At 44.4% G+C, this 72,089-nt stretch overlaps 1 protein-coding gene across 1 annotated transcript; it reads left to right on the forward strand.

The window, feature by feature from the left end:
• The first annotated feature begins 860 nt into the window (after window positions 1-860).
• On the forward strand, window positions 861-30,967 carry LOC132829237 (cyclic AMP-responsive element-binding protein 3-like protein 3). The gene is made up of 10 exons (XM_060846607.1): window positions 861-944; window positions 4,798-4,944; window positions 6,115-6,403; window positions 8,720-8,838; window positions 11,137-11,250; window positions 14,264-14,370; window positions 21,098-21,166; window positions 21,868-21,952; window positions 26,593-26,689; window positions 30,621-30,967. Exons 1-10 carry the CDS (start codon window positions 861-863, stop codon window positions 30,965-30,967), a joined length of 1,458 nt encoding a protein of 485 aa, XP_060702590.1.
• The last annotated feature ends 41,122 nt before the right edge of the window (window positions 30,968-72,089 follow it).

Consider the following 72,089-nt stretch of genomic DNA (forward strand, 5'->3'; position numbering starts at 1 on the left):
GCCAACGTCTTTTTCCCAGGTTAGGGGAGTCCAAATCTAGCGGGCTTAAATTTAAGGTGAACATGGAAAGATTTAAAAAGGGATCGAAGGAGCAACTTTTTCATGCAAAGGGTAATGTATGGAATGAGCTGTCAGAGGAGGTGGTGGAGATGGATACAATCACACCATTTAAAAGGCGTCTGGATGGTTATGTGATTAGGAAGGTTTAGATCTTGTGTGTGACTCTATGACTCCATGGCATTTTGGGACATATGGGGAACCTTTCTTGGTCCAGTCCTCCTCAAGGTTTCTCCAGTACTTTGGTGATGCCTTTGTGGCTGCTTCCTCCTCTAGTCCAGAATTGGAAAATTAATCTGCTTTGCTTACAATTTCCTTTCTTCTGTCACCCTCACCAGAACCATCTCTGACTCTTCCCTTCCTTGATTTCACTGTCATTTCTGAGGATAGGCTGTTTACCAAAATCCCCATTACAAACCCACCAACTCCCACAGTTACCTCAACTACACCTCCTCACACCCTGCCTCCTGCAAGGATTCTATTCTTCCAGTTTCTCTGTCTCTGCTGTATCTGTTCTAGTGATGCTACCCTTAACTGAGCCGCCCTGACACAATCTTTTTTCTCAACTGAGGAATCCCCTCTCTGATCTCCCATCTTCTGTCTTCAACCCTCCCCTTCCTTCCCAGAACAATGATAGGATTCCTCTGCCATCACCTTCCACCCCAACAGGCTCCACTTTTAAAGGACCATACTCCATCACCTTCAGCAGGATACCTTCACTAAACACATCCTCCCCTCCTCTCCACTGTCAGCATTCCACAGGAATGGTTCTCTCTGGGATACCCTGGTCTACTTCCCCGCACATGGCACTTTTCAATGCAATTGCAGAAGATGTGACATTCACCTCCTCCCTTTTCATTGTCCAAGGCCCCAAATGCAACTTCCAGGTAGATCCTGGAATACTTCACATTTCAATCTAGTCTGCTGTATTCACTGTTCACAATGTGGCTTGCTTTACGATGTGAGACCAAATGTAGATTGGATTGCCACTTCAGGCAAACCCTCCACTCTGTCCAAAGGAATGACCCTGACCTTCCAGTTGCTTGCTGTTCAGTAAATCACCTTGCCCTCATGCTAACATTGCTATCCTGCTGATCCAAACAAGCACAATGCAAGCTCACAGAGCAGCATCTTATCTTCTGCTTAGACACTTCACAGCCTTGAGGTCACAACACTGAATTCCATAATTTCAGAAACTGACCGTATTATGTCTGCTCTCCAATATTTTTGACCTTCTGTCCAACTCCTCCCCACCACCCCATCCAGCCTTTTTTGTGACACTAAAACAGAAATTGCTGGAAAAAAAAACTCAGGAGAAAGTGAGGACTGCAGATGCTGGAGATCAGAGCTGAAAATGTGGTGCTGGAAAAGCGCAGCAGGTCAGGCAGCATCCAAGGAGCAGGAGAATCGACGTTTCGGGCATGAGCCCTTCTTCAGGAATGGATTCCTGAAGAACCTCGATTCTCCTGCTCCTTGGATGCTGCCTGACCTGCTGCGCTTTTCCAGCACCACATTTTCAGCTTTGGGAAAAAACTCAGTAAATCTGACAGTAAAGTTAACGTTTTGGGTCCAGTGACCCTTCTTCAGAACTGATGGGAGCTGAAGATGGTGGGGGTGGGGAAAGGGAGGAGCCAACAACAGTTGGAAATAGAGTTGGAAGAGAGGGAAAAGCAGTTGGGTAAACAAAGGAATGGGTAAAGTTCAGCCTCAGACAATCAATAGCTGTTAATGGGGACAATTCGTAGCTGACAATGGGATGGTTGTGGTAGCAGCCCATATGATGACAAAGCCTGAGGTGTAGGGGTTGGGGGTTAAGGACAAGGGAGAAAGTGCTCAGGCCCTAAAATTGTTGAACTCAATATTGACTCCTGAAGCCTGTAGAGTTCCCAAGTAGAAAATGAGATGCTGTTCTTGCAGCTTCTCTGGACCACTGCAGCAAACGTGAAACGGAGATGTTGGCCACAGATGAGGGTGGTGTGTTGAAGTAGCAGGCAACCAGAAGTTCAGAGCCATTTTTTACGGACAGAACCTAGGTGTGCCGTGAAATGGTCAGCCAGTCTGCCCAGCCTTTGTTTGTAATTTGTTTACTTTGCTCTCAGCAGAGAGGATCTGCTCTCCCTTCACACCCATTTCACACCCATTTCACATCTTTTTCTCTTTCACCATCCTTTTGTCTTTTGTACTATGCCTCTCTGTCACTTCTGTCAAAAGTACATAAAAAAGTATTTCCAACATCTTTCACTTCTGAAGAGTTATACTGGACTTGAAACGTTAACCCTGTTTCTCTCTCCACAGATGCTGACAGACCTGTTGAGTTTCTCCAGCATTCTGTGTGTTTGTTTCAGGTTTCCAGCATTACAGTATTGTGCTTTCTTCTGAGTATATATTCTCTGGCCAGGAAATGACATTCTTCCAGCATCCACCCTCTTAGAGTGTTATATGAGATCCCCTTTCATTCCTGTAACCTGAAATAGAGGTCAACTATCCTCAGTTTCTCCTTACAGGACAAATCTTCATGACAGGAATCAATCTAGTGAAGATTCTGGCATATATGTTCTTCCTCAGCTAAAGAGGCCTGTGTTTAACATGTGGTCTCACCAAAGGCTCTAGGTAATTGCAGCAAGACTTCCTTAGTTTTATATAAGACCATAAGACATAGGAGTGGAAGTAAGGCCATTCGGCCCATCGAGTCCACTTCGCCATTCAATCATGGCTGATGGGCATTTCAACTCCACTTACCCGCATTTTCCCTGTAGCCCTTAATTCTCGAGACAACGAGAATCTATCAATCTCTGCCTTGAAGACATTTAGCGTCCCGGCCTCCACTGCACTCTGCGACAATGAATTCCACAGGCCCACCACTCTCTGGCTGAAGAAATGTCTCCGCATTTCTGTTCTGAATTGACCCCTCTAATTTTAAGGCTGTGTCCGCGGGTCCTAGTCTCCTCGCCTAACGGAAAAAATTTCCTAGCGTCCACCCTTTCCAAGCCATGTACTTTCCATATACTCCAATCCTCGTGCAATCAAAGTGAAAATATCATTTGACTTCCTATGATAGTTTACTGTACCAACATGTTGCCAGAACTGGAGACTTTGAGTTATAAGGAGAGGCTGGATAAACTGGGACTTTGTTCACTAGAACATAGGAGGCTGAGAGGTGACCTTATAGAGGTTGTAAAAAATCATGAGCGGCATAGATAAGATGAAGAGCAATGGTCTTTTCCCTAGGATTGGTGAGTTTAAAACTCGGCGGCATATTTTTATGGTGAGAAGAGAAAGATTTAAAAAGGGACCTAAGGGGCAGCTTTTTCATACAGATGGTGGTTCGTATGTGGAATGACCTGCCAGAGGAAGTGGAAGATGCAGGGACAATTTAAAAGACATTTGGATAGGTACATGAATAGGAAAGGTGTAGAGGGATATGGGCCAAATGCACCCACGTGGGACAAGCTAAGTTTGGGAAAATTAGTCAGCATGGACAAGTTGGACTGAAGGGTCTGTTTCTGTGCGGTTCAACTCGATGGCTCATGACTCTATGACAACTTTCATGTGATCTATGTAATGGGTACACCCAAAACCTTCTGGAAATCACCATTTACTGTAGGTTTAAGCATGTACAGTAGACAGCTCAAGGATGAAGCAAGGATTCTTTATTTCATTGGCATCAGATGTTTCTCAATATTGAGAGAAAGTAAGGCTATAATGAGTAAAACAGTATTAACAATGGATTCACATCTCGGTTGAAGAATCGTTTGCCTGTGTGCCTCCCTCTGAAAGAGCCATCCCTCCCTTCGGAAAGACCCCACAGTTACTATCCAGCTCCCCTGTTTGGTGCCCTTCCTCACTATCGCCACCTGCTGCTGAGAGGCCTGATTACATTAGGCTCTCATATTTTAAAAAAGTTCTGCTTTCTCGTTCTTATTATCAAAGTGAATGTTCTCACACTTTCCTACATTACTGTCCCTTTGCTAATTTCTTGCCCAATCACTTACCGTGGTTCTGTGACTTTGCAGCCTCTTTGAGTCCCCTTCCTCACAGTTCTCTTAACCCAGCTAACTATGTATTATTGACATGTTAGGATACATTACACTGATTCCTGATGCCCAAAACTTCGAATCTCCTGCTTCTCGGATGCTGCCTGACCTGCCTGTGCTTTTCCAGCACCACACTCTCGCCTCTGAACTCCAGCACCTGCAGTCCTCCTACATTTTCTCCTACATTACACTGGGTTGTCTCATCATTGTAAATAATAGAAATTGTAAATGACTGAGACTCTTGTAATAATTTTCTGTGGCAATGCACTAATAACATCAAGCCAATCAGAAAAATATTTTTTTTTAAATAGAATTCCTACAGTGTGGAAATAGGCCCTTTGGCCTAACAAGTTCATATCTACCCATTCCCCTACCCTGTTATCCTATATTTACCCCTGACTAATGCACCTAACCTACACATCCCCAACACCATGGGCAATTTAGCATGACAATTAGAACATTTTTGGATTGTGGGAGGAAACCCACGTAGACACGGGGAGACTTTATTCCTATCCCTTCTCGTCTGTTCTTTAACCAATCCTCTATCTATTCTAATGTGTTAGGCCAAGCCTAAGAGCTCTCTCCTAACATGTGCTTTCTGATAATGTTTTATCAACTATCTGTGTAAATCACTTCCCTTGTTTGTTATTTGTTCCTATTCCCTCGGATGTGAGGTTACACATTGTGTTTTTTTTTCCTCCTGTAGATACCAACAGAGGGCCTGCCTCGTGACTTGGACAGCGTGGAGCTCCTGGATCTACTGTTTGACCAAAAGGATGGGATTCTTCGCCACGAGGGCTTCAATACAGATGGCAACGGGAACCCAGAGGGCTGGGGAATGGCACAGCCAAGTGTAAGGATCAGGAGAATCCCCAAACACGCCTGCACTCATGGAATATTGTAACCCGGAGCCACCTCTACACAGAGATTCGTAACCCTGACCTGGTCATAACTCACAGCCATGCCCACACAATTCATTGTACCCCAGGTCCAACTGTAACCCAGTGTCATCACGCACAGGGCTTTGTAACACTGACCCAATCGTAACATAGCGTTAATCCCACTCAGAGCATCGTAACCCCGACCCAAGTGTATCACAGCGTTATTCCCACACAGAGCATCATAATCCTGATCTAATTGTATTTCAGCGTTATTCCCACACACAGCATCATAACCCTTGTCCAATTGTATCACAGCGGTATTCCCACACAGAGCACCGCAACCCTGATCCAATTGTATTTCAGCGTTATTCCCACACAGAGCATCGTAACTCCGACCCAAGTGTGTCACAGCGTTATTCCCACACAGAGCATCGCAACCCTGATCCAATTGTATCACAGATTTATTTCCACACAGAGCGTCGTAACCCCGAGCCAATTGAATCACAGTGTTATTCCCACACAGCGCATCGTAACCCTGATCAAATTGTATCACAGAGTTAGTCCCACACAGAGCATCGTAACCCTCGTCCAGTCGTATCACAGCGTTATTCCCACACAGAGCATCGTAACCCTGATCCAATTGTATCAGAGCATTATTCCCACACAGAGCATCGTAACCCTGATCCAATTGTATCACAGCATTAGTCCCACACAGCGCATCGTAACCCTGATCCAATGGTAACCCGATGTCATCCTACACAGATAATTGTAATCCTGACCCAATTGTAACCCAGTGTATTCCCCACACAGCATCATAACCTTGATCCCATTGTTTCCTGGAGATTTCCCATGTACAGCTTATTGTTACTCCAACTCAATACCACACATGGCAATGTTGCCCAATCCATCCCCTCCACTGTAGTCCTAACTGAGCTACACGGTGACCATTATGACCCTGAACCACCCTGTGCTGGGTATTGTAGCCCTGACTGACTCACCGGCTGGCGTTAGAGTCCTGGGTCACTCTCCCACACCTACAGAACTCTGTCACCTCGCACCACCCTCTATTGTTTCAGTGGAGACAATATTAGTGGGATTCTCTTCGGCTGTCACTAACTCAGTGTTCCTTCATTGCCCCTCAGATCCACAGCGGCAGCAGCAACGAGGAGTTTCTGTCTTCAATCCTGGCCGATGCGGTTCCTGCCTCCCCGCTCTGGTCCTCAGCCGGCAGTGACAGCGGGATATCGGAAGACCACCTCTCAGACCAGCTGGACAGTCCCCAGCACTGCGTCATGTCCAGCAGCCCCCAGAATATGGAAGCTGTGCACAATGAGCCACCATTTCAGCTCAGGCCAGAACCCTGCTGCTGGGCGACTGGCCTGAGAATCCCAGAGCTGGGCATCCAAGGGGCAGAGATTTCCCTTGGCTATGGTAAGAGGGTGAACTTTGACCCCTGTTGGGTTGGCGGTGGTGGAGAGGGCTGTTGGAGGTCAGGAGGAGGTGATATTTAGAGGGAATGGATGGGGTTTGAAGAGGAATTCCCTCAGCTCATATTCTCCATAATTTTTCAAACTAGTTTTCTAATCCCTGGCAATCAGTCCCATATTCCTGTCGGAATGCAGTGTGCTGATCCTTGTATTTCCCCTGGTTTCAAATGTGGAAGTGATCATGAGGAGCTCATTCTGTGCGATTTCAAAACCCAGTTCAAGCCATTCCCCTCTCTTTTATTATTTCTCCTCCCCCCTCAAGGGTGGCAAAGTATCTCAGTGGCCAGTACTGCCATTTCTCAGCGTCCAGGAGCTTGGGTCCAATTCCAACCTCGAGTGACTGTGTTGAGTTTGCACATCCACCCTATCTCTGCAAGGGTTTCCCCTCACAGTCCGAAGATGTGCTGGTTAGGTAGATTGGCCAACAGGGAACCAGGGAAATAATGAGAAATGGGATCAGTTTAAGGCTGATGCAGTTGGGAAAAGAAGCTACTCTTGGGAAACAAGGCAGGGCAAGTCACTGAGGTGTCAGTTGGGGGAGCACTTTGGGGCAAGTGATCATAATTCTGTTAGTTTTAAGATAGTAATGAAAAAGGATAGTCCTGATGTAAAAGTGAGAGTTCTAAATTGGAGAAAGGCCAGTTTTGAAAAGTTGATTGGGGGCAGATGTTCACAGCTGGAAAGTGGGAATCCATCAAAAGTGAGGCAAGAGTCCAGGGACAGACTGTCCCTGTTAGGGTGAAGGTCAAGGCTGGTAAATGTAGGGAATGTTGGATAACTAGAGAAATTCAGGCATCCAAGCCCTGAACACTATGGCAGTCCCAGACGATGTTAGGAAAATTAAAATCCCCCTACAATCACAACTCTATTATTCTTGCAGCTATCAGCGATCTCTTTATACATTTGCTTCTCAATCTCCCGCTGACTATTGGGAGTTGTGTCCCAGGTAGATCATGTGGTTAAGAAGGCATTTAGCACATTTGACTTTGATGCTCAGACCTCTAAGTATAGGGACTGGGATGACATGTTGTGATTGTATGGGATGTTGGTGAGGCCCCTTTTGGAGTACTGTGAACAGTCTGGTCACCCTGCTATAAGAAGGATATTATTAATTGGACAGGGTTCAGAAACGATTTACCAGGATGTTGATGGGACTGGAGGGATTGAGTTATAAGGAGAGACTGGGTAGATTGCGACCTTATTCACTGGAGTGTAGGCGGTTGAGGGGTGACCTTTATAGAGGGTTATAAAATCATGAGACCCATAGATAAAGCAAATAGCAAAGGCATTTTCCTTAGACCAGGAGAGTTCAAAACTAATGAGGGCAATTCTTTCACAGAGGGTGGTTTGGACATGGAGTGAACTGCCCGAGGACGTGGTAGGTGCATGTACATTGAAAAGACATTTGGACAGGTTTAGAGAGAAATGGGCTAAATGCATTCAACCTTACTTGAGAAGACCATTAGGGGGCAGTAGACATACACACTGAATACTTCCCCTTGGATTGGAGATGATTTGGTGACCTGGGAAAGAAAATGTAGGGAATAAAAGAGAACATACCAGGTTCTTTGCATTTGTATTTAGAACTGGTTACACTTTCACAGCAGAAAATGCCATCGTTTTCTGATTTTGCATTCAACATCTTGACCAATGTAGTGGTGTCTGGCCTGGCCTCAAAGTGCCACTCTCCCACCATCCTGATAGGCAGTGACTGAAATTGTTCACATGCCACCTCACTCCTCCCTATCTCTTTAAACTCCTCCAGCTTTATCCTGAGGTCTCTGTCTTGCACATTCTCCGTTCCCTCTGGAGCATCACTTGCAGTTATCCCTGGAATTCTGACCCTCTACACCTCCATTTCCACTTGAATCACAGAATCCCTACAGTCAGAAAGAAGCTGTCGGAGGACTGTGGGAGGATGTGCAAACTTGACATAGACAGTCCCCGAGGGTGGAATCAAAGCTGAGTCTCTGACGCTGTGAGGCGGTACTGCTAAACACTGGGCCACTTTAAGATCCTCCTTGACGCTTATTTTATGGGCAAGAGGTCAGTCACCTGTCCGAATGTATCTGTATGAGGCATGGTGTTAATTTTGTTCTGTAATGTTCCAATGAAGTGTCTTGAGATGTTTTTGCCATGTTAAAGGTTCTACAGAAAGGCAATTTGTTGTTATATATTAATAATTTATACAGATTGAGTCAGACTGTTCGAAATTCTGCGAGGAATGTGAACGTATTCTTTTCTGCGTTTCGTTTCCCAGATGACTGGAACTCGGAACCGTTTCAGGAAGAGGGACGGAACATTCCTTCACAACCTCCTGCAGACAACTTCCTCTCCCTGACGGTCAAAGACCTGCTGCTTTCGAGCACAAACGAAACGGTGAGGCGATACATGGTTACATTACTCTGAATGAATTCCTCTAACCTTGGGATCATTTAATTTCTTGCAATTCACCTTTGTTCAGTTTAACTTTAAAGTGGAGTTGAGTAAATCATATTTACAACATTGTAGGTTGGATCAACTTAACAGACGGAAATAGTCAGTGAGATTGGCTTTGAGAAGGCAGTGGACAGTGGGATTCGTTTGGCAATGATCTAGGAAAGAGCCAGTACAAACATGATGGGTTGAACAGCCTCTATCTGGGCTGTAACCTACAGTCATAACAGTCCATGCTAATTCACAGTCTTTACTGCAAGCATGTTCATTTTGAATCTATCTGGACACTTAACTGAGACACTGAAATAATACTCATTACTTTAGGACTGTTAGTAAACGTCCAATCCAAGGTGAGATTATGATATAGGGAGAGAAATTCATGCTTGAAATATTGTATGCTAGTTAAAGATATAAATATTTATGTTCAATTCTGGTCTATTTGGAACAGGAAAGATGTTGTGAACCTTGAAAGATGCAGAAAAAAGTTACAAGGATGTTGCCATAGTTTGAGCTACCAGGAGAGGCTGACTAGTCTGGGGCTATTTTCCCTGGAGTGTTGGAGGCTGAAGGGTGACCTTATAGAGATTTATAAAATCATGAGGAACATGGAGAGGGTGAATAGCCAAGGTCTTTTCCCCAGGTAAGGGAAGTCCAAAACTAGATGGCATAGGTTTAAGGTGAGAGGGGAAGGATTTAAAAGGGACCTAAGGGGTAACCTTTTCATGCAGAGGGTGTTGCATGTATGGAATGAGCTGCCAGAGGGAGTGGTGGAGGCTGGTATAATTGCAACATTTAAAAGGCATCTGGATGGCTTCATGAATTGGAAGTGTTTAGAGGGATATGGGCCACGTGCTGGCAAATGGGGTTAGGTTAATGTAGAATATCTGGTTGGCATGGGTGAGTTGGACCAAAGGGTATATAGCAAGCTTCAGTTACACAGGGCACTTGTGAGACCACATCAGGAGTACTGTGATAGTATTGGTCTCATTAGGGAAGAATGTTGGAAGTGGTTGATAAAAGGTTGATCAGGCTAATGCTTGGAATGGGTGGCATGTCTTTTACGAATAGCTTGCACAACCTCGGCTTTTGTCCATTGGAGTTGTGACAAGCGAACCGATATTTGGGAGAATCTGGAACAAGAGGTCACTGATTAAAAGGAAGAGGTTGTTCATTTCAGGCAGACGAGGAGAATTAGGCCTCGGAGGCCATGAGTCTTAGGTGCTCTCTATAGCAACAGGCAATGGAACAGAGTCTTCGATTATTATTAAGGCAGAAGTAGATCGATATTTGATTAGCAAGTGAGTTGGAAAGGGTATCAGTAGGGTGGACGGGAATGTAAAGTAATCGGGTCATTGTTGATCTGAATGATGCAGGCTTGTTGCTCATCCCTGAGATACAGCGAAGGCACTTCAAGCTCTATAAAACTCAATTAATTTATTAAACAAATAACTACTAGACCTATCTCAATCACTGCCTTTCACTACCCTAGGTTCTGTAACTAGCCCCAACGTTATTACCCAGGAGAGTTGGCAGCTGACCTTGCCTCCTGTCGTAGGTTACCTCCTGCAGAGTTATTCTTTGAGGTTCTCCTGAAAATCGAGGATTTTCTGACTGCTTTACACAAAGGTCTCAGTGCCGTTTTTGGAATTATCTGTGCATGTGAGGAATCCCAAATGTTTCATCCTTATTCGGTACAGACAGCAGATATTGATTTCCTGCAATCGTAGCTCTTGGCAGACCCGAATGACTTGGTGTAATTTCACTCACATAACAGGACATTGTAAAGCTTCTGTTCAGTTCCTTTTGTCTTCAGCGTTATCCATGTCGGCTTGAGGGACTGAATGGCCCACTCCTGCTCTTAATTCATACATTGGTACGTAAATGTGTGGGTGCCATCTTTCAGATAAGACTGAGCCCTCTCAGGCAATGTTAAAGATTCCATTCAATGTATTCTGGGTCATTATTTATCCTCAATCCAATATCAATGAAATCAGATGACCTGGTCATTATGATATTAATATTTGTGGGAGATTTGTTGTGTATAGGTTGGCTGCTGCTGTTCTTATATTATAACAATGAGCAAACATCAGAAGCATCTGCACTGGGCTTAAAGCTGTCTGAGGTTATGCAGAGTGCTATATAAATGCAAATCTCTCTTTTTGATTGTAGCTACAGTAACTCCAGGCTGTTATCTCTTCATTGTGCATGCTTCTCACTTCCTTCTTTTCTCTCCAATCTCAGCACAAGCCACAGTTGCAGCCACATCAAGCACGGGAGCTGGTGCTCAACGAAGATGAGAAGAAGTTATTGGTGAAAGAAGGGATCACCCTTCCGTCACAGCTGCCACTCACAAAAGTACACGGACGTCGATTTGTTGTTGCTTCCATGGTTCTAACCAGTCCAGCTGATGCTAACTAGGCAGGGGGTGGTAATAACCTAGGCACACCAACACCACCCTGTGCATTAACTAGAATAGCTGGTAATAACTGCAGTAATCTGATGGTAACTGGAGACAGTCAGTACCAAGTGGAGGCAGAGTGAACGAGGGAGGGAGTGCAACTTGCACTCTGGAAACTAGACCTCAAGTGATCTGGAATACGTTGTGTCGAAATTATTTCACAGTTGTGCAGGGCTCTGGATAGAACCCACCTGGAGTGTACTAATCAATTCTGGGTACCCCAACGAGATATTTTCAAAAAAAAACTGGAATGTTATGAATTAATTACTCTTAAAGCTTTTTAAACACATCCTATTGTCATTGGTTCCATGCTGTGGGTAAATGAGCTTTGAAGTGCCACAGCATGGAATGGAGGGGGCATTAAAGGTGGTGACAGGGTTTTGCTTGGTGTGAGTGGACATGGGTGAGACCTTTTACATTGATCTCTGGAAATGCTGTGAAGCATTTAAAAGCTATCCCACTCCATGAATGAGGTGGGATGGCACGGTGGCTCAGTGGTTAGCACAGTTACCTCACAGCACCAGGGACCCAGGTTTGATTCCAGCCTCGACAACTGTCTGTGTGGAGTTTGTACATTCTCCCTGTGTCTGTGTGATTTTCCTCCGGGTGCTCCGGTTTCCTCCCACAGTTCAAAGATGTGCAGGTTAGGTGGATTGTTTAATCCAAAGGGTTTTTACAAATATATTAAGGACAAAAGGGTAACCAGGGAGAGATTAGGGCCCCTCAAAGATCAGCAAGGCGGCCTTTGTGTGGAGCCACAGAAAATGGGGGAGATACTAAATGAATATTTTGCATCAGTATTAACTGTGGAAAAGGATATGGAAGATATAGACTGTAAGGAAATAGATGGTGACATCTTACAAAATGTCCAGATTACAGAGGAGGAAGTGCTGGATGTCTTGAAGTGGCTAAAGATGGATAAATCCCCAGGACCTGATCAGGTGTACCCAAGAACTCTGTGGGAAGCTAGAGAAGTGATTGCTGGGCCTCTTTCTGAGATATTTGTATCATCGATAGTTACAGCTGAGGTGCCGGAAGACTGGGGGTTGGCAAACGTGGTGCCATTGTTTAAGAAGGGTGGTAAAGACAAGCCAGGGAACTATAGACCAGTGAGCCTGACCTCAGTGGTGGGCAAGTTGTTGGAGGGAATCCTGAGGAACAGGATGTACATGTATTTGGAAAGGCAAGGTCTGATTCGGGATAGTCAACATGGCTTTGTGCGTGGGAAATCATGTCTCACAAACTTGATTGAATTTTTGAAGAAGTAACAAAGAAGATTGATGAGGGCAGAGCAGTAGATGTGATCTATATGGACTTCAGTAAGGCATTCAACAAGGTTCCCCTTGGGAGACTGACTAGCAAGGTTAGATATCATAGAATACAGGGAGAACTGTATTATCGATGATACAAATATCTCAGCAAGAGACCCAGCAATCACTTCTCTAGCTTCCCACAAAGTTGTTGGGTCTTGTTGGGTCAAATGGCCTGCTTCCACATGTAGGGATTTTCTGATTGTAATGGTGGATTGGGACATGCCTATCCTTCCACTTCCTATCGAGAGTGGAAGGTATGAACTCACAGCTTAAAGCATCCCACATCCTTAAGGATCCTTTGAGGCAATCTAGAATGAGAGCTGTAATAACTCATGAAGCTGACTGGAAAAGAACATAATTTATTGTTCAACCCCAAAACAGAGCCACCTGCGTGTGACTTACTTCAACTTGTCCCAGCTTGGGACAGACAGTTGTGTAGACCCATCCCTGGGTCTGCTTTATTTTGTTTCTGTTTGTTTTTTCAAATCAACCAGTTCAGACACGTTATGGCACATGTCTCGGGCAGGTGGGACTTGAACCCTGGCCTCCTAGCACAGAGATAGGCTGGTTCTGCTTTATTTATTTTCTAATCAACCTGTTCAGAGATGTTATTACCCACCTCTGGAACCAGTGGGACTTGAACTCAGGCTTCCTGGCTTAGAGGTGGGATGGTTCTGCTTAAAGTGATTTAGGTGATGTGTTCCTGGTGGCTCAGTGATTAGCACTGCTGCCTCACAGCACCAGGGATCCAGATTCAATTTCTTCCTCGGGCAACAGTCTATGTGGAGTTTGCACATTCTCCCCGTGTCTGCATGGGTTTCCTCCGGGTGCTCCAGTTTCCTCCCACAGTCCAAAGATGTGCAGGTTAGGGTGAATTGGCCGAACTAAATTGCCCATAATGTTAGGTGGATTAGTCAGGGGTAAATATGGGGGGGGGAGGGGTGGGTTCTCTTCGGAGGGTCGGTATGGACTTGTTGGGCCAAAGGGCCTGTTTCCACACTGTAGGGAATCTAATCTAAAAGTCATTGCCTGTTACCAAGGAAACTCATACTCAATAAATTCCACAAGGAGACTGATTAGTGATTTCCCATGGACCCTTTGGGGGTTATCACAGAGAGGTCATAGCTTTAGGATAAAGGATAGCAGATTTAAAATGGAGATGAGGAGGAATTACATCTCTCAAAACATTGTAACTCTGTAGAATTCGCTACCACAGAGTGCGATGGGGCCAGGACACTGAATACATTTGAGGAGGAGATAGATTTTTTAATGAGTAATGGGTTGAAGTGTTAGAGGGAGTGGGCAGGAAAGTGGAATTGTGGCCAAGATGAATCAGCCATGCTCATGTTGAATGGAAAAACACAGCTGAATTACCTACTCCCATTCTGATGCTGTTGTCCCTGACTGCATGACAATCTAGTCCCCTGTCTCTCAGCCCCAAATCCTTTCTTTCTATTTCTACCTGTCACACATTCCCTCTCTTTTTCACTGTCCAGCTGTCTGTCCCTTTCTCTCTCCCATCTCATTTCAGTTTGTCGGTAACAATTGAATGAGAGTGTGAGCAGATTGGATGAGTTATATTCTTTCCCTTTCTCAGCAAGAAGAGCGGATTTTAAAGAAGATTAGGAGAAAGATCCGGAATAAACAGTCGGCACAAGAGAGCCGGAAGAAGAAAAAGGAATACATAGATGGCTTGGAAAACAGGTGAGAGACAATGTTGTTCCAACACTTGACAGTGGGACTGGGAACTGGGTGCAGTTAACCCACCTGTCACCATAGGGTGGATTTCTCATTGTACAATTTTATTTAGGTGTATGAGATGCACATTGATTCTGGTACCTTGCTAGAATATTAATTTGTTGGTTTGATCATTGGTGAAACAGTGGGGCATGGCATCAATCTCATGTTGCATTTTTCGAAAGTGGGTGTAGGAATTACCGAGATATGAATGGGCAGGTTCACTTGGCATCTGCTCTCAGCAGTATATCATAAACAGTCTGAGATAAGGAGAAATTTCTTCTCTGAGAGAGTTGTGAGTCTTTAGAACTCCTTGCCACAGGGAGCCGTGGGGGCAGAGTCCTTGTGCATGTTTGAGGCTGAGATAGGTTCTTGATTTTTCAGGGAATGAAGGGTCATGGGAAAAGGGCAGAAAAATGATGTGAGGAATGTCGAAGCAGCCATGATCCTATTGAATAGCAGAGAGGCCGAATGGCCTACTCCTGTTCCTATTTCTAATTGCCTTATAGCCTACTGTTTCTCAAGGCCTAAACCATTTGGGGAGTTCAACTGTGAATCGTTTTTTTTAACCTTGCTGTCAACTTTATTAAAAGAAGTTTCAGTTCTGTGCATGTTTTCCTGCTCAGTAAACTATATTCTTGATTTTGACTTACATGTAAAATCTCAAAAGTTGTTCTTACTGATCTTTATACAGTGGTCTTGCCCTTTTATACTTATTGGATATTCCTGTTCTCTAAAGTTGAATTGTGGATTGTTAGAATGTTTCTTGATTTAGCCAACCTACAGTCTCAGAAATCTGCAGATATCCCTTTGACAAGGTGCCGCTCAGGAGGGTACTGAGTAAGATAAGGGCCAATGATGTCAGAGTCAAGATGCTAACATGGGTAGTAGCCTGGCTGTCTGGCAGAGAGTGCAGATAAAAGGGTCCTTCTCAGGGTGGCAACTGGTGACAAGTGGTGTTCCACAAGCTCAATGTTGGCAGCCACAACTTTTCACCTTTATATATTAACGATCTAGATGAAGGAGCTGAGGGCATTCTTTTTTTTTATTAGACTTACAGTGTGGAAACAGGTCCTTCAGCCCAACAAGTCCACACCGACCCGCCGAAGCGCAACCCACCCATACCCCTACATTTACGGGCAATTTAGCATGGCCAATTCACCTGACCCGCACATCTTTGGACTGTGGGAAGAAACCGGAGCACCCGGAGGAAACCCACGCAGACACGGGGAGAACGTGCAAACTCCACACAGTCAGCCGCCTGAGTCGGGAATTGAACCCGGGTCTCAGGCGCTGTGAGGCAGCAGTGCTAACCACTGTGCCACCGTGCCTAACCACTGTGCCACCATTCTGCCTAACTTTGCAGACAATACAAAGATAGGTAGAGGGACAGGTCGTACTGAGGAGGCGGGGAGGCAGCGGATGGATTTGGACAGGTTAGGAGAGTGGGCAAAGAAGTGACAGATGGAGTAGAACATGGGAAAGTGTGAGGTCATACACTTTGGTAGGAAGATTAGAGGTATGGACTATCTTCTAAATGGGGAGAAAACTCAGAAATCTGAAGTGCAAAGAGACTTGGGAGTTCTAGGCAAGGATTCTCTCAAGATAAACTTACAGATTGACTCAGTGATTTGGAAGGCAAATGCAATGATGGCATTTATTTTGAGAGGATTTGAATATAAAAGCAGAGATGTACTTGTGAGGCTCTGTGAGGCTGCGGTCAGACCACATTTGGAGTATTGTGTGCAGTGTTGGGCCCCATAAGACTACTGGCTCTGGAGTGTGTTCAGAGGAGGTTCACGAGAATGGTCCGAGGGATGAAAAGTTTAACATATGAGGAACGTTTGAGGACTCTAGGTTTATACTTAATGGAGTTTAGAAGGATGAGGGGAGATCTAATTGAAACTTACAGAATACTGAATGACCTGGACAGAGTGGAAGTTGGGAAGATGTTTCCATTGGTAGTAGACACTAGGACCTGAGGGCACAGCCTTAGAGTAAAGGGAAGACTTTTTAGAATGGAGATAAGGAGAAATCTCTTCAGCCAGAGAGTGGGGAATAGACTCATAGAGTCTTAGAGATGTACAGCATGGAAACAGAGCAATCAATCAAACTCACCCATGCTGACCAGATAAGCTAACTTAATCTAGTCCCATTTGCCAGTATTTGGCCCATATCTCAATAAACCCATCCTATTCATATACTCATCCAGATGCCTTTTAAATGCTGCAATAATACCAGCCTCCACCACTTCCTTTGGCAACTCATTCCATACAGGCACCACCCTCTGTATGAAAAAGTTGTCCTTTAGGTCCTTTTTATATCTTTCCCCTCTCACCCTAAACCTATGCGCTCAAGTTCTGGACTCCCCCACCCCAGAGAAAAGACTTTGTCTATTTATCCTATCCATGTTCCTCATGATTTTATAAACCTCTCTAAGGTCACCCCTCAGCCTCTGACACTCCAGGGAAAACAGCCCCAGCCTATTCAGCCTCTCCCTATAGGTCAAATCCTCAAACCCTGGCAATATCCTTGTAAATCTTTTCTGAACTCTTTCAAGTTTCACAACATCCTTCTGTTAGGAAGGAGAGCAGAACTACATGCAATATTCCAAAAGTGGCCTCACCAATGTCCTGTACAGCCACAACTCCTATACTCAATACTCTGACCAATAAAATAAAGCATACCAAACACCTTTTTCAATATCCTATCTACCTGTGACTCTACTTTCAAGGAACTATGAACCTGCACTCCAAGGTCTCTTTGTTCAGTAACACTCCCTCGGACCTTACCATTAAGTGTATGGAATTTATTGCCACAGAAGGCTGTGGAGACCAGGTCATAGAGTATATTTAAGACAGAGATAGATAGGTTCTTGAGTATCAAGGGTTGTGGGGAGGAAACTGGAGAATGCGGTTGAGAAACTTATCACACATGATTGGATGGTGGAGCAGACTCGATGGGCTGAATGGCCTTACTTCTGCTACTATGTCATATGGTCTTATCCCGGCATCAAATGTAAAGTTCTTACATGCACTTCAGTTCATCCAGTTTGATCAGGGTGGCGCGGCTCTGTGGTTAGCACTGCTGCTTCACAGCACCAGGGACGTGGGTTCAATTCCAGCCTCGGACGACTGTCTGTGTGGAGTTTGCACATTCTCCCAGGTCTGCACAGGCTTTCTCTCATTGTCCAAAGATGTGCAGGTAGATTGACAATGCTAAATTGCCCATCATATCCAGGGGTGTGCAGGCTAGCCATGGGAAATATAGGTTTACAGGGATTGGTTAGTCTGAATAGGATGCTCTTTGGAGGGTTGATGTGGACATGATGGGCTGAATGGCCTGCTTCCACACTATAGAGATTCTATGATTAGTTTATTGGTTCACTGCAGTCTAGCTCTTCAATCTCTTGCGTCTGCAACATTGACTTTTCCTTCTGTTTTGCCGTTGAAGATTTTCTCTGTGACAGACTGTGTTTTAAAATGGCCAGCCTTGGAGCAAATATGACTTTTGACGCTGCGCAGTCTCTAGCTGCCCCGATTAGAACAACGTATGATGGCACCTGACCCCTTCCTTCAGGCTTCAGCTTTGGTTTTGTGTCTGACTTCAATGTTTTTTTCTGTAAGACCCATGAAAAAAAATCTATTTTGTTTCCATATTTCACCTTGTCTCTCACTGATGGCACCACGTTTGTTAAAGTTAAGACGTGTTAGACAGAAGAAATCTGTCAAAACTCTAACTATGATACAATCTCCAATTAGATCATTTTTAGTGTCCTCTAATCACAATTGTCTCTATAAAAATAATAAATGTTGTTGATAATTGAATCTATGCTATCTTTTATTTCTGTTTATTAGATTGTGCTCTATTGATGATTAAATTGCTCCAAATACTAAAAAATGTACTGAAAGCTCTGATAGCCACTTATAACGAGACAATCTCTTTGTTCACTCCTATCTTGCTGAAGCACTAGCTAGAAAGTTGCTGACTGCCTGGAGAAAGTACTGACTCCCTCCTTATGGACATGGACTGCTGCCGTAGCTGGAAGAGCTGTGAATGGTGTTGACATTGGGCAGACTTCACCTGATGAAGGAGCAGTGTTCCAAAAGCGCGTGATTTCAAATAGAGCTGTTGGACTATAACCTGGTATCGTGTGGCTTCTGCATCGAAGAATATGGAGATGGAAGAGCACAGCTAGTCAGGAAGCATCCGAGGTGCAGGAGCATCAATGTTTCAAGCTTAAGCCTTTCATCGGGAATGAGCCCTCCTTCTTGATAAAGGGCTTATGTGCAAAACATCAATGCTCCCTGCACCTCGGATGCTTCCTGACCAGCTGTGCTTTTCCAGCTCAACATTCTTCCACTCTGATCTCCAAGATCTGCAGTCCTCTCTTGCTCCTATCATGTGACTTCTGACTTTGTTCACCCCAGTCCCCAACACTGGCACCTGCACAACTTTGAGAACATTGCCTAGACCAGGGCTGTACTGCTCTCTAATTCATTTTTCTGTCACCCCTCAACCAGTCCTGTATCGAGTCCATCATCCACACCAGCTCTATCGTGTCTCTGCTTGTCTTGGGTCTTCCATCTGTTTAAAGGTTCTGGTATCTGTTCCATGGCTGATTGCTGCTGTGTTGTTACCTATTTTTCAGTCGTTGCTGTGTTTGTATTGATGTTCTCCCATTGCTCCGCTGTTTGGTGCTGATGGGTCTTGAACCTGCACCTTCTTGCCCAGAGGTATTGATACGCACTAGACCCTTAAATAAAACAATGAATTGTGGATGCTGACAGTCTGAAACAAAAACCAAAATCGATGGAGAAACTCAGCAGGTCTGGCAGCATCGACGGGGTGACCTTATAGAGGTTTACAAAATTATGAGGGTCATGGATAGGATAAATAGACAAAGTCTTTTCCCTGAGGTCAGGGAGTCCAGAACTAGAGGGCATAGGTTTAGGGTGAGAGGAGAAAGGTATAAAAGAGACCTACGGGGCAACTCTTTCACACAGAGGGTGGTAAGTGTATGGTTTGAGCTGCTGGAGGAACTGGTGGATGCTGGTACAATTGCAACATTTAAGAGGCATTTGGATGGGTATATGAATAGGAAGGGTTTGGAGGGATATGCGCCGGGTGCTGGCAGGTGGGACTAGATTAGGTTGGGATATCTGGTCAGCATGGATGGGTTGGACCGAAGGGTCTGTTTCCGTGCTGTACATCTCTATGACTCTATGGAGAGAAAGCAACCAGACTTGAAACGCTAATTCTGCTCTCTCCCCACAGATGCTGCAACCTACTGAATTTAGATTAGATTAGATTAGATTCCCTACAGTGTGGAAACAGGCCCTTCGGCCCAACAACTCGATACCAACCCTCCGGAAAGCAACCCACCCAAACCCATTCCCCTACATTCACCCCTGACTAATGCACTTAACACTACGGGCAATTTAGCAAGGCCAATTCACCTGACCTGCACATCTTTTGGTTTTCACTCCATTAGACCTTTCTTCCTTTATATATCCCGAGAAAATCACCAAATTGTTATGGTACAGGAGAGCTGACCTTATAGAGATTTATAAAACCATGATGGGTATAGATAGAGTTAATAGTAGACGTCTTTTCCCTGGGATGGGGGATTTCAAGAGTAGGGGGCATATTTTTCAGATAAGAGGAAAGAAATTTTAAAAAAGACATGAAGGGGAAACCTTTTGCACAGAAGGTGGTTCACGTGTGGAATGAATTTCCAGAGGAAGTGGTGGATGCCGGTACAGTTACAATTTTTAAAAGATACTTAGCTTAATACGTGAATAAGAAAGGGATAAGGAAGGGCCAGGAGCAGCCAGGTGGGACTAGTTTAGTTTGGGATTATGTCAGCATGGACTGGTTGGACCGATGGGTCTGTCTCCAAGCTGTATGACTCCTATCTCGGTTCTCTGAGCATTTTAATTCAGTGCTCACCTCCTGCTTTCTCCACAATGTTTCTATTTTTAAAAAATCCCTTGCAGACCACTTGGGCCAATTAACATTGACTATTACCACCAGCTACTCAGGTTTACTGGTTAGCTGCAATGAGTGTGGTGTCTTGTGAGGATAGGTTGGTTGGGAAGATGGTGGTGTAACAGTCACTCAAAGGGTCCAGGCGAATATTTTGGAATGCAATTTCAAACCACCCCATGGTAGCTGGTGCACTTTAATGCTGCAGTGACAGTGTCCCTAACTATGGGCTAGAAAGTCATAGTTCAAGTCCCATCTGCTACAGTCTGAACAGATTGTTAAACAGTTTCAGGCAAGGTTGGACAGGCTGGGTTTGTTTCCACTGGAGTTTAGAAGAATGAGGGCTATCTTGATTGAAGTGTATAAAATATTTTCAAAGTGGATGTGGAAATGACGCTTTCTTCTGTGGGTGACTTCAGAGTGAGAAGGTCTTGAGGAGAATTTATTTCTCTTGGAGCTCTGTGCCTCAGAAAGCTGTGGTAGTTGTTTCTGAAAGCATGTCAGACAGAGGGAGTCAAAAGAGATCAGGAGTTAATGGGAAAGTGGATCAACCATCACCTTTCAGAAGGGTGTAGGTACAAGCACTCCAGCTCCTAATGTGTATATTCATTAGTGATGTGTGTTATGGTCAATGACTCAGTTCTCTCTGTCAGAACCAGCATGTCCTATATTCTCTCCAACCAATACCTTTCTTTTTCACTTACAGGATGGCAGCATGTACAGCCCAGAATCACGAACTGCAGAGGAAGGTCATCCGGCTGGAAAAGCAGAACATGTAATTTCTCAACAGGATATCACTGCAGGGTGGGGCGGGATAGCATTGAGTGTGGGATGGTAGAGGAGTGTAGTGAGCAGGAGGGCGGTGGGGGAGAGTAGTGAGTATGGGGGCAGCGGGGGAGAGTAGTCAGTAGGGGGATGCGGTGGGGCAGTGTGGTGAGTAGGAGAGCATTGTGGGAAGAGTAGTGAATATGAGGGAGCGCAGTGGCGGAGAGTAGTGAGTGGAGGGGCAGTGTAGAGAGAGTAGGGAGCATAGGGTGGTAAGTGGAGAGTAGTTGCCTTCTCTGTCACATGTTCCCAGCCTTCACCTTTGGGTTTCTGAAGTTAACATCACCTTCAGCTGAAAACTGTGTAACAGGTGCTGTGGGATCTATGATACAGGGGGTGTACAGATACATAGGGTGCAATTTGATTAGATTTACAAGGCTGACCAGATATCTATGTTCCCAACTTCAGAGTGTCAGAGTATATGAGTTTGATTTTAATACTGTGCACATTGGTATATTTTGAATGGGTTAAAACTGGACCCGGTTTCGTTGAATAGCGCAGAGTTGCATTGTTGCTCCAGATGAGAGTGCACCTTTGAGCCTAGCTGTTCCTGTGGGTAATGGAGCATGTTCATTGATAGTCAGTGACAGTTATTGTCTGGAAAGCGTTAATGCAAACTAACATTTTCTAAACATTGCTTCCTTCTTAAAGGACATTACTACAGCAGTTGAGAAAACTCCAAACCCTGGTCATGCATTCAACAGGCAGGACAGCACAGACGAGCACCTGTATCATGGTATGTTAATTAGGCATTGCAATGTTCAACTTTGCTTAATGCCGATACAAAACAGGTAAAATGGTGTTTCAATATTGCATTGTGTTCCTATGCTCCCCTCTGCCCTGTTATGTCACCAATCATCTGTTTGTTGAAGCAGGCCTCAATCTGTCTTCCGTAACTATTTCGTTGTTCCAACACAAGCTCCAAACTGCTTGCTCCTATTCCGAGCTAATTCCCTTTGCTGAGGAACCCAGCCCTTTTTTTGTAATGGTTTAGCACAAATATCAGTTTCCATCTTTTCCTTCTGCACTCTTTTCCTGCCCCAGAAGCCAACCCATCCGAGAGAAGAACCCAACCTTTTTTCCATTTGAAAATCTACCACCAAAGTCACCCACTTAACTGATTAATCAAATAATAAGCTACAAGCACTGCCCCTTAACAAAAAGAAAAACAGAAAACAAGGGAGAGGACTAAATAGAAATAGCATTGGAGATAATTCTGGATTCTGTGATACTCACTTCTCTCAAATCTTTGTGGGCATTGGTGAAAAACCTAGCCCTTTTTAAAAGAGTTAAACCACCACCAAATCACCTGAGTTACACATCGACCTGGACTCAATATACCGGCCACTGCAGCTGACAGCTGGAACTGACAACCGGAAGCGGCAGAGACAAACCACTATAAATGCCGGAGGAAACATCACAGAAGCGCTTCACAGGAGGCTCCCATGCACTGAGGATGTCACCTAGACAGGGGACGAAACATCTGCAACACAAATTCCCAGCTCGGTGAACAGAACCACAACAATAATGCACTCTTCACCCATAGGCAAGCATCTGCCTTAAATCATTGAGAATAAGTCCTTTATTTCCCCCCTTTTTTCATGTACAGAAGTGCTCCTACATACAACAGAATGTTTTTCTCCCATCACTAAATCACCTATAATATTTTGCTTTCATGTATTAATGATCACCAATAAATTACCCATGTTTTCCAGCTAGAAAATTTGTGGGCAGTTTGAGCCATCAGAGGTGAGGGAGACGGGAAGAGGGCTACATCAAAATGGATTTGGAAGTGGAAGTGGTGCCCACCTCTCTCTAAAATTGTTGAGGGAAAGAATTTACTAGCATTTTAAAGAAAGGTACAATTTACAGCGAAGGCAAAAATGTAAACAGAAGATAATGAAAGCACACAGGCAGCACGGTGGCACAGCGGTTAGCACTGCTGCCTCACAGCACTAGGGTCCCAGGTTCAATTCCTGTCTCGGGCAACTGTCTGTGTGGTTTGCACGTTCTCCCCGTGTCTGTGTGGGTTTCGTCCGGGTGCTCCGGTTTCCTCCCACAGTCCAAATATGTGCAGGTCAGGTGAATTGGCCATGCTAAATTGCTCGTAATGTTAGGTATAGGGGAATGGGTGTGGGTGGGATGCTCGTCAGAGGGTCGATGTGGACTTGTTAGGCCGAAAGGCCTGTTTCCAGACAGGAATCTAATTCACACTGCACATTAATCCTCTGTTCTCTGAAGATACAGAAGTGACGGAACATCAGCACAGTTCCTTTCAGGCGTTCTAGTGTTCCCTTCACTTTGTGCCTGATTTCCTAACGGCCCCAAAACTGAGTGGTTCTTTGCTTTCATCTTTTCAAGCAACTTATGCTCCTCCTCCTTCTGTTTGAGAGTAAGATCATCCTCGTTCATTTTCTTGGTTGATTTTTTTTTAGGTTGCAAAAGCTAGCCCTTTTTAAAATATGTACAGGTGCTCTTAAAAGTGAACGATTGCTTTATCTCCATTACCAAATCACCTGTGACTTTTTTTTGATGATCTATTAACCATCACCAGTAAATTACCCACGTTTCCAATTGAATAATTTACGTGTAAAGTCTGTTAAACGCAATGCAAGCCAACAAGGGCGAGAGAGATGTTGTGAGAGGAGAAAAAGCAAGAATTTATAAGGATGTTGCTGGGGTTGGAGGGTTTGAGCTACAGGGAGAGGCTTGAATAGGCTGGGTTATTTTCCATAGAGTATCAAAGGCTGAGCGGTGACCTAATAGAGGTTAATAACTCATGAGAGGCATAGATTGGTTAAGTATTCAAGGTCTTTTCCCCAGGGTAGGGGAGTCCAAAACGAGAGGGTATAGATTTAAGGTGAGAGGGAAAGATTTAAAAGGGACCTAAGGGGCAACTTTTCATGCAGAGGGTAGTGTGTGTATGGAATGAGCTATCAGAGGAAGTGGTGAAGGCTATACAATTAAACATTTAAAAGGCATTTGGGTGGATGTGTGAATGGGATGGTTTAGAAGGAAATGGGCTAAATGCTGACAAATGGGACTAGATCCATTTAGAAAATCTAGTCAGCATGAGCAAGTCAGATCAAAGGCTCTGTTTCCGTTCTGTACATCTCTATGACTGTACGTGCTATAATGACCATTAGCCTCCTGTCTGAACTTTCTGGAGCATTTTCCTTGTTGATTAAATTAAAGTATATGGGATTGGGGTTAGCGCACTGACACTGAGAGAGAACAGGTTCTTAGAGGGGAGACAGAAGTTGGAATAAATGGGTCATTTTGTGAATAGCAGCCAGTGATCAATGGGGTATCACACAGATCAGTGCTTAAACCCAGATATTCAGTTTATTGTGTTATGCACTAGGCCAGACCACTCAAAACATTCTTAAGCATGCAGCCCAGACCATAACTTTGCAATTTTTTTCAGTAAGTGTACAGTAAAAATTAGCCAGGTTTAAAACAGACAAAAAAAATTATTTACAAAATTACACAATGAAAGACGAAGAACAGAATAAAGAACCCCTACAGAACTCAGTCTATCCAAACTAGACTTAAGTATGCTGTTCTGAATAAACACAACAGTCCCGATAAGTAAACCACCTTTAAAACACAGTACACGGGTGTTCAGATGCTTACAGGTTGAAGTTAGTAGGGCAGAAGAAAGAGTTTCCACACAGCTCACTGTTGAACTCCCAACCAGTTCTGAGAGAGCTGACCACTCCCCTTTCATTCTACAGGTCACTTCTAAAGCATGACCACTTTGCCTGAAGTCTCATCTGTTTACATATAAACAAAAGGCCTCTCAAAATCCTTTTCATCTCTGTATCAAACCAGCCTGATCGGAGTCTGGCCTGGGTTATTACCCCACTGAAAAAAATCAAGGACACAGTCTCCCTGAGTTAAGGAACAGCTTTTAGAAAAAAAAGGACTAAATTTGTGGCAATTGTGATGGTTTAGATGTAATGTACTATCTTAGGTTTGTAGTTGACCCAAAGGTGGGTGAGAGGATGAACTGTGAGGAGGGGGTAGTCTCATAGCAATCTATAAATGTTTAATAGGACTGGACAGGGTAAACACAGGATGTTCCTGCTGACTGGGAGTCACGTAATGATATGGGGAGTGCCATTTAGCACTGAGATGAGAACTTTGTTCACCCAGAGAATGGGGAGTCTGTCAAATTCTCTGCCACTGAAAGTGATTGAGGCTAGAACATTGAATGTTTTCAAGAAGGACATAGCTAATGTTCTTAGAACTAAAGGGGTCATAGGCTATGAATGAAAGTTGGAACAGGGGACTGAGTTGGATGAGCAGCCATGATCATGTTGAATGGTGGAGCAGGCTTGAAAGGCTGAATGGCTTATTCCTGCTCCCTCTTTCCATGTCTATGTTTCTATATTCACAAGATGCTCCCCAATGTTCAGTTCCACTGACTTCAATGGACAGAATATCAGGGCAGTAACATAGCATGTGATTAATGCTTTTATCAGTTTGATCCCAGTGGCTGCTTCAGTTCCCCAGTTTGTTTACTAGGTCAGATGCTTTTTAACTAAATACGCTGACACCTGAAGTAAATGTCCTTGTATTGTGTGTGAACAGAATGTGGGGCATTTTGTGGTGAATGGTAGTGTCCCTACTCTTGAGTCAGCAAGGCCTGGGTTCATGTCCTACCTTCCCGAGAGAAGTGTCACAACATCTCTGAGCAGATTGATTATGAAAATATCCTAGGCAGAGGCGGTTAAAATAGTGTGAATCACCTGTGGCTAACCAGTGATTTGTATTGTGTTGGATATCAGTGGTTTGACAGCATTCTGGAACTGTGATGCCATTTGCTTTTTTTAGGAAGCAAGAGGAGAAAAGTAAATGGTATTTGGTAACTCTGAGTGTTCTGCATGCACTAGTATGAGAGACACAGATCCTTTAAGGCACCATCTATTTAACGCTGTTTCCTTCAGGTTATAGTCTGGGGGTTGCAGGGGGAAGTAATGGCCTAGTGGTATTATTGCTAGAGTTTTAATTCAGTGAAACAGATAATGTTCTGGGGATCCAGATTCGAATCCCAACATGGCAGATGATGGTACTTGAATTCAGTAACAACATCTGGAACTAAGAGTCTAATGATGACCATAAATGTATTGTTGATTGTTGTACAACCCCATCTGGTTCACTAATGGCCTTTAGGGAAAAAACTGCCATCCCTACCTGGTCTGGCCTACATGTGACTCCAAACTCACAGCAATGTGGTTGACTCTCAACTACCCTCTGGGCAATTAGGGACTGCCAATAAATGATGGCCTAGATAGTGACGCTTTCATCCTGCAAATGAATAAGTGTGAGCTGTGTGACATTTGGTCTCTCTCTCTCTCTCTCTCTCTCCAGGTGCTGATGCTGTCATTTGCTTTGGTTATTTTCCCCAGCTTCAGTTCATTCAGCTCCAGTAAGGGTGGAAAGGAAGACGACTTCACTCCGGTACGAGGTTAGTATGGGTCCCCAGATTAACATAACACCGGGCAATCAGAACACTCCAACAGCAGGCTCGCTGATGAGCAACAGACACAACTCTCAATCTGATTTATACTCTTGGTGTTAGCCTGATTACTTGACTCTCTTCTTTTTTTAAAATTTGAGAAGGTCAGTAAAAGTCTCCTGCTATTGTGTATTCACTGCCAAACGTTGACACCTGCAGTACAACAAATCTGAAATTATAAATGGGAATGGGATTTTGAGAGAGGGAATTAGGATTGCAAGGTGTAAAAGGTGACTCATGTTGGTGAGGGATCCTCCCTTGTCTGTTCCCCGGGACGCACACCGAGAGAAACGTCAACTGCGCCTGGAGGACCATCAACCCGGTGAAAGACGCTCTTTGATCCGAGACTTCTCAGTCTTCCAGAGCAAAGTGTTGACCCCGACTGAGTGTTGCAGCCTGGCACATTCCAAAGTCCAGGACTATGTGCTGAGGGATGCACTAAAGCTTGGGGCAGCGGCACAGTGGGGAAAGACCACTGTCGAAGGTCTCTGCTGAAGTTAAACGGGGGTCCATTTAGTTATTGGACCCTCCTGGTACCTCAAATGTATGTAAACAAATTCTTGTACAGGTAAGAAATGCTTGGGTTTGTTTGCTGGATAGAGTCAAACTCCAATGTTTGTTTCTTCTTACGCTATTGTACACAACTGAAATGCTTTAGTGACAATGTCTATAAAGATATGTTTATGAATAAAATATATTTTTGAGTTAAAAGAAACCTTTCTCATGTCCTGCAGAATGGCTGAAATAGTGAGACCACTTTTAACCCAGTATTCTCATTAAGAAGCAGAGGTTACTGAATCGTGATATTAGACAGGATGTAAAGCCAGCATTTCAGCCCATTCCCTGGTCAGACCGCAGGTGACTGAGGTCTTCTCTGAGTATTAGCAAAAATAAAAACTGAAATTTATAAAATAGACTTCTTGATCATGTTACGTTGCAACCAAACAAGTCCTTTTTGAAGTGTGGATTTGACATAATGTGGGAAATGAACACAGTACGATCCCATAATCAGTGACATGATAATGACCGTCTACTTTAGGGATGCTGGTTGGGAGATAGAGGGTATGGAGAGAAGACCTCTCCCTTCTTTCAAATAACCATAAGATCTTTTAAGGCTGCCTGAGAAAGTAAATAACTTACTTTATTTTTCCATCGATAACACCTCCAGTGGAACAACACTCCCTTAGTACTGAGTCTGTAGAAGCGCAGCACTCCCTCAATACTGATCCTTCAACTGAATTTCCTTAAGTGCTGGCTTTCTAACAATTCAGCCTCTCTGACAGCATAGAACTGCCTTAGTACAGACTCTGCAGTAGTGCATCGCTCCCTTATTAATGATCCTCCAACTGTTTAGTGCTTCTTACGTGGAACTGTTTCTCTTCCTCAGCTACACTAGCACCATCACCCACCTTTTCTTACATTACATTGATCACTGGATCGGCGCTTGCATGTGCTCCCAGAAGGAGCTCAAACAGTTTATCCACACCTTCCACCCCGACCTCAAATTCATCTGGACCATCTCTAACACCTCCCTACCCTTCCTGGACCTCTCTGTCTCCATCTCCGGCAACCATTTCAGCACCAACATCTATTACAAACCCACTGGTTCACACAGCTACCTCGATCACTCCTCCTCCCACCCCGCCTCCTGCAAAAATGCAATCCCTTACTCTCAATGCCTCTGCCTCGGCCGTATCTGCTCCACCCCCTTAACCTGACCCTATCTGTCCATCCTCCTTCCCACCTATCTGCTCCACTCTTCCCATTGACTACTCACAGCCACCTCCTACCTGCGTCCACCTATCGCCATCCCACGCACCATTCCCCCACAGTAAAAAATGAGAAAATATATCAGTTGCTGGGAATCTGGGAAGATAAATCTTTGAACAAATGCTAGAAGCACCTCAGAATCGGGCAAGATTTGTTAAAAAAAAATAAAATGGTAACATTGTGCGAGCAGCCTTGAAGAGAATGCGATCTGATCAGCTACTGTACCCATAAAAGTTATTCTCCTTTATTGTAACAACGACTATGAGTTATATAGCAACCTTAATGCAGTAAAACTTCTAAAGGTACTTCACAGAACGATGTTTGAACAAAATTAAACACCAAGTTGACTAATGTAATTTTCAAAAAATTGCATTAATTCGTGGGGTATCGGCATCGTTGACTGGGCCCAGCATTTATTGCCCGTCCCTAGTTGCCCTTGAGAAGGTGATGATGAGCTGCCTTCTTGAAACACTGCAGTCCATTTACTTCACTCACAATGCCATTAGAGAGGGAATTCCAGGATTTTGACTCAACAACAGTGAAGGAATAGCGATCAATTTCCAAGTCAGGATAGTGAGCGATTCGATGGGGAACGTGCAGGTAGTGGTGTTCCAATGTATCTCCTGCCTTTGTCATACTAGATGGAAGTGGTCGCAGGTTTGAAAGGTGCTGTCTGAGGATCTTTGGTGAATTTCTGCAGTGTATCTTGCAGACAGTATACACTGCTGCTCCTTAATGTCAGTGATGGAGGGAGTGGATGTTTGTGGATGTGCTGCCAATTAAGCAATTATAACATTGGATCAAACTTTCATTCAAGAAGTAGGTTTGAAGGATGCAGCAGTCTGTCCAACGCTGTGAGGTAATCTCTGTGTCCTTGCATCTACTGGGCTTCAGGCAGAAAACCAAGCAAAGTGATTTTATTTTAATGGTACAATCCCTTCCTTCATGGGTAATGAAGAAGGTATTTGGTACGCTTGCCTTTGTTGGTCAGTGCATTGAGTCTAGGGTTTGGCAGGTCATGTTGCAGCTATACTGGACATTGGTTAGGCCATTTTAGAGTCATAGAGATGTACAGCATGGAAACAGGCCCTTCGGTCCAACCCGTCCATGTCGACCAGATATCCCAACCCAATCTAGTCCCACCTGCCAGCACCCGGCCCATATCCCTCCAAACTCTTCCTATTCATATACCCATCCAAATGCCTCTTAAATGTTGCAATTGTACCAGCCTCCCCCACTTCCTCTGGCAGCTCATTCCATTCACATTCCACCCTCTGCGTGAAAAGGTTGCCCCCTTAGGTCTCTTTTATATCTTTCCCCTTTCACCCTAAACCTTTGACTTCTAGTTCTGGACTCTCCGACCCCAGGGAAAAGACTTTGTCAGTTCTGTATCCAAATGGTTAGTTCTCCCTGTATTCCATGAGATCTAACCTTGCTAATCAGTCTCCCATTTTTGGAATATTGCATTCAGTTTTTGTCTCCCTGTTGTTAAACATTGTTAAACTTAAAAGAGTTCAGAATAATTTACAAGGATGCTGTCAGGGCTGGAGGGTTTGAGCTATAGGGAGAGACTGAACAGCCTGGGGCTGTTTACTCTGGAGCGTCAGAGGCCAAGGGGTGACCTTATAGAGGTTTATAAAATCATGAGGTGCATGGATAGAATGAATAGCCAATATCTTTTCCTCAGGATCTGGGAGTCCAAAACTAGACGGCAAAGATTTGAGGTGAGGGAGAAAGATTTAAAAGGGGCTTAAGGGGCAAATTTTTCCCATAGAGGGTGGTGCGTGTATGGAATGAGCCAGAGGAAGTGGTGGAGACTGGTATAACTATAACATTTAAAAGCCATCTGGATGGGGATATGAATAGGAGGGGTTTAGAGGAATATGGGCCAAGTGCTGACAAATGGAGGTAGATTAATATGGAATATCTGTTGGGGTGGACAAGTTGGACTGAAGGGTCTATTTCTGTGCTGTACATCTCTATGATGCAGTATATTCAGGCTGTATCAGTCACTACTGATCCTCAACAAATTGATAGGTTCTTAACTGGAATTAAACATAATGGCATCTCTATCTGAAGAGTTGAATGAACCTTTATATTACCTTTGTAGTATTTTCCAGGTCTTTGCATGATCTGGAGTCGTCTCGGGTGTTTCAGGTGTTGAGCAGTCCCCATAGCCACGCAGCAGGAGAGAAGTATTCAGAATGGAATGATCAGCTTCATGTAGAGAGCAGAGGTACAGCAAACCAACAAGACCAGACTGTGAACGGCAAAGAACTCACTCAAGATACTGAAAGCCACGCGCCTAATGGGTCCAATTCTTCGCTGAGGATTGGTGACATTGCCAAAGGGGTCACCATCCTTGAAGATCTCAATCCTGAGGACCACATTGAAGACCCTGTTCGAAGACACTCACCATGGACTGAACTGACCCCTGACCATAGAGATGAAATGTAGGGGATTTGGAAATGTGGGACTTATCTTTTAAAGGGAAACGGAATCATGACTGATCAAACATGGAAGATCAGAATAAGATTTACACCATTTCATCAAAATACATTGTATCAGTTCTCCCTTATACATCAGAGCCAGCCCCTCGGTCTCAAATTAGCTGTATTGCACAGTCCAGATATTGCTCTGATCTGCCCTATCTTGGCTTAACTGGGTACAACTCTAATTTTTTTTAAGAGGAAGTATCAGTCTTAATGACATTATTCTGAACAATCATTACGTTAATATTCAGTGTACTGATTGATATTTTTCAAAACTAATCACTGTTGACAACAGTTAGTAAGTGTGAAAGGTGTAAGTGTGTGAAAACTATACTATTTTGCTTCTTGTTATAATGCTAGATGCCCTTTTGCCCTTATTTGAGCCTGGGTCAGAAGTGTGCTCTGAGGTCACTGGATCGCTGGTGATATTGTATCGTGAGCTGGCCCTCTTTCTGGTTTGCACATCTGAACTTCACATTTTCTGAGGTTATCCATCTCACACGGTTTCAACTGTTCTTATGGTGCCTGTTGTTTGTACTTCTCCAGTGAAGATGGTGATGGATGGGCAGGCTTTGGTAGGAAAAGGATGAACCCCTGGCCATCTTACCAAAGTTTCCCGTGAGCACCAACATGGAGATTGGCTGGCTATGAGGGAGTCTGCAGGATTCTCCATAATGAGCTGAATGAGATTTTGTCCCCTGTACTTTTCTTGTGACCCGACTGAGCGAGAAAGAAGTCAATCTGGCTCTCTAAATCTCTGCATGTGCAGTGTTTTTGTCCCTCGCTAAATGCCCAATTGCAGACTCCATTCTCTCTCACCAGAGCTCACTCACCAGACCCTCCTCTCTCATCATCCACCCTGCCATCTCCTGCCTCAGTAACAATCCCTCACCATACCTATCACCCACCCCCATCTCCCCCTACCCTCATCTTTCACCCCCTCAAAGTCCAGGCCCCCTCATCTTCTGCTCCTTCACCCTCTATCATTCCCCAGACGTGATACTACTTTCTGATGTGCTTGTTGTTGCTTTATACTCTTACTCCTTCCCAAAAAATTTTATAACATTCAATTGATGTTCACTGAAGTGATTTTTTTGTAAAGATTTCACTGCCGCAGTCAGAATAAATGCAAATCATTAAAATTCCAAAATTTTAAAAGTGTTGAATGTTTGTGTGTCTTTTTTCACACTTTGAAACTACCATGAGCCACCTTCTCCTCACTATATATATTGTTAATCTGCAAATTTTCATCTCAAGCTCAAAAATGGTCAATGGTGGGAAAAGCACCTGGGTTAATTGCTCTGTTTCAATTGTGGATCATTTTAATCGAGGTTTAACAAATCATGAGGGGCATGGATAGGGTGAATGGCCAGTCTTTCCCCAAGTATGGGAGAGTCCAAAACTGGAGGGCGTAGATTTAAGGTGAGAGGGAAAAGATTTAAAAGGGACCTAAGAGGCTAGAATTTTTAGCAGAGGATGGGTGCATGTATGGAATGAGCTCCCAGAGGAAGTAGTGGAGTTGGTACAGTTACAACATTTAAAAGGCATCCGAATAGGTATATGATTGGGAAGGGTTTAGCGGGATATGGGCCAAATGCTGTCAAATGGGACTAGATTAATGTAGGATATCTGATCGGCATAAATGATTTGGACTGAAGGCTCTGTTTTGGTGCTATACATCTCGCTGGATCTATGACTCTAATTGCTGTGACTGTTCATGATAACACAAATGTTGAGATTCACAAAGTAAGCCATGTCATAGGACCATCTTAACAAAACAAATGCCAAGATTTTTCCCATTAGTATGGAAAGGAGCAATGAGACCCTTGCAATGTTTGGAATTTTGCAGTGTATTGAACCACGTTATAATAGATTTGCACTGTAGTAGGACACCATTCAAATATACAAAGCATTTGCTCACTAAAGCCGTTAATGAAGTTCACTAATACTTGAAACATGGAATACAAAGCCATGGAAAGGACAATGTTTCCTGAACATTATTGTTGTCTAACACAAAACATATGAGAGAGTGGGCCATCCAAGTGTGATGCATCAGAATTTTTCACTAGCCCTGCTCCCACACCTGGAGATGTGATCTCTTGAATAGCCAATGTTGGTCAGGTTGGGGAAACAAGTAAACTATATATAAACTTTAACAAATTAAGTTATAAGGTGAGACTGGAAAAACTCGGGTTGTTTTCTCTGGAATGGCGGAGGCTGAGGGGAGACTTGATAGAAGTCTATAAAATTATGAGTTGCATAGATAGGGTTGGCAGTCCGAATCTTTTTTCCAGAGTTGAAATGTCAAACCAGGGAGCATAAATTTAAGGTGGGTGGGGGAGAGTTCAAAAAAGATGTGAGGGGCAAGTTTTTTTACACAGAGAGTGTTTGGAGTCTGAAACGTGCTGCCAGGGGTAGTGATGGAGGCAAATACAACAGGGGCATTTAAGGACCTTTTAGATGAGCATATGAATATGCAAGGAATGGAGGCATATGCACCTAGGACAGGCATTAATTTGGCGTCATGCTTGGCAGAACATCATGGGCCGAAGGGCCAACTCAATGTTGTACAGTTCTATGTTCTAAATGATTCCACTCCTGAACCTTTCAATGACTGAAACTAATGCAGACTTTCATTCTTAATCCTGACAATTTGATGCAGTAGCCACCTTTTATGAAAGGCAAGGTCCCACTTAGCAAGAAATAGATCTCGCTCTTTCATAAAGGAACTTGGTGGGCTATCATTGATTACATGAGAAGGAGGGCTTGACTAATTTGTTAATGTCTGATCATTTTGACCTCCCTGGACTGTCAATGCTGCAAGCAGTGTATATACCATATCTCTAGCTCAGAACCTCGGAGAATGCGAGGACGGCAGATGCTGGAGAGTCAGAGTCAAAAAGTGTGGCACTGGAAAAGCACAGCAGGTCAGGCAGCATCCAATGAGCAGGAGAGTTTATATTTCAGGCATATGCCCTTCATCAGGAACATGGAGGGGGAAGGGGGCTGAGAGATAAATAGGATGGGGGTGGGGGTGGGGCTGGGGGGAAGGTAGCTGCGAAATTAGATGCTGGTGGGGGGTGATGGTGATAGGTTGGTGGGGAAGGTGGAGTGGATAGGTGGCAAGGAAGATGGATAGGTAGGACAGTTCAGGACGGCAGTGCCCAGTTGGAGGGTTGGATCTGGGATGAGGTGTAGGGTTGCTTGGATTTGACAGTGGAGGAAGCCCAGGACTTGCATGTCCTTACTGGAGTGGGAGGAGGAGTTGAAATGGTTGGTCACAGGATGGTGGGGTTGTTTGGTGGATGTGCCCCAGAGATGTTCCCTGAAATGTTCTGCGAGTTGGCATCCCAATGTAGAGGAAACCACATCGAGAGCAATGGGCACAATAGATGAGGTGGGTGGAGGTGCAGGAAAAACTCTACTGGATGTGAGAAGATCATTTGGGGCCTTAGATGGAGGTGAGGGAGGAGGTGTGGCTACAGGTTTTGCACCTCTCACGGTGGGGCAAGGGATCATGCGGGGTTTGGTGGGAGGCATGGACCTAACCAGGGAGTCATGGAGGGAACACTGTTAGGGGTGGGGAGGGAAATATATCTTTGGTGGTGGGGTCTGATTGCAGGTGGTGGAAGTGGCAGAGGATAATGTGCTGTATCTGGAGATTAGTGGACTGGAAGGTGAGGACTGAGGGTGGGAGTGGGGTGAGTGGGGTTCTATGCTTGTTGCGTTTAGAGCGGTGAGGTTCAAGGGTGAAGGTGGGGAAAGTGGAGGAGATGCACCGTACTAACACTGCGCTCTCAACCCCAACCTTGTCCATTGGTTTGATGGTGAGGTTGGGAACGGAGGGGAGAGAGTCGAGGACTGCATATTGTGAGGGTGAGAGGTTGACATGGATGAGAGGTGTGGACCAATCAATGTCATAGTGGCAGTTGGAGATAAAGAGGTTGAGGGTGGGTACCAGACCAGCAAAGGGTGTCCAACAGGATGGAGTATGTTGAAGGCAGGAGAAAGTGTCCTCAGAAGATGGGTGGGAGTCACGCTGGAAAGAGTTAGCCTAGAGGCCAAGGCGGTGGAAGAAAAGTTCAACATCGCCAACGTGAAATGTAATTCGTTGACCCGGAAGTGTAATGGGATGAAGGTGAAACCTTTACTGAGGACCAACTTCAGCGTCCACCTATCATCTTCCCAGCTACTTCCCCAAGCCCCACTCCCACCCTCCTATTTATCTCTCAGCCCCCATCACCCTCCACATTCCTGATGAACGGTTTATGCCCAAAACATTGACTCTCCTGCTCCTCGGATGCTGCCTGACCCGCTGTGTTTTTCCAGAGCCACACTTTTCAAATCTAACTCAGCATGATAGGCTGTTGTGCCTGATCCTACCTTCCCAGCTGTTAATTTCTTAACGCAATGTGATCCCTAACTTTTAAGTACCAGTAGAGATCAAATTACTTCAATTGCATTTATCCCAGCTTCCATTGTTAAACTTTAATGATAAAAACTAAAACACGTGAAACATGAAATAGATATTTGCAGTATGTATTGTCCAAGTGCAAAGTGAGGTTGAAGAATCACAGCTTAGCAGGATGTTTTCAAAAATAACATTTCTCATAACAACAGAACAACACTTATCAGAGGCTGCTGATGAGGCACAACCTGTTACATTCAGTAGCTGTGCTTTGAGAAGTCCTTCAGCCTGGCAAATCCTATTTTTACCAACTCGATGTACATCCTTACATCTCAAAACCTTCTGCCGAGACTCAAGTGAACCATTCACAAACAGCTATCACAGTGAGCAGCAGCTTCAGAAAAGAGACGGGCTTCACATTTTCAGGACAACTGCAAAATGACAATAAATGATAAAGTGATGCTCACATTCCAAGAACAAATATTTTTAAAAAAACGCTTGGAAACAGGAGCAAGATGCCAGATTATTATCATTACATCTTGTAAGTAGCTGCTAATTTCAAAAATAATTAATAGAACGGTGACAGACTGCACCAAATGCCTCTCAAATTCTCTAACATTTCATATTTGTACACAAACCCAGACAAGGCAGCCCACTTAACTGGCATTACATCCAGAAGCATTCATTACCAATGCTCAGTAGTATCAGTGTACTATTTACAAGATACACTAAAGGTCCTCAGACAGCACCTTCCAAACCCACAAGCACTCCCATTTAGAAGGGCAAGGGCAGCAGTTATATGGGACCACATCACCTTCAAGTTCTCCTCCAACCCACTTACCATCCTGACTTGGAAATATATCGGTTTTTCTTCACTGTCGCCAGGTCAAATCCTGGAATTCCCTCCCTAAGGGCATTGTGGGACAACCCACAGCAGGAGGACTGCAGCGGTTCAAGAATGCAGCTCACCCCCAACTTCTCAAGACCATCATCAATGGCAGAATTATTGAACCACAGTCTGCAACCTCAAGGCTTGGGAGCATTGCAACCAAAACCAGAAGATCAACTCTGGTTTAATGTAGAGTGAAGGAGCGGCACTGTGCATTCCTAAAAAGGAGGTGTCAAAATGGTGGAGCTGTCAATCAGGACTATTTGTGCACCAAACAGCATAAGCAGCAAATGATAGAGAGAGTGAATCCATCCCAAATCTCACCAGATCTAAGCTCTGTTGTCCTGTCACATTCAGTTGTGAATAGTGGTGGACAATTCAACAACTCACTGGAGAAGGAGGCTCCACAAATATCCCCATTCTCAATGATGGAAGAGCCCAGAAGGTCAGTACAAACAATAAGACTGAAGCATCCTGAACAGTCCTCACCAAAAGTGCTGAATGACTGATCCATCTTAGCCTTCAGATGATTCCAGACCTGGCCTTGAGATTAGATTAGCTTCTCTACGGTATGAAAACAGGCCATTTAGCCCAAAAAGTCCACACTAACCCTCCGGAGAGTAACCCACCCAGACCCATTCCCTTACCCTACTCTATATTTACGTAGCACAATGGGCAATTTAGCACAACCATTCACCTGACCTGCATATCTTTGGATTGTGGGAGTAAACAGGAGAGAGACCCAAGCAGACACGGCGAGAATGCGCAAACTCCACACAGACAGTCACCCAAGGTGGGAATTGAACCACTGAGCCATCATGTCACCCTGTGGGACTGGTGTGGTCTGGAGTCAAGGTCTGGTGCAGACTTGGGGTTAGATCCTGGTGTGGACTGGGTTGGAAGTGTGAGAAACAGAACTCACTCACAAATCAATCAGCCTGAGACAAAGCCTTGGAACAAGAACAATTTATTACAGCCTTGCAAAGACCGGACGCTTCTGCAATCAAGCAGAAATGTGCACGAAAACATGTTAGCTTTCTTATTCAGTTTACAAGTTGCGGAATCATGCCTCCCTTTTCCCATCCTATCATAAGCCGATTACTGCACTTGTTAGTTATTTTCTTACCTGGCCATCCTGCTGTCCTTGTCTGTATTCTTTGTTCCTTGTTTGTTACAGCTTGTTCTTTTATCCAGTTTCTCTTATCATACTATTAGCTTTATTGTGAAATACCCTTGCTGCTTCTTTTTGTGGTCAACTACAACACTTTAAAGTTATTTCCTAGCTTAAAACTATTTTCTTTAAAAGACCCTCGATATTCATTAAAGTCTAAACCTTAAGTATGCTTCATGCTACATGCTACAAGAATTCCGTGATCGTTTGTATAATGTTCCCCTTCCCTTCCCCCCACTACATCCCCTCCCCCACTTGCAAAAACAACATTTCTAATCTCCCACAGAAGGACAGTTATTCTGAACTTTGTATTTCTTTATTTTTCTAATTTATTCCTAAAATGTGCAATGCTAGATTTCTTTTTCTTTATTTTTCTATTTTGTCCCCCTAAGAAATTGTACGTAACAATCTGTACCTTGGTACCTTTTTGCCTAAGGTGGCGCAGTATGTGGCGACCTGTAAGTTTTTCATTTGAGTTCAAGTGACAATAAAGCCAAGTCTAATTCTAATTCTAATCTCAGCCAACATCATGTACCCATCCTCGACGTACAACTGCCAACAGGTCACAATGAAGGCTTTATAAGAGCATCTCAGTGACATTGTAAAGAATTTGTTTAAATTCAAGTATGCGACCTTAGTGGTTTAACAAGGATGACCTTTTCAAAATATCAACCTACAAAATGCCAAATCTGCAAATCCTAAATCAATAATTACTTGTGACTGAGCATTTCAGAGATTAGCAGCAGTTGAGCTGTCTGAGGAGTAAATATAAAAGATTTAATTCCACTGATCCTGAATATATGCACTGAGTAATGTCTGTTACATAATGTTCTATGGTAATTGTTAAAATTTATTCATTGTATCATAATTAATCTGAAGTGTGTATCATCATTTATAATCTGTGGAGACAAGCTGTGAAGATTGCATTGGAGAACGGGGCGGCACCAGTAGCATTCTTGCTGTTTGCAGTTTGCAAGTCCTGGACTGTAGAGGATTGAGCACACAGTCCAGGTTGGTGCTGCACTGTAAGACGGGGCACATGATATGTTGGTGAAAAGTGGAGTCTTTTTGAAGAAGATTTTTCTATGGGATGTGAACAGCGAAACATTTGTTGCTCATTCCTGCTTGTCCATGAATTGATTGGCTGTTCCAGCCATTTAAGAGAGTGATTAAAGCCTGCTTCCCCATTCAACATGATCATGGCTGATCATCCAACTCACTAGCTTGTTCCCACTTCTCCTCATACCATTGATCATTTTAGCCCTATATCTAATGCCTAATTCGATGTTTTGGCCTCACCGTCCTTTTTGTGGCAGGGACTTCTACAGGCTCACTATTCACTGCAAGAAGACATTTCTCCTCAACTTAGTCCTGAATGGTCTGTCTCTTATCCTCAGGTTGTGACCCCTGGTTCTGGATTGACTAATCACTGGGAACATCCTTCCTGCATTTATCCTGTTTATCTCAGATAGAATTTTATAGCTTTGTATGAGATTTTCCTTCTCGTTCTTCAAAACTCTAGTGAATATAATCCTAACTGATCCAATCTCTCTTCATACATCTGTCCTGTCATCCCAGGAATCAGTCTGATAAGCCTTTGTTCCATTCCTTCCATAGCCAGAACATCCTTCTTCAGACAAGGAGACCAGAACTGCACGCAATAATCCAGGTGTGGTCTCACCAAGGCCCTGTACAATTGCAGCAAGACATCCCTGCTTCTGTACTCGAGTCCTCTTTCTGTGAAGGCCAACATGCCATTTGCCTTCTTCATCTGCACTTGCATGTTTACTTTCAGCAACTGGTGTCCAAGGACTCCCAGACCTAATTTCTCCTCCCTTTTTCCCAGGCTCGCAACGTTCAGATAATAAGCTGTCTTCCTGTTTTTACTCCTAAAGTCAGTAACCTCACCTTTATCCACAGCATACTGCATCTGTCATATATTTGTCCAGTCTGTCAATTTGTCCGAGTCTCAGCCTCCTCTTCATAGTTCACCAGAGAAAACAGATGCTCCCCACCTGAATAATCAGACTGATGATATTTGAACACTTCTATTAAGTTCACTCTTAAAGCTATCTGCTGTGAAGAGAAAACTTCCAGTTTCATACACTCTCCACCTCACTGAACTCCCTAATCCTTGGTATAAAACATAAGCAGAGGAGTGTAAGAGGATTGTAAGTCTCCTCAACCATTTAATTATCTTATGACTGATTTACTGTTACACCACTTTCTCACTTTATCCTCTCATTCCTTGATTCCCTTAATTATCCCGAAAATGATTCAGTCTGGTATATCCTCAACATCTGAGTACTCACAGATGTCTGGAGTAGAGACTCCCAAAGATTAACAATCCTCAGACTGACAATATTTCCTAAATGGTTAACTATCTCATCCTGAGACACTAGGGGGAGCTGGTTGTGCAGAGGCTTTGTTTTGCACGTGGGCCAGTTGTGCTTTTCCAGCACCACACTCTTGACAGTGATCCAGTGGTCAGGGCTAGTGCTCTGGACAACAGAGATGTAAAGCTCAACACAGCACCTCGTGAAATTTAAATGGTATTAGTCAAAGTAAAATGTGGAACAACAATAATTTTATGGTTTCCAGCTAACGGTCGCTGAGGGAATGGTCTTTTCGGAATGCTGATAGGGGTGGAGAGGGAAATATATGTCTGGTGGTGGGGTCCGTTTGGAGGTGGCAGAAGTGGCAGAGGATGATGCGTTGTGTGAGGAGGTTGGTGTGTTGAAAGGTGAGGACCGGGAGGTTCTGTCCTTGTTGCATTGGGACGGGTACGGCTCAAGGGCGGTGGTGTGTGAAGTGGAGGAGATGCACTGGAGGGCATCATCAACCACGTGGGAAGAGAAATTGCGATTGTGGAAGATGGAGGCCATCTGGGACTTTCTGAGGTGGAATTGATCATCCTGGGAACAGAGGTGGAGGAATTGGGAATAAGGGATGGAGTTTTTACACAAGGTAGGGTGGGAGGAGGTGTAGTCTGGGTAGCTGTGGGAATCGGTGGACTTGTATATGTCTGTGGTTAGTTGGTTACCAGAGACGGTGATGGAGAGGTCCAGGAAGCTGAGGGAGGTTTCCGAGGTGGTCCAGGTGAATTTGAGATCAGGGTGAAAGGTGTTGGTTAAGACTACTTCTGCAGGATCCACCAGTGCCGCTAGATTCACCAGCACAGATGCGATACCTACCTTGCAGGTCACCTCCAACGGTAGTGACATCACCAGCCAAGTACCGAACCGAAACATTGCCCTCGCTGCTTATGATGCCACTCTGCCCCCGTTAACACAGCCATAAGCACCACTTCTGTCCCCTTTGTGAGAGTCACTTCCGTTGGTGACGTCACTACTGACCCTATAAACACGCCCACTCATGCTCCAGCCCCACTCCAGGTTCTAGCTCCCAACCCTGTCTTGTCTTCACCATTTTCCCAGAACTCCCCCTCACTGAGGACGAACGTTTTGTTCTCAGTAAAGGCCTCAACTTTATCCCTCCACGGTCCCAGATTAATGGGTTCGACACACGCTGCAATCTTGAAAGTTTCTTCCACCGCCTCCATCTCCGGGCCCACTTTTTCAACCAAGACACCCACCCACTCATTGAAGACCCCTTCTCCCGCCTCCAACATACCCCATCCACCTGGACACCTGTGCTGGCCTGTTACCCGCCCTTGACCTCTTCATTTCAAACTGCTGCCATGACATTGACCGCCTCAACCTGTCCAACCACCTCACCCACTCCAACCTCTCCCCCTCGCAACATGCAGCTCTCCACTCCCTCCGTTCCAGCCCCAACCTCACCAACAAACCCGCAGACAAGGCGAGGCGCTGTAGTAGTGTGGCGCACCAACCTCTACGCTGCTGAAGCCAGGCAGCAACTCGCACACGACCTCATCTCCCATCACCAAACCATCATCTCCCAGACCATCAACAACCTCATCATCTCAGGGGGATCTCTCATCCACAGCATCCAACCTCATTGTCCGTGAATCCCGCACTACCCGATTCTGCCTCTTTCCACAGATTCACAAACCTGACTAAACTTCCTCCAATCCTACCTCCTGTAAAAATGCCATCCCTTACTCCCAATTCCTCCGCCTCCACCGCATCTGTTCCCAGGATGACCAATTCCACCTCAGGAAGTCCCAGATGGCCTCCATCTTTCACGATCGCAACTATGTAGTTGACAATGCTCTCCAGTACATCTCCTGCACTTCATGCACCACCACCCTTGAACCTCACCCCTTCAAACTCAACACAGACAGAACCCTCCAGTCTTCACCTTCCACCCTACCAACCGCCACATACAAAACATCATCCTGTGCCACTTCTGCCACCTCCAAACGGATCCCACCAACAGAGATATATTTCCCTCCCTACCCCTACCAGCATTCCAAAAAGGCAATTCCCTTGACGACTCCCTCATCAGTTCCACACACACCACTAGCACACACCCCACTCCTGACACCTTTCCCTGCCACTGCAGGAAGTGCAAAACCTGCGCTAACACCACTCGCCTCATCTCTGTCCAAGGCCCCAAGGGATCCTTCCACATCCATCAGAAATTTATCTGTACCTCCACCAATATCATCTACTGCATCCGTTGCACTCGGTGTGGTATCCTCCACATTGGGGAGACAGGACGCCTTCTTGTGGATGGTTTCAGAGAACATCTCTGGGACACCCGCACACACCAACCCCACCGGCCCATGGCTGAACACTTCAATTTGCTCTCCCACTCCATCACGGACATGCAGGTTCTGGGCCTCCTCCATCACCAAACCATTACCACCCAACGCTTGGAGGAGGAATGCCTCATATTCTGCCTTGCGACCAAGCAACCACATGGGCCCAATGTGGATTTCAACAGCTTGCTCATTTCCCCTCCTTCCACACTATCCCAGCCCCAAACTTCCAACTCAGCACCACCCTCCGGACCTGTCCTTCACTCCCCCCTCTCTGGACCCATCACCTTCTCCGTCACCTTCATCCACCTATCGCTTTCTCACCTACATTTCCCTAAACCCCACCCCCTCCCATTTATCTCTCAGCCCTGACCCACAAGCCTCATGTCTGATGAAGGGCTTATGCCTGAAACGTCGATTCTCCTGTTCCTCGGATGCTGCCTGACCTGTTGTGCTTTTCCAGCACCACACTCTCAACTCCAATCTCCAGCATCTGCAGTTCTCACTTTCCCCTCAGACCACATTTGGAATATTATGAGCAGTATCCAAGGAAGGATGTGCTGGTGTTGGAGGGGGTCCAGAGGATGTTTACAAGAATGATCCCAGGAACGAGCACTTGTCATATGAAAAGCGATGGAGGACATTGGGTCTTGCTTGATGGAGTTTAGAATGATGAGGAGGATACTGATGGAAAATTTCAGGATACTGAGAGGCCTGGACACAGTGGATATGGAGAAGATATTTCCATTAGTATGAGGGACTAGTAGCTGAGAGCACAGCTTCAGGGTGAAAGGATCACCCTTTAGAACTGAAATGAGAAGCAATTTCTTGAGCCAGAGGGTGGTGAACCTGTGGAACTCATTGCCGCAGTCAGCAGTGGAGGCCGAGTCATCCAGTGTCTTTAAGATAGAGATAGATAAGTTCTTGATTGGTAAGGGAATCAAGGGTTATGGGGAGAAGGTGGGAGAATGGCATTGAGAAACATCAGCCACGATGAAATGGTGGAGTAGACGCAGTGGGCTGAATGGTCTATTTATGCTTCTAAATCTTATGCAAGGTCAGAGAGAGTGTGGTAAAAACCTTTGTGATAACTCTGGAATAACTCTGGAATAACATTCCTGAAGAAGGGCTTATGCCCGAAACGTCAAATCTCCTGTTCCTTGGATGCTGCCTGACCTGCTGCGCTTTTCCAGCAACACATTTTCAGCTCAGATCTCCAGCATCTGCAGTCCTCACTTTTTCCTGGAATAACAGTGTTTAGTTTTCAGTGCACTCCCCCATTGAGGTGCAATAAAGTTTGGGGGCTCCTCTGGGATTGATTGTAATAGTAGCAATGAGAGTCTGGGTGTGATATTAGTCAATAACACTGGTGAAGAGAAATGTCAGATTCTGCATTGGATATATGATTCCCTATAGTGTGGAAACAGGCAAGGATTTCTGCAGGTAGCAAAGTTGTCCCTGACAATTTTAAAGGAACTTTAAAAGAGCATGGTGATTGTTTGGCAGGTAAACTAGAGGTAGCATTGCCTGACAGAGCAAGGAATACAAATAATTGAGGGTATGGCATGGTACTTGGGTTCAGAGTTAAAGAGCATGCACTCCCAGCAGTGAATCTTCAGAATCAGGTGATATTCAGCTGGAGCTAAAGCAGGATGAGCATAAGCAGAGAATGAAAAAGCTAAAGATGATAGAAAAAGACAAAGAATGAGTGGAGAAAAATAAGGAAAGGGAGATGGAATCAAAAAGTAGGAAGAACAAGAGGGTTGATTTGCCTGTGGAATGAACTTCCTGAGGAATTGGTGGATGTGGGTTCAGCTACAACATTTAAAAGACATTTGGATATGTCCATAAATAGGAAAGGTTTGGAGGGATATGGGCCAGGAGCAGGCATGTGAGACTAGATTTGATTCCCTATAGTGTGGAAACAGGCCCTTCAGCCTAACAAGTCCACACTGACCCTCTGAAGAGTAACCCACCCAGTCCCATTTCCATCTGACTAATGCACCTAACACTATGGGCAATTTAGCGTGGCCAATTCACCTGGCATGCACACCTTTGGACTGACGGAGGAAACCCACACAGACACGAGGAGGATGTGCAAACTTCACACAGACAGTCACCTGAGGCTGGAATCAAACCTGGCTCTCTGGTGCTGTGAAGCTGTAGTGCTAACCACTGAGCCACTGCACCACCACCCCCACTACCTCTAGCAGTTTAGTTTAGTTTGGGATGATGTTCAGCAGGGAGTGGAGAGTCTGTTTCCATGCTGGATGAGTCTAGAAACGGAAAGTCAGGAACTAGAATTGAGTAAACCCGAATTAAAATAGCAAAGGGAAGGGAAAGTGAGCGATAAGCTGAAAATGATGCTATTAAAACAGGAGACATACAATGGTAATACAAGCTGTGGTGGGGAGAATCTGAGTCATAATTTGAAGTCCAATCAGCAAACGTTTGCACAGGCCTCACCCAAATGTGAGGAAACCGATGTGGAAGGATTCTTTATGCCATTTGAGAAAATGGCTAGACAAATGAATTTGTAAAAGAAGACTGTGCATTGCCCGTGCAGAGTCAGTTGACAAGTAAAACACAGGAAATTTCTGCTTTGTTGTCAGAGGAGGTTTCTTGGGGTTATGACGCTTTAGAGAAAGCTGCATTTGCTGCCTATAAGTTAATGTCTAATGCGCAATATTCCTCAAGAAAGCTGAAGGGAATGTAAGGAAACAGCCTGGGTAAATCCTATATTAAATTCAAAAATGATTTGACAAGTGGATCCAAGTATTAGAAACTGAAACCTAGTGCGAAAACCTTAAAGAGATTATTCTCTTCAAAGAATTTAAAAACTCACCTGTTTTCACAAGAAGAAACAATGTGGAGCACTGAAGGGTAGATAGACAGCAATAATGGCTGATGGTTAAGTTGGAAGATGCAGGATGATGTGGGAACATATGAAATTGTTCATTTTGGAAGGGAGAATAAGTGAACAGTTTTAAAGTTGTTTTAAGTTAAGGAACTAATGGTATAGTGGAGATGTGAGGAAAGCTTTTGTTACACATGGATTGGTGTGAATCTGGAACTTACTGCCTGTAAGGGTGGTAGACCCAGAAACCCTCATTATACCTCAGAAGTATTTAGATGTGCACTTGCAATTCCAAAATATACAAGGCCGTGGGATGGAACATTGGATTAGAATAGTTAGGTGGTTGTTTCTTGACTAGTGCAGACACGATGGGCCATAGGGCCTCTCTTGTGTTGTAGATCTCCATAACAGGATTGATTTAAATAGAGAGAAACTGCAGCACAAAGGAATCTATTAAACTAAACTTATTTAAACTCACCTTCATAAATTCAAATGGGATAGGAAATGGGAGCATAGAAGGAAGGTAAGAGGCCAGTGTTAGGAATGGATTGCTGGGAGTACCCCTGTACTTTCCCCTCAGACTAAGGGTAGGTGTGAAAGTCAGCAGGTGAGGTGTTTCCATTGTAACAGGATGGAGCACATTTGATGCAGAGAAGTTTGATGCAGGAGATTTATGAACGGAGATTTGGCTGTCAGTAACTGACTGGTCTGTGGACTGGTGACCAGTTATTGATAACAAAGCCCTCCTGCCTGCCCACAACTCTATGCTCAGCTCCTGAGTACCTGAACAGCTTGAGGCTATGGATGCTTCAGCAGAAACTATCAGATGTCTGGAGGAGAAGGAGCTCTTTGTGTTCTAGAGTAAAACGCATCTGGAGCCATCCCTTTGCCAGTGGCTGTAAACTATGACTCTGAAATGAGAAGTCTAAGACTTTGTCAGTGTGAACCAGTCACACACTGACTCTCTCGCAAACAAATGAAAGCACTGGGACGTGGAACATCGAGAAACAATGTTTTGATCAGCACAAGAATCATCTCTGTTAACCTGATAGATAGGATCAACTGAACTGCTTTCCCAGTCTCTCCCTCTGTCCATAACACCTATGTTTTTTATGGAGTCTATCTGTGTGTACAGAGGAAGAGTTTATAAACCATTTTATTTGGTAGGATTATATACTTAAGGTTCATCATTGTTTACCTGCAGTTAGAATATCTGTAATAAATAGAATGTCATCCTTGTTAACTACAGAAACTAGGGCCATACTTTCTAACAACTTAGCTCAAAAAGACTAGTAAATTGTGAAATTTTGAGCACTTATTAAGATGTTCAACTTTTGTGACAATGTTGGGAAGAGTGAGGCTTGATTTTTGAGTGCCTACCCAAGTGAGGTGTTACAGTGCATATACCGATAAACAATTCACACTAGCAATTGATTTATATCCAAAAGGAAGGAATGCATCCACTGTCCCTTGACATTCAAAGGTTCACCGTCACTATTAACATCCTGGGCATTACCGTTGACTAGAGATTGAACTTGTTATGTAAGTACAGTGGCTCAAGAGCAGGCAAGAGGCTAGGAACTCTGTAGCAACCAACTGACTCCTGGTGTAATATGGAGGTTGACCACTCACTGAGAACTAAAACCGAAACATCCAAATAGGAGCGCCTTGCCTTATAATCTGTAAAAACAGTGTGAACAGTGGTGTAACCTACCTTTCAGTAACTTCCAGTGATTAAACAAAATAAATCCCTTACACGCACTTTCAAATCAACAAGTAACAATTTAGTTATCTAATGCTAACAATGGGCAAATTAACTAAACTATTAACAATCTGAATAAATCCCTTCTAACTCCAACTATTCCCGAATAAAACAAGCTTCCAGTGGTATGTTGTTCCAATAAATACAAGGCCCACTCATGTACAAAAAGCTCCGAATTTAGTCTCCCAAAATGATAGCCAGATGATGTATCTTCTGGAATGTTCTGTGCCTTCTTCTGTCAAGTCTTTGATCAGGAATGACCTCTATCCTGTTATTATTTACTTGGTGCTTTCTCTAATACATAGAGGACTGTGAGAGCCAATTTCTTTCTTTCTTTCTTTCTCTCTCTCTCTCTCTCTCTCTCTCACACTCTCTCTCTTTCCCCAACTGCCCAATCTTTTATACCCTGTGATGACATATCAATATTACTTACATTAGGATTGGTCTTATGTTGTCAAAATCATCAGATTTATATTTAATAGGAGTTTGGTATCTAAGTGCCTGGTTCAAATTGATTGGCTAAATTCAAAAACCTGTTGTTGTGGTAAAACTGCTGTTTGGCCCACTAACTGTATAGCCTTTCGATGCAAATGTTTTGATGCAAAAGTCTCTCTATTTGTATTTGCATTTTAAATCTCTAAGCACAGAAGAGGCACCATATTTTAAGAGACCACATTATGTTTTCCTCCCTAGCATTTTACAATTTTACAAACATCAAATTCGAACTTCCTGTCTCCCAATCTGCAATTACGTTACCCATGTTTGCAGCATTCCCTAAAACCTACCTACCATCCACAAGGCACAAGTCCGGAGTGTGATGGAATACTTGCCTGGATGGGTGCAGCCCCAACAACACTCAAGAAGCTTGACACCACTCAGAACTACATCCACAAGTATTCACTCCCTCCACCACCGATGCTCAGTAGCAGCAGTGTGACCTATTGACCAGACGGAGGACTGCAGATGCTGAAGATTAGAATTGAGAGTGTGGCGCTGGAAAAGGACAGCAGGTTAGACAGCATCCGAGAAACAGGGTGAATCGACGTTTCGGGCAAAAGCCCTTCATCAGGAACATCTACAAGATGTACTGCAGCAATTCACCAAAGATTCTCAGACAGCACCTTCCAAACCTACGAGCCCTTCCATCTAGAAGGACAAGAGCAGCTAACACATGGGAACAGCACCCCTCCAAACCACTCTCCATCCTGACTTGGATATATATTACTGTTCCTCCTCTGCCGCTGGGTCAAAATCCTGAAAATCTTTAATGGCATTGTGGGTCCACCTGCAGCATATGGACTGCAGCAGTTCGAGTCAGCTTAACATGGGACAACATGGGACAGGCAATAAACACTGGCCCAGCCACCAACACCCACATTCCTTGAAAGAATTAAAATAAAGTCAGAACTCTGGAGAATTCAGAAAAAGATGATATTTGTGAACATGAAGATTGGGGAGTTAAGTGTTCTAAAATTGCAATTTGGTTGTTCTTAGCTGTTTTGAGAAAGATGCAAATTGATATTGATTGATGATATCTGCTTTTGAAAAACAAACTAAAAGGCAGGTTTAGTTTGTATGCTCTGGCAAATAAACTATGTCTTTAATTCGGCAAGTATCGACTTGTGAAGAGTCGGAACTGAGAAAGCTTGAGTTATTTCATTTTCCAGGGTCATTCAATGAAGGTGTAAGTATGACCAGGAAAGAAGTATTGAGCAGGTCCTCAAAACCTATACTGCTTTCAGGCAAGTGAGAGCTTATCAGAGGAGGGTTAAGTTTATGTAAATTGTCAAAAGAGTTTGGAATAGCATGACTTGAACAAAACAAAACTCAGACTGTATTGGACAATTGTAGTTTAAGGTTGATTTTGATGGGAGAGCAGCAAAAGGGGTTTGGTTTATAAGTTTGATTAGCTGCAAGAAGGTACAAATAGCAGGAAGTTGACAGCTCGTGGAATATGTATGACTCTTTGTCATTTATAACTTGGGTAGACATTTTTAATCAATCTGTTCTGATGTGTTGTAACACACCTCTCGAACAGGAGGGACCTGAAGTCAAGGCCTGCTTGCTCAGAAGAAGGGACACTGCCATTGCACCACACAAGCTCTTTTGATGGGTATACTGTTAGTAAACATATTAATAATGGTGAAGAGTAAGCCATGTTTTGACTCGCTCCCATCTGGTCAAGGCATCAGTGTTTTGTTTTGAACATTGCAGACAGAACCTTATCAGGGTCTGAGCAACACAGTGAGAATTGTTTGAGAAGTTCCATGATGGAGTAAAAGTGTTTCTAGCTTGGAAGGTGCCATGGAGAATTCCTTTATGAATCTCTAAACTCCTCCAACTCAGACTTCTTGTGTACCTCGGACATTTCTCAAATTGCAAATGAGGGAGCACTATGATAAAGAGATGGTGATGTAAAAGTGAGATCAGCAATCATTGGAATAACAAGACACTAGAATATAGACAGCAATATTCTCTACTTTAGATTAGATTAGATTACTTACAGTGTGGAAACAGACCCTTCGGCCCAACAAGTCCACACTGACCTGCCGAAGCACACTCACCCAGACCCATTCCCCTACATTTACCCCTGCACCTAACACTACAGGCAATTTAGCATGGCCAATTCACCTGACCTGCACATTTTTGGACTGTGGGAGGAAACCGGAGCACCCGGAGGAAACCCACGCAGACACAGGGAGAATGTGCAAACTCCACACAGACAGTCGCCTGAGTCGGGAATTGAACCCGGGTCTCTGGCGCTGTGAATCTCAACCAAAGCGTTCCTTCAAACACTCGGAAGTCAGACAATAATTACGCTTAGAGACGGAACTGCAGCAGACTCTGAGCAACACCAGTCCTCCAGCACTACACCACTTTGGAACAAATGATTAAGGATGAATGGTAATGAGTCGGCTGTCTCTTCCCTAGATTAGTTTAAAATGCATGGGCTCAATCCAACCAGCTTAGGGCTTCATCCACTTTGAATTTGTTTAGCTTATTCAAAGCACAGTCTTTCTAATTTTACATTTACATATTTCATCTCATTTTTTTATCATTCAATGCCATATCGCATTGACTCATCTCCCTGGTAAATATTGAAGTGAAACAATTATTTCTTATTTCTGCCATCTTATTACCTAATCTTATTCCATCTTTCCAACTGCCATCAGATTTTTTTAAAATTGATATACCTGTTAAATATTTGATTGATTAATTTTAATTTCTGTGATAATCTATTTACATTCTTCCTCTTGCCTTGGTTTTTCTTAGCCTTACTGCACTAATCTTCTACTATTGTTCTCTGATCATTCAATCGTCTGCTTTGTATTCAATGTCTCTTTCTTAACCTTCAATTATTTCCTTCTGGCTTTACTGGGCCATGGATTCTCACTAGATTTTAGTTCTTTCCTTTTAGTGAATGTATTTCTCTGTTGAACATCATTTGAACTTCCTTTTATTTACTCCTGGGGCATGTGTGAGTGCTGGCCAGGCAGCGTTTATTTCCTGTCCCTAGCTGGCCTTCAGAAAGTGGTGCCTTCCTGAACCATTGCAGTCCATGTGCTTTAGTTTGACTCACAATGCCATTGGGGAGGGAATTCCAGGATGTTGCCCCAATGACAGTGAAGGGACTGTGATATATTTCCAAGTCAGGATCTGAGTGGCTTGGAGTGAACTTGCAGGTGGTAACCTTCCCGTCTATCTGCTGCCCTTATCCTTCTAGATGGAAGTGGTCGTGGGTTTGGAAGGTGCTGTCTGAGGATATTTGGTGAATTTCTGCAGTGCATCTTCTAGATAGTACACACTGCTGCTACTGAGTTTCGATGGCTGAGTGAGTGGATGTGGTGTTAATTAAATGGGCTGTTTTATCAAGCTTCTTGAGTTTTGATGGAGCTGCAGGGATCCAATCAAGTCAGGAGTATCCTTGTGCCTTGTGGATCAAATCAGGAGGTGAGTTACCTGCTATTCCTATCTTCTGACCTGTTTTTATAGCCACTGTATTTATATGGTGAGTCCAGTTGAATTTCTAGTCAATGGTAACTCCTCGGATGTTGATAGTGGAGGATTCAGTGATGGTAACACACTTGAATGTCAAAAGTGATGGTGGTTAGATATCTCTTATTGGACATGGTCATGGCCTTTTTTTTGTGGTGTGAAAGTTACCTGCCACTTGTCAGCCTAATCTTGCATATTTTCCAAATCTAGTTGCATTTGAACATGGATTGCTTCAGGATCTGAGGAGTTGCGAATGGTGCTGAACGTTGTGTAATCATCAGTGAACATCTCGGCTTCTGACCTTCTGATGGATGGAAGGTCATTGATGAAGCAGTTGAAAATGGTTGGGCCTACAACACTCCCCTGAGGAACTCCTGCAGAGATGTCCTGGAGCTGAGATGACTGACCTCCAACAATGAAAACCACCTGCCTATGTGCCGACCACTGGAGAGTTTGCCCCAATACCCATTGATTTCAGTTTTGCTGGGGCTCCTTGATGTCACACTTGGTCAAATGATGTTAAGAGCTATCAACTCTCCCCTCCCCTCTGCAATGCAGCTCTTTTGTCCATGATTGAACCAAGGCTGTAAAGAGGTCAGGAGATGAGTGGCCCTGGGGGAACCCAAAGTGGGCATCACTGAGCAGGTTATTGCTGAGCAGGTGCTGCTTGGTAGCGCTGTTGATGACACCTTCCATCACTTTATTGATGATTGAGAGCAGACTGTTGGAGCAATAATTGACCAGATTGAATTTGTCCCGCTTTTTGTGTACAGAACATACTTGGGGCAATTTTCCAATTGTCAGCCAGCTGCCACTGTTCTAACAGTACTGGAACAACTTGGCTAAGGGAATGGCAAATTCTGGAGAACAAGTCTTCAGTATTATTGCTGGAATGTTGTCAGGGCCCATAGCATTTTCAGTATCCAGTGCCTCCAACCATTTCTTGATATCATGTGGAATGAATTGAATTGGCTCAAGTTTGGTATCTGTAAAGCTGGGGACCACTGGAGGAGGTGGAGTTGGATTATCCACTCAGCACCTCTGGCTAAATATTGCTGCAAATGCTTCAGCCTTATTATTTGCACTGATGTACTGGACACTTCCATCATTCAGGATTGGAATATCTGTGGAGCCTCCTCTTCCAATTTTATTGTCCAACACCATTCATAATTGAATGGAGCAGGACTGCTGACTTTAGACCTGGTCTGTTCACTTTGGGATCAGAGCTGAAAAATGTGTTGCTGGAAAAGCGCAGCAGGTCAGGCAGCATCCAAGGAGCAGGAGAATCGATGTTTCAGGCATAAGCCCTTCTTCAGTAATGAGGAGGGTGTGCCAAGCAGGCTAAGATAAAAGGTAGGGAGGAGGGACTTGGGGGAGGGGCGTTGGGAATGTGGTAGGTAGAAGGAGGTTAAGGTGAGGATATTAGGCCAGAGAGGGGGTGGGGGCGGAGAGGTCGGGAAGAAGATTGCAGGTCAAGAAGGCGGTGCTGAGTCCGAGGGTTGGGACTGAGATAAGGTGGGGGGAGGGGAAATGAGAAAGCTGGAGAAATCTGCATTCATCCCTTGTGGTTGGAGAGTTCCTAAGGGATGAATGCAGATTTCTCCAGCTTTCTCATTCCCCCTCCCCCCACCTTATCTCAGTCCCAACCCTCGGACTCAGCACCGCCTTCTTGACCTGCAATCTTCTTCCTGACCTCTCCGCCCCCACCCCCTCTCCGGCCTATCACCCTCACCTTAACCTCCTTCCATCTATCGCATTTCCAGCGCCCCTCCCCCAAGTCCCTCCTCCCTACCTTTTATCTTAGCCTGCCTGGCACACTCTCCTCATTCCTGATGAAGGGCTTATGCCAGAAATGTCGATTCTCCTGCTCCTTGGATGCTGCCTGACCTGCTGCGCTTTTCCAGCAACACATTTTTCAGCTCTGATCTCCAGCATCTGCAGTCCTCACTTCCTCACTTTGGGATCACTCTGTCACTTGCTGCATATTGTGGGGCACACAAATAGCCCTGTTTGATAGCTTCCCCAGATTGACACCTCATCTTCAGGTATGCCTGGTGCTGCTCCTGGTATGCCGTCCTGAACTCCCCATTGAACCAACGTTGATCCCTGGATTAATGGGAATGGCTGAGTGAGGGATATGCTGGGCCTTGAGGTTACAGATTGTGCTGGAGTACAATTCTGCTGCTGTTGATGGTCCACAGTGCCTCATGGATGCCCAGTCTTGATTTGCTAGATCCCTTTGAAGTGTGTCCCATTTAGCACGATGATAATGTCACATAACATGATGGAAGTTTTTCTCAGTGTGAAGGTAAGACTTTGTCTCCACAAGGACTGCGCAGTGGTGATTCTTACCGATACTGCCATGGACAGATGCATCTGTAGCTGGAAGATCAGTGAGGATGAGATCAAGTATATTTCTCTCTTGTTGGTTCCCTCACCACCTGCCGCAGACCCAGTCTAGCAGCTATGTTCCTTAGGACCTAACCAGCTTGATCAATGGTACTGCTGCTGTGCCCCTCCTGGCGTGAACATTGAAATCCACCACTCAGAGTACATTGTGTGCCCGTGTCGCCCTCACTGCTTCCTCAAGTGGTGTTCAACATGGAGGAGGACTCATTCATCAGCCAAGGGAGGGCGGTACATAGCAATCAGCAGGAGGTTTCCTTACCGATGTTTAACCTGAAACCAAGAGGCTTCAAGGGTCTGGAGTCAATGTTGAGAACTCTGAGAGCAACTCCCACCTGACTGTATAATATTGTGCCACCATCTCTGCCAGGTCTGCCCAGCTGGAGGGACAGGACATATCCAGGGAAGGTGATGCTAGAGTCTGGGAGATTGTAAGGTATGCAAATGACTATGTCAGGCTATTGCTTGACTAGTCTGTGAGACAGCTCTCCTAATTTTGGCAAGGAGGACTTTGCAGGGCTATGTTTGCTGTGTTTGATTGACATCATTGTTTATCAACTATTGCCCATTTTATTCCCCCAAGTTCTACTCACAGCCCTTCAATATCAGCTTTCCTCCAATCTATGAATTGGGTTTTGTCATGTACACACCCGTCTTTATCATCATCACCTGTACATTCTCTTTCCAGGAGGCCTTCATTGATGAAAGCAAAATTAACACGAGTATATCCCGCCAACTCCAAAACAAGCCAAGGAGGCTGAACGATTAAAGGAAGAAACTCAGAATTATGCAGGATTGCTGCCAGGAAAGTATTGAGGAGGATAATTAGCACAACAGAAACCCAAATGAGAGCGTTATGCTTGATTTATGGTTTTAATATTTTGGTGGCAGCAGCCAAATTCAATTCCATGTAGCAATCATCACGAAAAGTGGTGATGAAGTTATGTTTACTCTTTAATGGCAGTTTCAGTTATGATCAATAGCATAAATCTGTTTTTAAAAACCTAACCTAAATTCATTTCCCCATGATTGCCAATAGGATCATTAATAAATAACTTATAAACAGGAATGTCTGATCTCTGTGCATTTAAAAACAAATCACTCATTGCTACAAACCATGAGAGAAGAAAAAGATTAACAGAATCATATATGACCAAAAAAAAAATCATAAAGTGGTGCTAATGCCAGGTCTTTGAAAGCTCTGTTCAATTGTTCACTTTCACTTGGTCTTTATTTCAAGACTTAGCACAAAAAAACATATGAACAAGGAACAAAAGAAGACCAGTTGACCCTTCAAGTCCATTCTGCCTTCTATAAGAAGATGCTAAAAAATAAGCACGACCGCAGTTAGGCGGTAGTGTGGGGGGTTAAGAAAAAAGAGACAAAAAAGAAGATGGTGGATCTGATTTTGTGTCTAATTCTACATTCCTGCCTATCCTCAGCAACATTTCATCCCCTTAGAGGTTCATCCATGTCTAGTGGTATTTGAGGTAGAAAGGGAACGTGCTTATGTCTCTTTCTGGTGTTAGTTTATCTTGGAACCTGGCCAGAAGCCGTAGCTTGGGGGGGAGGCACATCCAGGAGACTCACCTGTCATGAATAATAACCTTTTTTTTGGTCACATTATAAGGATAGCCATCAGGGCCAGAAGTGGGACTTGAACTTGAAGTGGTTCAGTGGGTTCTTTTCCTGAAGAAGGGCTCATGCCCGAAACGTCGATTCTCCTGCTCCTTGGATGTTGCCTGACCTGCTGCGCTTTTCCAGCAATACATTTTCAGCTCAGAGGAAAGAACGCCACTCACCTACGCCACAAAGATAGTCTCACGTAAACCGCAAAGTGTTTTCAATTAGATGACTGAAGGGAAACCCCTTCTCTCAGTGGCCATCTTGCATTTGCCTTTGTCTGCCTGCAGCTCCAATGATGATCGGTGCTTCACTGGTGGTTTGCAGAAGGATGGCCTCAAGTAGCTCTCGACCTTGGCACACGCTGGTAGCTGTAGAGGACACAGCAATGGCAGAGGTGGCACAGATGTTATCATCCTAAGGTGGGACCTCGGGTCTCTTCGCCCAGGATTGGATCAGCTCAGTCCACGTTTCTGCTGAGTATTCAGATTGGCTTCTGCCTGGGCCACAAAGGGCAGCCTCCTGGCACTACACCAGGGCGGTGTGCCAGTGTGGTCATGGAGTTGGCCAATACTGCCCTACTGAAGGTTTAGGCTACAGTCGGTGCACTGTGCCCTGTGTTAACACAATTAGAATGCACAGTGTTTCATGTCAGTAACAAGAGGCTGTGTCTCTGTGTTCATGTTATTCAGCCATAGAGTCATACAGAATGGAAACAGACCCTTCGGTCCAACCAGTCCATGCCGACCACAATCCCACACTAAACTAGTCTCATCTGTCTGAACTTGGCCCATATCTCTCCAAACATTTCTTATTCCTGTACTTATCTAAATGTCTTTTAAAAACTGTCACTGTAGCCACATCGACCACTTCCTCTGGAAGTTCATTCCACTCATGTGTTCAGGTGCAGAGAGGTGTGAAGGATGGAACAGAGGATGGACACAGCATTGTGTTCGGGTGGAGGGAGGAAATGGAGGATGGACAGAGTGTAGTGTTCGGTTGAAGGGAGGTGTGAGGAGGAAATGGAGGATGGACAGAGTGAGGTGTTTGGGTGCAGGGAGGTGTGAGGGAGGAAATTGAGGATGGATGGAGAGTGGTGTTCGGGTGGAGGGAGGTGTTGGGGGAATGAAGTATGGATGGAGTGTGGTATTTGGGTGGAGGGAGGTGTGAGGGAGGAAGTGGTGGATGGATGGAGTGTGGTGTTTGGGTAGAGGGAGATGTGAGGAAGAAGTGGAGGATGGACAGAGTGTGGTGTTTGAGTGGAGGGAGGTGTGAAGGGGGAATGGAAGATGGACAGGGTGTGGTGTTTAGGTGGAGGGAGGTGTGAGGGAGAAGTGGAGGATGGACAGAGTGTGGTGTTTGAGTGGAGGGAGGTGTGAAGGGGAAATGGAAGATGGACAGGGTGTGGTGTTTGAGTGGAGGGAGGTGTGAGGGGGAATGGAGGATGGATGGAGTGTGGTGCTTGAGTGGAGGGAGGTGTGAAGGGGGAATGGAAGATGGACAGGGTGTGGTGTTCAGGTGGAGGGAGGTGTGAGGGAGGAAATGGAGGATGGATAGAGTGTGGTGTTCAGACAGAGGGAGGTGTGCGTGATGGAGAAGCATTGTATTCTGAGCGTAAGGGTCGGATGTGGGTCAAGACAGGGATTGAAAGATGGATGATGGGTCTAAAGGATGACATCAGGGAAGTTGATGGGTGTGGTTCTGAGGGTTTTTCATATGGTAGGCAGGGGAGAGAGCCATTGTAGTTTAATAGCAGAGTTGTAATCAGTCCAGGGGCAGCTCTAGAGTCATAGACAAGGTCTGCAAGGTCTCACGGGTGGGAAGAAAGTAGGATGGACGAGAATATTGGGCTGATTCAGGGTCAAGGTGAGCATTGGAAGTTGTGGATGGAGACCAAGTGGGGAGAGCTGATATGTGTAGGGTTAGAGGGATCCGTGTACTTGTGAGGAAGTCCAGGGTAATAGAGGGAAGAAGAAATCAGATGTAGGGTGAGTTGTGAGCGTTAGTGCAACATGAGAGTGACAGGAGGAGGGCATAAGGTTCTCAATGTAATACCTCATCGTTTTAATACATTGCTTCAGTTGCAGCTTCTCTGAATCTAAGCACAACTGAAGCAAGAGGAAGGTTATTTTGGGAGGCTGGAGTTTTTTTTATTCACTCACAGGATGAGGGCATTGCTGGCTAGGCCAGCATTTATTGCCCGTCTCTAATTGCCCAGAGGGCAGTTAAGAGCCAATCACATTGCTGTAGGCCAGGAGTCACGTGTTGGCCAGACCAGGTAAGGATGGCAATTTCCTTCCATAAAGGACATCAGTGAGCCATTAGGGTATTAGTTAATGTTGCACATAACTGGCTAAGTAACAGAGCTCTCTAATTACTGTTTAAATGTCTGTAAATGTGTGTGCCCTCTTGTGTGTGTCTCCCCCCTCAAACTGGGTAATTCCCACCAAAGTAAGCATGCAGATGGAGCAGGTGGCGAAGAAGGCAAATGGGACATTGGCCTTCAGAGTGAGAGAATTCGAGTACAGGAGCAGGGATGTCTTGCTGCAATTGGACGCGGTCTTGATGACTACTGTGGGTAGTTTTGGACTCCTTATCTGATAACGAATGTTCTGGCTGCAGACAGAGTGCAATGAAGGTTTAGCAGACTGATCCCTGAGATGTTGAGACTGACAAATGAAGAGAGATTAGATCAGTTAAGATTATATTTACTGGAGTTTAGCAAATTGAAAGGAGATCTCAAAGGAACCCTTAAAATTCTAACAAGACTTGATAGAGTAAATGAAGCAAAGATGTTCCTGATGACCAGAACCAGGGATCACATAGAATCACAGGGTCGATACAGTGTGGAAGCAGGCCATTCAGCCTATACTGACCCTCTGAAAAGCATCCCATCCAGACCCATCCTATCCCTGGTACCCTGCATTTCCCAGGGCCAATCCACCTAACCTGCAAATTTGTGGACTGTGGGAGGAAACCCACACAGCAAACTCCCCCTCACCCCCACCCATCTGCATCTACCTATCACCTTCCAAGCTACCTTCCCCCATCCCCCCCATCCCCACCATCCTATTTATCTCTCAGCCCCCTTCCCCCTTCCACATTCCTGATGAAGGGCTTATGCCTGAAACATCGACTGGCCTACTCCTCGGATGCTGCCTGACTTGCTGTGCTTTTCCAGCGACTGACTTTTCAACTCTGATCTCCAGCACCTGCAGTCCTCACTTTCGCCTTCAGGGTGAAGGTGTAAAACTCCACACAGACAGTCCCCTGAGAGTGGAACCAGACCCAGGTCCCTGGTGCTGTGAGGCAGCAATGCTAACCACGAAGCCACTGTGCAGCCCCACTTTAAGGTAATGGAGAAAAGGCCATTTAGGATGGGAGAAGGAGGGGAGAAGGAATTCCTTCCCCAGAGAATGATGTGCCTGTGGAATTCTCTGCCACAGAAAGGCTAGAGTCACTGAGTCATACAGCATGGAAACAAACCCCTCAGTCCAACGCATTTTTGTTCCAAACTCAACTAGACCGATTTGCAAAGCAGTTAAGCATTCAAACAGGAGTTCTTAGGGACAAAAAGGATCAAAGGATAGAGGGAGAAAGTGGGAACAGGGGACTGCGTTGATCAGCCATGATCCTCTTGATTGGGGGAGCAGGCTCAAAGGCCGAATGCTTACCACTGCCCCTTGTTTCAATGTTTCTATAGCCGTGGATGTCATCTGCTGTAGCCTTGGGAACAGGAGAAGAGAAGGTGCAGGAGGAGAGTTTTAACCAGAGGCCTCAACATCAACAGTAGGCAGCACCTGAGGTTCAGGCTGCTCTGGATACAGACATCCACAAAAGTTGGCCAAATTGTCAGATACATTAGAGACATTTAAGAGATTCTTGGGCTGCTAGTACAATGAAAGGCTAGTTTGACCTTAGAGTAGGATAAAAGGCATAGGTTTAGGGTGAGAGGGGAAAGATATAAAAGAGACCTAAGGGGCAACGTTTTCACGCAGAGGGTGGTACGTGTATGGAATGTGCTGCCAGAGGATGTGGTGGAGGCTGGTATAATTGCAACATTTAAGAGTCATTTGGATGGGTATATCTATAGGAAGGGTTTGGCGAGATATGGGCCGGGCGCTGGCAGGTGGGACTAGATTGGGTTGGGATATCTGGTTGGCATGGACAGGTCGGACCAAAGGGTCTGTTTCCATGCTGTACATCTCTATGACACCAAAGGCCGAAGGGCCTGTACTGTGCTGTACTGCTCTATGTTCAAATCAGGCACTGGAATGGCAACCTACCCAGAAGGACAAGAGACTGTCTCCCAGGTATCAGAGAGGTAAGGTCACAGACATCTGAGGGGCTCTTGGGAAATGGTCCGTTTGGGTTGGGGTTGTTCATTAGGGTGTGCAGCAATGTGTACTTCATGAGAAGCCCATGACAATGGTTAGAGCTGGCCTCAAGAAGACAGCCAGTAGGAAGGCATCTCTGAACTGTGGGGCTGGTCACTTAGACATTGCTTCAAAGAATGTGGCACTTGAAATCAGGGGAGCTTCCAGTCAAGGCATAGATCCATCCCTTCTCTGAACAGAAAGCTCTTCAGTCCGATATCTGTAATTTCAATGTTATCAAATGACGTGTGGATTTCACCAGCGAAACGTGGTGACTAAATCAGATGTGTTCCTTAGACTGCTGCTGGCACTTAGAATTTGTATTATAATGGTGTGACCAATGACAGATGAGAAAACAGAAATGACACACTCTTCTGTTTATGACATCAGGAATTACACACGGGTAACAAAACCCTGCACCCTGTCCTGATTGCCCCTAAATAAAGCCCACCACAGCACCAAAACCACCCAAATAAACTCCACGCCACCACAATTAATCCTCCCAAAAAATACTCAGTAAGTCTTTAAAGGATAATAACACTCCATAGATTAAACCCCCAAATAAAGGCTCCTCACCATAAGCTAGATGCCCCCAAATTAACTTAATTTTTAAATAAAATGCAGTCATTGGCTTTGGGTATTTCTGGCTGGGAGATAGTGAGGACTGCAGATGCTGGAGACTAGAGTTGAAAAATGTGGTGCTGGAAAAACACAGCAGGCCAGGCAGCATCCGAGGAGCAGGAGAATCGACGTTTCGGGCATAAGCCCTTCTTCAGGAGTCCTGAAGAAGGGCTTATGCCCGAAATGTTGATTCTCCTGCTCCTTGGATGCTGCCTGTTCTATTTCTGGCTGGGACAACATTTGATGCCCATCCCTAATTGACCTTCAATGGAGTCACTTGTTAGGCCATTGAGAAGGCAGGCATGAACTAACGATTTTGCTGTATGTCTGGAGCCACACGTAGGCCAAACCAGCTAAGGACAGCAGATTCCATTCCTTACAGAGATTGGTGAACCAGACACTGGTGAACAATGGCTGTATGATCACTGTTAGGCTTCTGCCATAGTGGAATCCGAACCCATGTCCCCAGAACATTGGCCAGCAATCCTGGTCCAATGACATTCCCACTACAGCCCTGCCTCACCGAAATCAGCTTGGAAAGCCAATGAGTTCCACTGCGCAATCACTCAGATCTCCCCAGCCCCACAAAGCCGAGAATGATTATGATCTCATTGAATGGTGAAGCAGACTCGATGGGCTGAATGGCCTACTTCTGCTCTGATGCCTTGTGGTTTTGTGATAAAATGCTGTGATAGCTGATAGTCTGTAATTATTATATGGTGATCTTATGTTAGCCCCCATAACATAAATATGACATGTAGGTCATACAGTACGGAGCACCTGTTTTATATATATACACATTACAATGAGAGGCACTTGCATGTCTGTTCAAACAAATCACTGTGGATTTAATGTGGTATGCTTCCCTCAGCATGTCATACTGGCAGAGCTCGGACAGGTGGAGACATGGAGCTTTATCCCATTAAGATACATACTATGATGTGGGAATTAGATCACAAACTTGTCCCTTAAAGGGACAACACAAGACAAAACACAATAATGCTTTGGAATTTCAAAGAATGAAAGATGATCTCCTTTAAGCATGCAGGTTTCTGAGGTAGACATTGAGAGATTATTTCCACAAGTTGCAGAGTCTAACACACACGCTGCAGTGTCAGGATCAGAGGCCAGGACTGGGATGAGGACAAATTATTTTACTTCAAATCTTCTGAATTGTCGACACTGAGTGAGTTGTGGTTGCTCCATCATTGAAGATATTTAAATGTAGGGTAGACATTTTTTGTCCTTTCAGGTGTGATGTAGGCTGTGTGATTTATATATATATATATATTTCTTTTAATATAATTTATTGTAAATTTGGGTTCTTGATTTTTTAAAATAAGTAACATGTTCGTTTTTTGTCTGTCTGAAGTAAATAATGAATTTGTAGGTATTTCTATAGCCATGATGATTTGTTTTAAAACAATATTTGGAACGTAACTTTAAAATGTGGATTTTTGTTTAAATTAGATTGTTTTACAACCCAGGAAAGTTCATAATGGGGTCAGGGTTTGTTAGAGACTTCAGCTACTTGATTTTCTTTAAGCTTAATAGAAATCCACAGCTTGGAAAGAGTTTTGTTTTGTTACTTTGTGTTTTGAGCAGTCCTCCAAAGTTCTTGGGTAAAGGTTGCTGTATAAACCAGTGACATGAGAAGGGAAGGATTTCCATTGTCTTGGAGTGAAGAGCTGTTCTTATCAGAAGAGTTGCCGTAAAACCCTGAGGAGATTACTTAAAGCTGCATACATTTAACCTTAACTGTCTAACAGCTCCAAGAACAAGCTATCTGCTATTCCAGACTTGCGGCTGAAGTTTTAAACTTACTGAGATGTTTGATACAAGGATTCTGGAGTACTGTCCTTCCTGTCATTCCTGAAGAAGGGCTTATGCCCGAAACGTCGAATCGCCTGTTCCTTGGATGCTGCCTGACCTGCTGCGTTTTTCCAGCAACACATTTTCAGTTCTGGAGTACAGTACCAAGCCTATATTTTGATAACTTATAATAACGACTTTTTTGTCTTTTCAATTTATCAATGGGCTTTTTTTGGGAACAATGAGGTTAGATTTTTACTGTATATTCATTGTGTTTTAAGTAGGCAGTTTAGTTTATCCTATTTTATCATAATTTCTTCTGTTAATAAACTTCTGCTATAGGAAAGCAAAAGGAAATGCACGCTTAAAGTTTCAGTGAGGGACCACTTCATTCAAATGAAAAGATATCAAAATATGAGTTATGAGGGTTTCGGGCTGAGATCTGACCTGAGCAGTAATAACAACAGTTGGGATCATAATACAGGGAATTATAGGGTATAGGGAGCAGGCTCCATAGTCTACTCCTGCTCCAGTGTCTGGTGTCTTTGGGTTCATGGGTCGTAATAAGTAGCAATAGAAAGATTACAGTTTCGTATCATATCAAAGATGCCCATTTAATTTTCGAAATTATCCAGTTATCACTCATTCCCCAGTCAATGTAATTGCTCTGAATATTGAACCATGGAGTTACCTGTTGCTTCATCATGTCTGTGATAGAACATTGGAATATGTGAATCAATGGAATTCTATTTGATCTTGATTGATCTGTAACTCCACTGAACTATGTGCCATGCTTCATAACCTGGATACCCTTCTGTAGAAAGAATCTCTCAATCTCAGTTATTGTAAGGTGGACTTGCTCAAGGGACCAGAACAGAGAGAGAGAGAGTGCTGGACTTCTATTTATTTTGGACATGCTGATGTTTGAAAGAATGCTATATCAATACAATGCTCTTTCTTTATTAATTGGCTTTGATTAGATTCATATCATTATAGAATTCAACAGTGTGCCTGAGCCACTGGTTTTCATTGATCAGTGCTAATACAAAACTTATTTATTTTAATATCGTGCTTTTACATTTTTTGTTTAGGGTGACATGAAAGACCAGTTTTTGACTATAGATTATTAGAAGGTTCACTGTATAGTGTTCACTGAAATTCTTCATTGAATCGAACAAGTTCAGGAGACATCCTTCTGTAACCACATTGTTACTCATGTAATCTTAGTGAGATGGACTCTGCTAAAGATTTTCACTCTCTTTATCTTCTCTCTAAGCTCAGATCCAGTATTGTATGGACCAGCCATGTTAGATTTTGATAATGTCACAATAAGCTACTGGTTAAACTTTATATTGCAACTAGATTTACAATTTCAGCAGATACAATTTGAGCACCAGAAACAGAGAAATGGATCTGTGCATATGAATAACTAATCAGCAATGTTATTCAAAAATGTGTAGGATTATTGTGATCCCTAATTAATGGAGAAACCATTATTCAAAATAACCAAATGAAAGTCATGTCCGCAAGCGAAGAAATTACCAACAAGATAGCATCTTTTGTAACATTTACTGTTACAGGAATCAGAATCAATGAAAATCAAACAGGAATTAACATGCACATGATGCTTCAAGTGAAAAGATAATTTTCACGTTAAATAGTTGATCCCTCAAAGATATGTCTTATACAATCACATCGGGTCACTCCAGGATGTATGGAGTTACATAGCTACAAGGGCAGAATGGGTTTTATGCAGGGTGGGTTAGGAGTTCTATTTCACGGTAGCTTTCACCTCTGAGCTGATTCAATTCTTTTTACTTTGATTTATTATTGCCACATGTACCTAGGTACAGTGAAAACTTTGTTTCATGAGCAGTATAGGCAGATCGTAGTGAACAAGGCCATATAGATCATGTAATACCTTAGAGAGCGAGAGATACAGGAGGTACACAAAGCAAAACTGGCTTTGAAATTTAAGAGATGTCCATTCATTAATCTAATAACAGCAAGGAACCAACTGTTCTTGAAGCTGTTGATGCGTATGTTCAGGCTTCTGTACTTTCTGCCTGACGGAAGAGGTTGGATGAGCTTTAAGTGTTTGAGTACCACTAACAATGCTGACTTTTACAAATTCTGATTTCCTCCAATTACAATAGCCCTCATAGTCTTGCTTTCCAGATTTCTTTTCACCCGACCAATTGATAACATCTGCTTTATGGTTCTTCGGGCAATTAGAGGGAAAGATGGATTTTATGGAACTGCGTGTGTATATCTTGTGCTTCAGCAATAGTAAACCGCCTCTCAAGGTAAACCGCATCTCATTGTTAGAGTAAGACAAATCCTAATAAGTAAGCAAGTAAATCTGACACACAGGCAAATGGATCGTATAATTTTCTGCTCTGTCTTGCTGTCTCTCCCATCCAACTAATATTGATAATAACTTCAAAAAACATCTGTGATTTAGAGTCTAATGATGACCATGAATCCAGTGTCAATTGTGAGGAAAAGTCCATCTAGGCCACTAACGTCCTTTAGGGAAGGAAGCTGCCATCCTTACCTGGTCTGCTCTACATGTGACTCCAGGCCCACAGCAATGAGTTGACTCTTAACTGCCCTCTGGGTAATTAGGGATGGGCAATTAATGTTGGCCTAGTCAGCGATGCCCACAGCCTGTGAATTAATGTAAAAAAAATCTATTTGCCCCAACTCACCCCCACCTCCCCTCACTCTTTGGAATTGTACCACAAATACTTGCCTTCAAAACCTCATCAAAGTCTAAAACTGTGACTTTGCCCAGATTTCTTGGGGCTGTCATTAAACTTTCCTGTTCTGCCATATTATAAGGGCATAAGAAGCTATTATCTTCTCCTCTGTATCAGTCTGTGGATCAAGATGCTGAGCAGAGGTTTTCTATTCGATCTCTGGCCTTGCCATCAGATGGAAGACAAATGAGAATTTCTCCAGGCGATAAGCTCTCTTGCTTTTCATTCCTTGACTGTAACAATATTTGAGGCTATTTAAATATTCTGGGGTTAACGGGAATTTATTTAAACACAGATTCTATCCAAATATTGGAAGTTGCAGCCGTCACAGCATGGGGTTGTACTGAGAGAGAGAGATTAATATTCCTTTGAACTTCTGAGCTTTTCAAATTTTGACTTAAGTTTTGGAATAAATAAAACTCACAATTTAAAGTTTGATCTGGTCACTACTATATTGCTTGAAAAACTCTTGCAAAAATCTTTATAAAAACTCCTCTTGCCAGCTAATTCCTTTCTCCCCTTTAACATTCTTTCCTCACATCTTTCCAGAACAGTTAAATCCTGGAAAATGCAACAACTCCAAAACTAAGAGTTGTACGTCTAAAATAGTCGTAATAAAAGCACAAGGGAATTCAGGAGAACTGTCTTTATCCAGAGAGTCATCAGGATGTGGGATTGTCTGGGCCAAGGTGCTGTTGAAGCACAGATGCAGTAAAAAAGAGAAGCTGGAAAAATTACAATTGGATTTTGGGACAGAGATGGAAGGATATAGAAGTGAGGGAGGGGGAAAGTTCAAATGGAGCTTACATGCCAACCTGGAGCATTTGGGCTGAATGGCCTGTTTCTACATTGTACAAAAATATATATGATGTGGAAATAATGATGCTAACAATGTGGGTTCATCAATTCCTCTCTGGCTGGGCTAGATTTGATTCTGCACCCTGACCTCTGACAGTGGGAGATGATGGCAAACCATTGGTGTTGTCCAGTCATGAGTGTGTATGTGTCATTGAGAGTGAGGGGTCTCACTGAGAGAATGTGGCACAATTTGCAGTGAGGGGGAGTCTCACTGTGAGAATGTGGCACCATTGGGAGTGAGGAGTCTCCCTGTGAGAGTGTGGGCATAATTGGCAATGAGGGGTATCACTGTGAGAGTGTGGCAACATTGACAGTGAGGGGTATCACTGTGAGAGTGTGGGCACCATTTGCAGTGATGGGTCTCACTGTGAGAGTGTGGGCACCATTTGCAGTGAGGGGTCTCACTGTGAGAGTGCGGACACCATTTGCAGTGAGGGGGTCTCAGGATTACATAACAACACCCTCCAGCTACTCTAGGTGGATGTGCTTGGAAACAGTCAAAACCCATTGAACAAGCGAGTGTCCGAGTCTCCACCAGATTTCCCTCTGACATTTTCTTATTCTTCAGAAAGGAAATCGGCACCTGGCAATTGAACATCCCCTCCACCCTCCATCGCGATTGATTAAATTGTTCTCTGATGCTGTAAATATGTGTGAGCTTTTAATGCTCGTGTGAATTCATTTTATGGGGCATCACTTAGATGTAACATTGAACAAGCCTCTTAGGGGCTTCATTGGATAAAGCATGAGTGTTGCCAAACAGCTGAGTATAATCGTTTTACTGAACCATGAATATAATGTCTATAAATAGCTTGTTTTGGATACGCAGGTTGAAACACAGGGACTTTAACTTTCAAGTTCCATCTAAGCTGAAAGTTTAATGGCCATATCCTAGAGGGAGCTATATCATAAGATGTGATTGTAGTTACAGATGTACTGAAGTGTGAAATTCTCTCCCTTAACCACCCTGTCTCTCTCTCTCTCTCTCTCTCTCTCTCTCTCTCTCTCCCCTTTGACAACCCTCCCCAAACACCTACTCTTGTTTAGATTAGATTCCTCTACTGTGTGGAAACAAGCCTTTCGGCCCAACAAGTCCACACTAGCCCTCCGAAAAGTAACCCATTTCCCTTTGACTAATGCACCTGACACTATGGGCAATTTAGCACAGTCAATTCACCTGACCTGCACATCTTTGGACTGTGGGATGAAACCCATGCAAACGGGAGAATGTGCAAACTCCGCACAGACAGTTGCCCGAGGCTGGAATCAAACCTGAGTCCCTGATGTTGTGGGGCACCAGTGCTAACCACTGAGCCACCCCGGACCACTCTTTAATTTTCAGACAAACACTTCTTAATGTTGCCTTCTTTGATTCAGCATCTAATTTGTCCTCACTGCTCCTCTGTCAAGCTCCTTACAGCATATCTCTGAGTTCAAGGTGCTATATTAATGCATACTATTGTTGTTTAAAAAGGCAACGGATCTTGTTGAACACAGTGGTCTCAATGGATTTGAGATGGTTCAAGTGAAACTGTCAGCTCTGTAGGCATGAAATATAAACTTGCACTGTGCCATATGGATGTGACCCATTCTGCCAACGGTGCCCACTTTAAGACCCCTCACTCCCAATGGTGCCACACCCCCACAGTGAGACCCCTCACTCCGAAGGGTGGCCACACTCTCACAGTGAGGCCCCCCACTCCCAAGGGTGGCCACACTCTCACAGTGAGACCCCTCACTCCCAATGGTGCCCACACTCTCACAGTTAGACCCCACACCACCAATTGTGCCCACACTCTCACAGTGAGACTCCTCACTCCCAATTGTGCCCACACTCTCACAGTGAGACTCCTCACTCTACATCCTGACTTGGTTATATATCGCCATTCCTTTATTGTTGCTAGGTCAAAGGCCCTGTACTCCCTATCCCCCAGCGTGGTGAGTGGACTTAACCGTAAGGACTGGAATGGTTTACAGCAGTTAGTGATGGGCAATGAGTGCTGGCCCTGGCAGCGATGCGCACATTCCCTGAGCAAATAAGGAAACGCAGCTGTCGCAGGAGTGAAAGGGCCTAGCCAAACATCCTTGAAGAGTTGTTGGAGCTTGGTAAGGAATTGTGTTTGCTTTTCTTTGTTGTAGGTCTTCAGGATACAGCCCACCTTACCTTCCCATCCAGTACCCTCTTCTCAGTCTCTGCCAGCAGGATCCAACAGGACTCAAGTGGGCCCAGTGCAGACATGTGGTGGAAGACTCCAGTAAGATGCTGGCAGAGGGGCAACCATGTAGGGACCTGGTATTGGCACCAGCAGCTACGATATTGGCAGAGACAACATTGGTGAGGTAGGCCAAGTGGCGAAAGATGGCACCTGATGATCGGTGACTTCAACGTTGGTTGGGTCTGGTACTGATGGCAGAATGGGCATCATGGTGCTGTCACCAGCAGAGGCAGCATCCACGGGTGCCGCGGTAATCAGAGAATTTGGGCTTCAGCTGCGGTGATGCATTAGGCCCGAAACGGTGCTCCTCGAATGGACTGTGTTGTGGGGGCGTTGGTGAACCCAGTGTGAAGACCCCCTGACCCCGATGATGAGCAGAGCACAAGAAAGGAGGAAGAGCCCTGTTTTTAGTTATAGTTTAGTCTTATATCTCCATTTCAGTCTGATATGTCATCTTCAAGTCAAAATGGTGCTGGAGCATGGCAACATTTTACACTTTTCATTGTATTTATTTGTTAAATACACGTGACAATAGGTCATTCAATTCAATACAGTTCAGTGTGCAGTAACAAGCTGGTGTTACGCCATCCCCAGCCAGCAGGGTGCAGCAGGGCATGTGTTGAGCTCCATGGTGACCTGCAATGGATCTGGGTACCTTGAACATGACCGTGCCTTTGGCAAGGGAGGAGAGTGAAGGGTGGAGACAAGGGAGGAGTGCAGACTTCATCACAGACTTTGTCCATTTCAGGGCAAAGTTGAAAATTCTACCAACAGTCCCCCCGCTAACGGTCTATCCATCCATGTCCCACATAGCCCCACTAAAATACTCTAATTTATCAGATCAGACCTTTCTGAGTGTGTGTACTCTGGTCAGAACTCTCAGAAACATTTTGTAAAGCAATAATCCCTCATTTCGGACATGTTCCCAGAAAACAGGATGCTAGCACATGATATCCTGAAACAAGTAACAATTCTCACAGCATGTAGTGCACAATAATGTTAGACCAAGGAGCGGGAATAGATTGATCTCATCAAAGAAACACAGAATTCCTACAGTGTGGGAAGCAGGCCATTCAGCCCATACCAATCCTCCAAAGAGTAACCCACCCTATCCCTGTAATACTGCATTTCTCATGGCTAATCCACCTAGCCTGCACATCCCTGGATGCTATGGGGCTAATTCCCGTGGTCAATTCACCTGACCTGTAGCATCTTTGGACTGTGGCAGGAAACCTGAACACTTGATCGAAACCCACGCTGACACGGGGACAATGTGCAAACTCCACAAAGACAGTGGCCCAAGACTGGAATTGCACCGGGTCCCTGGTGCTGTGAGGCAGCAGTGCTAACCACTGAGCTCCATGCTGCCCTCACTGTAACCTCAAATCAGTGTTCCCTCTGAAAACCTGGCTTAGCAAAGAATCTACTGGCAATAACAGGAATGCACAGAAGTGGGTTGGGGGTTGTGTGGGCGGCGGAGGGTGAGTGTGAGGGCTGGTCTTACAGGTTCTGGCAGCCTCACCAGCTGTCAATGGGCACCGCCCCGGAAAGCCTCCAGCCCAGCTCTAACCAGAGGATGGCAGATTCAGGGCAGAGGCACAAACAGCCTGAGCAGGAAATTGAAGCAGCAAGATCCCGTTCCATAATGGGAGAGGTCAGGAATGGGATCAATCTCATCAGGAGAGCCTGGGACTCATTTGGGAATAATGGTTGACTCCCTGGGGGTTTAAGAATTGCACTAAACTGAGCACTGAGATGTAGCCTGTAACTCTGCTTGAAACGAGCTTCCCTAATAGGGGTGGCTTGGTGGCTCAGTCGTTAGCACTGCGACCTCACAGCCAGGAACCCAGGTTTGTTTCCACCCTTGGGTGACTGTCTCTGTGGAATTTTGCACAATCTCCCTTTGTCTGAATGGGTTTCCTCTGGGTGCTCCGGTTTCCTCCCATAGTCCAAAGATATAAGACCATAAGACATTGGAGTGGAAGTAAGGCCATTCGGCCCATCGAGTCCACTCTGCCATTCAATCATGGCTGATGGGCATTTCAACTCCACTTACCCGCATTCTCCCTGTAGCCCTTAATTCCTTGTGACATCAAGAATTTATCAATCTCTGCCTTGAAGACATTTAGCGTCCCAGCCTCCACTGCACCCTGTGGCAATGAATTCCACAGGCCCACCACTCTCTGGCTGAAGAAATGTCTCCGCATTTCTTTTCTGAATTGACCCCCTCTAATTCTAAGGCTGTGTCCACGGGTCCTAGTCTCCTCGCCTAATGGAAACAATTTCCTAGCGTCCACTTTTTCCAAGCCATGTATTACCTTGTAAGTTTCTATTAAATCTCCCCTTAATCTTTTAAACTCCAATGAATCCAATGAACAGGAGGGCCATTGACTCTGATTTGCTCGCACCGCCTCCTCTGTTGTCCTGTGGCAGTGCAATTTAAAAGCGACCCGCCCGAGCAGGGACCTGAACCCTAGACCCTCAGATTAAGAGTCTGATGCTCTACCGACTGAGCTGCTCATGGTGGCTAGGTGGATTAGCCATGGGAAAATGCAGGGTTACAGGGATAGGATGGGGGGGTTTGGGTCTGGACTGGGTGCTTTTCCGAGGTTCTATGTGGATTCAATGGGCCGAAAGCCTGCTTCCACATGATAGGGATTCTAATCTGGAGCACACTCCAAAACAAATATACCATTATTGCAAACTCTGAACAGAGGATTAAACTTGAAGGTAGGTAATGGATCGTAAGTACCAACTCATTGCGGGAGACATTTTAATTTTCTGGTGAGATGTTCCAACACTCCTGAAGGCTGGAATCTGTATCCTAGTTAACAGCTAGGAACATTCTTCCAGTGCCACAAGATCCTCTTAGCTCACTTTATGCTTACTGTGACAGTTTACCATCTCTGAAATACAAGACAAGTGTTAAATGTAGTCATTCAAACAGTCAGCTGTCGTCAAGCTCTCTTGGTATATCACTCTCCATTACATATCCAGCACATCATTTATCACAACTTATATGTTTCGCTGACAGTTAACAAATTACAGGATAAGAAGTGAAGACAATGATTAAAATCTCAATCATGTTGCTTATTTGATTTTACAGGAAAACAACAATAACAAATCGCTCATGTTTCAAAGCTTCTTGCAGTGTCATGTTAAAACAAAAGGACCGATAGTGAGTTTCCCATCAGCCATTTTACATTTGGCTCACTTCAAAAAACCAGAATACAATCATTTCCAATGACCTTTTCTTAAATGGATCTTCAGTGATTAAAGTGATAACAGAAGGCCTTCAAACAATTAAGAAACTGGCAACATTCATAATTAAAAATCACACAACACCAGGTTATAGTCCAACAGGTTTAATTGGAAGCACGAGCTTTCTGAGCGACGCTCCTTCATCAGGTGATTGTCAATCACTTGATGAAGGAAGCGTTGCTCCAAAAGCTAGTGCTTCCAATTAAACCTGTTGGACTATAACCTGGTGTTGTGTGATTTTTAACTGTGTACACCCCAGTCCAACACCGGGATCTCCAATTCATGGCAACATTCATATTAGCCTGAGAGCAAAACAGTCATTTATGAAGATTAACCTTTTATCTTTTTGAAAGTTAATGAACATGCAGATAACAGTTTTTAAAAAATATTTTGTAAAAAAATCTTTTGCAGGAAAATAACCAAATTGAATTACACAGTACTGGCAGGAACTGTTCAGTTATTGAGCAACTTTAGGCAGTATTAAAACTCTTGATTCAGCCCTCACTTTCCATTCTCTATAAACCTGCAATTAACCAAACGTCTTCTCCCCAAAACCTCACAAGCACTACATCCTGTTGTCCCATCTTCTGTGCACCCATTGACAAGCATTGCCATCTGATCACCTGCAAATTCTTATCATTATGATCAACTCCCTCCAAGTCCTTGCTCCTTTGTAATTTTCTTTTTTTTCAAGATGGCGGCAGAGGAGCAGCACAACATGTGAGCCACTCTACTCTGCCTACTTTACATTCTCTTCTATACATTTTATTTAATGTTTCATTTATTATGGTACCTTACCCTCTTATAACAACTTTGGTGGAAGGCGTCTTCTCCTGACTCAGGCCCCAGTGACAAGGAGACTTCCAAAGGCCCAGAGTGGCAGTGTAGGCCTGGTGCCTGGTGGAGCAGTCTTCCAGTGTGGCAGTACTGTCCAGGATGGGCGCTGCGGCCTGGCGTGGGGGTCTCATCCTGTTGTGGAGGTCAATTTTGGTGGCTTCTCAGTATACCGACAGCCTGACGTGAAGGCCGAAGCTGGCCGCAGAGGTCACGTCCTGGCTTTGGAGGTAGCTTCATGTCTTTCAATGGCCCACTGTGGAAGTCTAGTCTTGACGCGGAGGTCTCAACTTGGCGGGAAAGTTATGGCCTTGCATAGTGATCTTCATCTAGTTTTCCAGTGTACCCCAAACCCAGAAGTCATTAATCAAATTGTGATGAACTCTTACTTTTTCTTTCTTATTTATGACTTATGTTATTAATCTAGTAGTGGCGGTATGGTGACTTATACAAAATGTTTCACTTTTTTTGTAAAAATGCATGTGACAATAAATGGCTATTCTCTTCTATCTTATTCTATTTTATTTTCTCATCTTGTGGAAATTTGA

This window comes from Hemiscyllium ocellatum, chromosome 28 (assembly GCF_020745735.1).
Source record: "Hemiscyllium ocellatum isolate sHemOce1 chromosome 28, sHemOce1.pat.X.cur, whole genome shotgun sequence".
In the NCBI taxonomy this organism is placed as follows: Eukaryota; Metazoa; Chordata; class Chondrichthyes; order Orectolobiformes; family Hemiscylliidae; genus Hemiscyllium; species Hemiscyllium ocellatum.

Excerpts from the sequence above, each read along its gene's own strand:
- LOC132829237 (XM_060846607.1), top strand. The coding sequence starts at position 861 with ATGGCACTTTTCAATGCAATTGCAGAAGATGTGACATTCACCTCCTCC. Across the intron at positions 6,404-8,719 it reads AGAGATTTCCCTTGGCTATG|ATGACTGGAACTCGGAACCG; the intron begins GTAAGAGGGTGA and ends TTCGTTTCCCAG. Across the intron at positions 14,371-21,097 it reads ATAGATGGCTTGGAAAACAG|GATGGCAGCATGTACAGCCC; the intron begins GTGAGAGACAAT and ends TTTCACTTACAG.